This window comes from Ochlerotatus camptorhynchus, unplaced genomic scaffold (assembly GCF_037179485.1).
Source record: "Ochlerotatus camptorhynchus isolate MF236.1 unplaced genomic scaffold, CSIRO-AGI_Acam_v1.1 ptg000232l, whole genome shotgun sequence".
Classification (NCBI taxonomy): domain Eukaryota; kingdom Metazoa; phylum Arthropoda; class Insecta; order Diptera; family Culicidae; genus Ochlerotatus; species Ochlerotatus camptorhynchus.
The window spans coordinates 6,676,226-6,745,204 of NW_027040722.1; the positions used below are offsets into that span (position 1 = coordinate 6,676,226).

The following is a 68,979-nucleotide window of genomic DNA, read 5'->3' on the forward strand; positions in this document are numbered from 1 at the left end:
GCATAGAGGTAACTCTTAGACTAGTAGCAACAATCAATACGAAACTAACGATTTTAAATTGGCTCACTACTTGACTAGCCTATTGGTCCCAAGCAAATCGATTAACGTACCCTATTCTAGTCGAAATTCTAGTATTACACTATGTTTGTTTTGATTCGCTATGAGGGGTTCGTGGATTTTCCTATGTTTCGAGGGGTGCATTGATTAGCTTGGGACCGAAGAGAGTACCAGAGCTGAGCCAAAAAGTTGAGCTCGTTTCTTCGGTACCTTCGGGTCTTAGAGTTACCTCTATGCTAGTAGGTCCCGAAGAAACGTGCTAAACTTTTTGGCTCAGCTCTGGTACTGTCAACAATCAATACGAAACTAACGATTTTAAATTGGCTCACTACATGACTAGCCTATTGGTCCCAAACAAACAATTAACGTACCCCATTCTAGTAAAATTCCAGTGCTACACTATGTTTGTTTTGATTCGCTATGAAAGTTTGACAGATAAAATGAGGGGTTAGTGGATTTTCCTATGCTTCGAGGGGTGAATCGATTAGCTTGGGACCGAAGATAGTATCAGAGCTAAGCAAAAAAGTTGAGCACGTTTCTTCGGGACCTACTAAGTAGTCTTAGAGTTACCGAAGGCTCAGCTCTGGTACTATCTTCGGTCCCATGCTAATCGATTCACCCCTCGAAACATAGGAAAATCCACTAACCCCTCATTTTATCTGTCAAACTTTCATAGCGAATCAAAACAAACATTGTGTAGTACTAGAATTTTGACTAGAACGGGGTACGTTAATCGTTTGCTTGGGACCCATAGGCTAGTCAAGAAGTGAGCCAATCTAGGAGCCAATTTAAAATCGTTAGTTTCGTATTGATTGTTGCTGGTACTCTCTTCGGTCCCAAGCTTATCAATTCACCCCTCGAAACATAAGAAAAACCAATAACCCCTCATTTTATATGTCAAACTTTCATAGCGAATCAAAACAAACATAGTGTAGTACTGGAATTTATACTAGAATGGGATACGTTAGTCGATTTGCTTGGGACCAATAGGCTAGTCAAGTAGTGAGCCAATTTAAAACCGTTAGTTTCGTATTGATTGTTAGTAACTTAAGACTAGTAGGTCCCGAAGAAACGTGCTCAACTTTTTGGCTCAGCTCTGGTACTATCTTCGGTCCCAAGCCAATCGATTCACCCCTCGAAACATAGGAAAATTCACTAACGCACTAACCCCTCATTTCATCTGTCAAACTTTCATCGCGATCGCAAAAACTTTGCTGCTAACTAATCTTTTCCCGGGGAATCTGTTGCTTGAATTGCGTAGGAATACGTTTTTGGTAACTAATAACAATTACTGTTCTTCTTCCGATGTGATTCTATATTTTTTTCACGGCATTTTATTCATAACAATTTTGCAGTCACAGCAGTAAGAATACTGATCGGATATACTATCCTTATCAGCGATCAAACGACGTCCAAGTATCCGGAATAAAAAATACAGTAAAAAAAACCTTCTGGCCGAGTTTAGGGGCCTGAGTCTGGTTCACATCCCATAGCCCTATTAAATTTGTATCGAACTGGACCCATAATCCTTAAAACTGGCACCCATTCCTGTGGGGGGTGTCGTTTACAAAGCCAAACAAATATGTTGCCCGAATCGACTTTCTCCGTTTGAGGCAGCATATTTTTTTTTGTATCACGCACACCAGTGGAAAGTCGATTTAAATCGATCACCGCTTGAGTTTTCTACTGCGCTGCTGGCTGGGTGTATCGGTCGGTGGTGCTTTGGTATTGGTGCCAGAAGACTTGTCCACCGCTGCTGTTCATCTTTGGTTGGTGTAGTAAAAGTGAAAGAGAACTGAAGACTGAAGCTTTCAAAGCGCGGACTGCCGCCGAAAAGAAGAGTCGTTTTTCCAATCCCGAGTGCGCCGAGGGTTCCATCCATCGATTGAGGAAAAAGTTGTCCATTTTGTACAAAAATTAGAACACTGTGAAGCCTTAAAGTGCCCTTCAAATGGGACAATTTCGGTAGCGAATGCATTTTATTGTTCGTTGTCGATTGTACAAAACGGAGTAGTTCCATGAATTTGGTCGAAAAGTGCTAAATTTTCCCCATTTTTCCGGGAGGGTGCGGGATAGACGAAGTTCGTGGCCGTGAAAAAAAGTCCGAGTAGCAAATAGCGCTAGGAGTGAAGTAACCTAGAAGCAAGTGATTTTCGGACGAGGTCAGATGTTAGCATAAAACGCGCGGTTTTTGTTTCGTTGAAATTTTACCAATTGTCGAATATTTTACACACAGAGACTTACGAGCCCCGTCATGGCTACTGCTGCAGCTATCCTCTGTGGGTCGCAGTGGTGGTAGAGTGAGTTGGCGCTGTTCTGCTTTTTTTTTTCTCCTGCCGGTCCTCGTCGGTGGTGCTCCAGCTTTCTAGGGAAGGACCCCCAAGGAAACCGCAAAAAAAGGTAAGAGAAAAGGCTGGGAAGGAAAGACGAGTACGGCGACGGATTCATTCCGCACACCCCACCCTCTTTCGTATTTTTATTCGTATTCTCTTCCTCGTCAAAAATGTCCCCCTTTTTCGCTTTGATGACACTTTTACAGCTAGGTTGCGAACGTTGGAAATCGAGCGCTGCATGTAAAAGTAGGTGCTATGTTCGGTTGTGTGTGAATTTTTCTTCCATGTGTGTGAGTGAATGATGGAGGGTTGTTGTGTGTTGGTGTGCTTATGTTGATGCTACTTCGGAGTGTCGGGTCTTTTGCAAAGCAGTGCTGCCAGATACTAGATGACATATCAAGACCAACGTGTGAAAAGGGGCGATGAGCCACATGGTGCCATTTGATTTGGCTTCAGAGGTTGCATTCAAAGTGTTTTGTTACTTTTAAGAGTTGGTTGGAAATGTTATCTAATATCAACATGAAGCTTTAGTGTGATAATTTACTAGCTAGAGGGGTTGATTTTTGGGCGATAAAATATTACCAATATAATAGTGGAGAATTAATTTTTTTTCCCGAAATAGGTACATAACGAATGGAAACGACTCATTTCGCAAACAAAAACATTAAAATTTCGAAATCAAAATTTGAGAGACAAAGACTTCATCAATCACCGATTACCTAAACCGTGACTTCTCAAAGTGTGTCATCTAAATTCTAAATGTATTTCGACAGTGAGCATGCATAAGGGCGTATACGCGATGATCCATTTTCTCTTTGCATTGCTACAGCTAAGCGAAACAATTTTCTAGAATTTATTCAATGCAGAATTGTAACAGGTTGTATTAGCTATCAAAAGCAACAGCAAACGCAACGAGAAACGAGAAAAATCTAGCGAGTTATTAACAAAAGATACAATCGACGAATAAAATCGATCATCGCGTTTACGCCCTTATGCATGTTCACTGTCAAAATAATAGTTATTTGCATGCATATGAGAAGAGGTGTTGATGATAGTTTTCTTATAAAAATAATGTGCCAACTTAAATACAACAATAAATAACATCAATTTTAAAAGAACTTACGTTTTTTTATTAAATTACGTTAAATTGAATAAAAACCTGAAAATTAGAACGTTTGATCTGGGAATTTCAAAATGAAATTTCAGTGGTCACCCTAATTTTCACCATATTTTTAAGTGGCAGGGGACCAAGGGGTAGGTCACTCCGCACACCAATCTTGGCTCATATTATTTGTCAGTTTGCCTCAAGTGTGCCGCAGGTGTGCCGATTGTACCGGTTATACAGCAAGCTGCAATTGTTTGTAAAATACCCATCCCGGCAACCCGGTATTTCTGACACCTTGAAAGTTTTGGTTTGAAATCGCAATGTTAAATCGGAATCAGGATAACGCGGGAAGTGGCGGGTGTGCGAAATTTTGGTGTTTTGCGTTGATAGGATAGTAAAAGTCCTGTGTTTTAGGGTTTTAAAATGCCCTCAAAGGCAGACCAGAAACCTAGGCTTTCGTAATGTGAAAAGCAACGGTCTATCAGCGGCCGGTAAGAGTTGGAACCGGTGTGGAATATTGTTAGAGACCGTCTATAGAGGACGATGAATAGACTTCTGTAGTGTGTTTTGTGTGAGTTGCAGCAATATTTGAATTAAGGTACTAATGGGATCTGACTAACTGGCGCTTTCTCTTGAGCCCACTTTAGAACCTACATTTATTTAGATATATAAGTAAACTGCTGGTCTGAGTTTCTCTGGTATATTCAATTAGAGGATGTTCCTGAATGTACAGTCAAACAGCACGTAATGTTGTGAACAACTTCAATGACAGTTCTGAAGAACTTTGAGATTTGAGCGTAATTGCTTTTGTGAACAAACACGTCAATCGCCGATTTCTCGCGAATAAAAGAACAATCTTGCAAACAAACTATACCAAATGATAGAGAAACCATTCCTCTACCTATTTGTGTTATTAGTTTTTGAGATTGAGCCTTAATTCGCAAGAAGTCGGTAAATAACGTGTTTGTTTACAAAAGCAATTACGCCCTAATCTCGAAGTTCTCCGGAGTTGCCCAGCAGTGCTCCGATTTTATTTACAACAATCCAATGCCTACGAGATTGTGTCGTGTGCCGATGGATGTGCCCAAACTGTTCCGAATCTAATTTCGGCATAATGTGCTGAGTGACTTACCCCTTGCAGGGGACACAAAGATCTTGTTAGAGTACCTAATCACTGAATTATTTTACATAGTAGTAAGTTTTTTTTTTTTTTCCTTTGGTTTGTTTTTTCCGTCGATCTTGTTTTCTATGCTGAGCACCAATGCTACCGACGTGCCAGGAAGGCAGCTCCCACACCTGGACCCTACCTATCGACCCATCAACTCATGAACCGGGGACCAACGGCTTTACTTCCCATCCGAAGGAAGGCGTGATCAGAGATGTTATGCCTCAGAACATCCCGGTGGCGCCGACTGGGATTGAACCCAGGCCTGCTGGGGTGAGAGGTAATCACGCTTACCACTACACCACCGGCGTCGTTATATAGTAGTAAGTTATGATAATAATAAAATAGCCTTTGTCATACGTTGTTCAAACCTCTTCCGAGTCAGACCTACTTTTATTAGATCTCAAAATTAGCGATGCCCAGTGTATCGAAATCTCCTTGTTATTTGATTGACATTTTAGTGCTTTTCGGCCGTAGTTCATCATTAGGATAGTCCGGGTATAGACTACCTGGAAAACCTGGTAAATCAGTTAATTCATTTTCTTGCCTGAAAAATCAGGGAATCTCAGAAAATGCAGAATTTTTTTCTAATCAGAATATTAATATGGCTGACCTCGACAAGAGTACGCACTTAGTTTTAAAACTCAAGTATCTTTTTTACCATAACATTTAGTTTTATTTTTTAATAAGTGAGTCGATTCCGCTTTACTCTACACGATCGAGGATGGTGAGAAATTCAAATGTTAAATTTTAAATAGAATTGGGAACTTGTGTTTGCTAACTTGGGTAGTAATTACTGTTATTATCTGCAAAAAATAACTTCCATTGGGTTAGGACACATCCCTGAGTTTTGAACTGTGATCGGAGGGTTAGTAAAAAGTAATTTCAATCTTTTATTAGACGCTAGACGGTTTTGGTTGTGGCAAAATTTAACCTCCTACTCACCTAGTAGGTTAAATGGTGTATCTCTGAGCAGATTCTATACCTAATGGACTCTGACATAGTTTAACCTCCAATTAGATTGGTGCGTCTCTTGATGAACATTGAATTTAGTTTTGTCCAACAAACATCAAACCTTTGTCGTTTTGGAGTACCTTTAAGTAAATACAATAATGGTAAAAGGTTAAGAAAAGAGGATGATCTTTTTTGAATACTTGTAGTTCTAGTTTCTTATTGTGTGATTAACAGCTTGATAAGCTCAGATAATAAACAACGCAACTTGAATTTAGGATAATGGTCTTGTTTGAATGGACGACTTTAAGGGTGGCATTATTGAGTATTCTGGATCTTTAAATGCTTAAAAGCCTGGTTACGTCCTAGTAAGTTTTATTATTGTGACATTTTAAATTTAATTCAGTTTGGACGAGTTTGAACTTCTTAGAGTAATTACTTGAAAGTTGTTCTAAAAGATACAATATGCGTCACAGTCACATTTTTGATAGTCAAACATTAAACTGGTCAAATAGAATCGAAATTTTATTCGTCAGAGGACTTATGTTAAACAATAATAAGTGGATCAATATTAAAATACTGAGAATTTGTGTTGTGACAAAGGTTGCCAGAAATAGCAACATACCTTCCCTCGATATCGATCACGGTATCAGCAAATTTGATAGATAGTATTGTCTCTGTGGACATTGTTCGTTTTTTACAACTCGGCAGATTATCTTGTTATTGTTGTGTGTTGGAATTACGATAACCGAACTTCATTGCAAGCTTATCTTTTGCCTAGATAGTTGCCGAGCACTTGGCGGTAAAAATCTCGGCAATTGGATGTATACGGAACCCGGTCGCGGACTAGCGCATTAACCTGAAGTATTTTCTTGCTGAGCTGGGTCTCAACATGTGCAGGTGCTCAAAAAATACATTTTATAACGGGTTTTAAAGACAAGTGTTTCAAATGCTAGATGGAGGGGAACCAGATGAATTTCTGCCTCAAGCGTAAAATTCGGAAACAGTCAGAAAAGTAACTACTAGGGGTGAGAAATTTTCCATGCCAAGGACCTCTCCTCGTAACATGGAGTAAATCGAAGTAAGAAACTGATCATGAATTTGATGAAAACATTACGGTGATTAAGCAAGTCGTTTTTGCTTATTGATATCAAAAATTTAATGGTTATCGTTTGTTTAACACATCGCTATTAATTATAGTAACACTGGACTAGTGGTTACCGCTTGAACTGATTTTCTTGCGTTTGTGTCATGTTCAAAACTTGTAAATTAAGAAAAATTGGGATAGTTGTGGATTTTTTTGAAAAACGACTGAAAAATCAGGGAATTTGATTTACTTCATTAAGTCGACACCCTCACTGAAACAAAATCCATTGGAAAAAATATTATATTGCCGGTTTAAATTAAATACCTTCACCAATAGATTTTTGCGGAAAACAATCTAATTTATTTTTACTATTATTTCTATCAAAATTACTATGCATTTTGAGCATGCATAGTAGTTTTGCCAAAATCATAGTAAACTCGGGTGAGAAAACGATGATAGAGATTTTCTTCAAAATCTCATCGAATTTTTCGTCATGACAAAATGTGACATAGTTGTGATCATCGTAATTACTAGCTCATTTATTGCTTTTAAAGTTGCTTGTACCGAGAAAATCGTAATAATATATTGACTCTACCGATTACCTTCGGTTACATTTAATCTAAATCAGTTGAAAATGTAGATGCAAAAACCGCAATAGAATTATTCTCATGAGTGCTTGATCATTGGAAAATGACAAGAAAACTAATGATATAACTAATACCAGCTCTGGACTCTTTATCAAATCTAACGGTACGTATGGAAAGGTGAATAAATTTAGAAGTCATCTTTGACAGAAATATTTCAATTTTTGTTTAAACTCGTTCAGAAAAGAGAGGTAAAGCGCGGGTTGTGCTTAGTAGGACGGAAATCAGATCAATCCCCTATCGCGTGAGATCTTTCATTGAAAATGACATTTACCAGCCCTGGGCGTGATAAATTCCCGAAAAAAAATAATTATAATATAACAACGAAATTACAATGATTTTTACTGTTGAATTTCGTGTACATTAAAATTTATTGTTAAATTATTGTACGGGAGAAAAAATGGATTTCGATTTTTAACGATACAATGCTCAAACAACGAAAATTAGTGTGATGAGATCAAATTTGTTCGAGAAAAATCACTTTTTTATATTGTTAAGATGCTTAACAACCCCCCTTTTTTACTGTAAATTTCTCAAATACCATGATTTTCATTGTTGTGAACCATGAATTACGTTGTGATTTTATGGTGATGGACAAAAATGTCCAATGTTTTGACAGTAAATAACATGGTTACAATGACAATACTTAAGGTGATTCCTTGTAGAGTCCACAAATGGCGGTCACGTAGGCTATACATGCACTTCACTTCCACTTCGAATTTTCTATTACTCAAATCTCGGAAATCAATGCCCCAATTCATTTGAAATTGCTACTTCATGTATGTTGCACTGCAGCAAACATGGAGTAACAATTTGAATGTTGCACGTGTCGTACAAGCTGATATTTGGGCACTTAAAGTTTCGAAGTGGTCACGAGAATAAGTATGTCACAGCGAATCACTTTAAATAAAATTTAATCATCTTATTTTCTTGGTTATTACCCTTACCACCATACTGGCAGCACTGCTCCGCTCTCGGTCCACCAACAACAACAGCTGGTGCGCCGAAAAGGTGATCGTTCTTTTCACTCTTCCCGCAGTCCGCAACAAATCACTCACACACATGCAAGCAGCGTACTGAGCATAAACACACCAATACATTCGGGGGGAAATCCATCGTCGTAACGTTCCGATTCCGAGCCCGAACGCGAAATCGGCATTGCGCTTCGCTTCGATTCGAGGAGTGCGTGAAGAGAACAAAACAGATGACGTTTACCGAAACTGCGATCCCAAGACGGTGTATAGTCACTATATTCATAGTCTGGCGAATACACAAATCCGGTGGCACCACGTGAAAATGCTCAAGCTTTTGCAGAATTTTTAACAAATTTTATCACCACAAATCATCAATATAAATACTTAAAATTTTATACTGATTAAGAAAGAAATGTTTTTAGCAAAATATCGATGATCCTAAAATTTATCAACGCGTACTTGCAGTGAACTTCCTCACTTTTCTATTGGAAAATTGGAAGGAGCGTCCTCGGGAGCGTCAATGTTGCCCAAAAGAACGCATTGAAGAATTGCCCCCAAACATTATTTTTATTAGACTCTAAGTCTAGACTAACATTTGAAAGGGGCGTAAGAGCCAAAATGTAAGCAAACCATATTTTGCCACATATAGAGAGAATAGTTCACAAACTACTCGATAAACACGAAAATATAGAAGAAAATATCACTTCAAATCATCAAAAACATTTCTTCTTACATGGCGTATTTCCAACTTTCAACTCTATGATGCATCTGGTTGTTACGCCTTGCACCAGAACTACGAATTATATCGTTTTAATATGCCAAACTTATTGAGTCTGTAATATCTAGTCACGCCCGATTCATTTGAAATGCATCCGATTGATAGTTCACGTGTAAACAACGAACAAAAAGAAGGCCAAAAAATCTCCGGGCGTAATTCCACTCTCACAAAATTTGCGAACGAAGAACCAAGGCGGAACAACAAACAAAATATCCCGAGGGTGTACTTCCACGGCGTATCACCAGTGTTGGCAGTTCAAAGGGTGGATGATCCGGGGGGTAACAACATGTATGAAATTATCAGGGCGTATGATGTTTTCTTCTCGATTTCACGACAAAGAAAACTTTTTTTGAGTTTTTAGTGATGCATGATGATAGATTACACTATTAACTATATGTCAAGCTTATAAAATCATACAGAAAATGGAAAGTCGTGAAATAGGATTAATTTTTAGGTCATCAAAATTCAGAAGCGATTTTCTCGATATGGTCATTTTGGAATTACGCCCTTTTCAAATGTTAGTCTAGAAGTCTTGATTTTTGATACATTGAATTACCGCATGATCACAACACTTCCGCCACACATTGATCCAATAAGAAAATGCCATGCTCGATTGGCTCTGGCAAGTGACTATGTTCAAATTGACTGCCGTCATTGTATCCGCCGGACTATGAATATAGCAACTGTAAGACGGTGATGCTCGTTTGTGTTTGTGGGGTGGTTGACAGACAGAAAGAAACAGACTGCTGTCAAAAAGCTTGGTGCTGTCTCGCTTCGATTCTAGGCTTGTAGCATAGAACATTGTTCAATGGGTGCTCAACCCATTGAAGGAACAATAACATTATTATGTTCCTATGCCTGCCTGCACGGCATTTACCGCTCTTAGGTACGTTTTGAGGGGAGTGACTTTTTGCTGGGCTACATATGTGTAGAAGAATTTCCTACGCTTTCGTTTTCTTGTTATTATCCGCTTTGTTGTTGGTTGGCTGTTAGCAGGATTCAATTTGTCCGTTGTACAATCTAGAAATAAGCGGAAGCGATCTTCTGAAATCAACGACGCGGTTAGATTTGATTTTTGAAATTTCTATTCTGTGTCAGGTCTTCTTCTTTTAGGTAAATATGATCCAAGCGTCATTGATTTGAACGATAGTCAATTCAATGTACACATAGAAGAAGGTACCGTGGATGGAGTTTTAGCCGGTATTCCTTTTTCCCAATTCCTAGATCATTGATAGTTAAAAAACTGACCACCATATATATTTCTTAAATCTTTTAAAACATGTTGCATTTAATTTGGTTGCTGTTGGCACGATCAAAAATAGAGACGAAAAAAAAAATTACGCAAATGCAGAATTGAGTGTACTCAAGAAGTGCAAGATTCCTTAATCCTTACACTATTTCCAGAACAACATGTGAAAAGGGCATACAAGCTTTTTGTAAACAAACCTTCTTATGCCCTTTTCTCGCCACCCATATGACACCAACGCTAACCTTTCACATCACCGGGTAGGGGACACTTTCCCCTTTCCGATGATATTGCTGGTTTGCGTGGGCGACCCTCGGTTGGTGAGAAAAGGGCCTACAAAGGTTTGTTTACAAAAAGCTTGTATGCCCTTTTCACATGTTGTTCTGGATTTAGGGTATGACGTAATTATTAGAAAATTTCTGCGGACAAGCTAGAGCAATCATGGATAAACACTGAATCATCGATTATGCAAAGTGCCCATTATGTCAAACGTACCAGACCCAAATGTAAACAAACAAACAAAGAGATATTGACAGGATTCTTATTCTAGGAGGAAATATCCAAGAGAAATCGGAGTGAATAAAGAACATCACTTGGCGTTGGTTTGCTAGCTGAAGCTGTTGGAGGAATAAAGAAGAATTGGATAATTATGTTGAATCTAATGAGGAAACGGAGTACGGAGGATGGATTCAGGAAACGAAACAACAAACTGGAATAGAACTGGTATTCAAATGCACGGTCGGTAAATACTATTATTTGAAGTTAGAAGTCGATGACTGGCAGAAGCGACAAGCCGAATGGCTTTCTTCTGCTCGAATCAAAGCATATTGGATCTCTACACGCAAAATGGATCTACGTAGATCCTTTGTTGGTTTTTTTTTTTAATAAAAGGGAAGCTTTGTTAATTTTTTTAAATTTCTGTTCGGGATCTCAAAAACCTATCGACTTTTAAATCCATCAACTAGTTATAGTTGAAACAGTTATAGATAACAAATTGATCAGCAGAGCAATATGGCGAAGAATTAGGACGAGATGAACCAGAGGGTCCCTTTTTTGCCATAGTAATTTCCATGTAAACTTGCATTTCGCAGTAATCGCTTCTTTGGTCGAGCAATGTATCGCAAATGTCATGCGCAATGTCGTATCTAGATACAAGAAACTACTTCATATTGAAAAATGAAATTACGTTCGCAAAAACAACAACAACAACAACTGTCACTGGACGTTACTTTGAAAGATCTCTCTGCTTGGCCGTGTTGGAGCGGTTGGAGCGCACCACGCACGCACATCGTCTCACTCATGTGTCAAACTCAGAGCCATTCATACAGTACAAGATTCGCATGATCAGAGAGAAGCAAGAACGAGAAAGAAGGACCCAGCCAGCACACCCGGCGAGCACCAACACAGTCATCCACAGGCAGAAGCGAGAAGTCTGTTCGACGACGACGGTGAGCTGTGGCTGTGAGGCCTCCTGTGGCAAAAGTGTTGAAGCCAGAGAGTACCGACCGTCCAAAGAAGAAGCATTACAGAATCGAATTTCAGACAGCCAGCTAGCAGGGAGCATCAGCAGCAAGTTTTCTGTGCACTGAGTAGTGAGTGGTGTGGTGAAGGAAAAAGGAAAACGAGGAAGAATTCACACCGTGTCGTGGCGGACATTTTTCACTCGCCATCGTCGTCGTATCCACCGGGCTGTGGTTGCGCGTGAAAATGTGCTGAAGAAGGTGGCTCCTTCCCGGACGGAGTAGTGTGAAAGTGGTTCCGGAACGGAACGGTCGATCCAACCCCCGCCTCCCCAAATGGAAGACTGTGAAATGTGGTGTGGGATTTTTAATTTTCTAGAGGAAATTTTGTAAGGAGCACCGTCACACGATCTTCGACCGCAGGTCGAATTGTGAAGAACGCAGAAAAAGCGATGACGGAGTAAAGATTTCCGCCACCGCAGCAGCAACAGAGCAGTAATTAAAAACGCGCCCCACGAAACGATGAAAATCGATAAAGACGTAAGTATTATAATGTGATCCGAGAAATCCTTCCTGCTGCTTCCCAGCTCCACAGACACAGCCCTGCACTATTTTGTCCGGGTGGTGCAGCCACACACGGTTGGCACAAGGGCTTCCCTCCGTATTACTTTATTTGGGTTTGATGCATTTTCAACTCTCCCCTTCGAATTTTTAATTTCTTCTCTTTCGAGCAATATTCTTGTGCGTCGCATATTTTCCAAAGGCTTCCCTCCCCGCGTACTGTACTCTACAGAGGCAGGCACTAATCCCCCTATGGGTTGTATACCAGAGAGCTTGGCGGTGTAAAATTAACTCGAAAAGAGAAATAGGGTGGCGAAGGTTAACTTGGTCAGTCGCGCTGCTGCCACCGGTTACTACGGTTCTCGTCGCGTATCGATTGTGCAAAGTGGAGAAGCAAAGGAAAGATGAAAAAAAATTGCACATGACAATCGGCTTCACTCGCCCCCGAGGGGGGAGGTCTTGGAGCCAGGGCGGTTTATATTTGACAGTTACTGCCAACTGTCAAACTCTACACCGTCGCTCGTTCGGTCAGTTCAGTTCAGTAGTATCCCGGTATCGTTTCGGCGGCCTCTCTGTTGTTCTCTCACCGCGTACTGTACCCTATTTTTATCGGTCGTGTGTGTGTGTGAGTTGTACAGTTTGCTTCTCGGTCAGGAGAGCAGCATATTCTGTAGGTTCAACATAGCAAGGAACACGGAAAAATGTTGACTTCGGAAGTTCCTTGATTGTCAAACTAGTATCCATGTGTGTTATTCTTTGGTACGTCAAGTAGGTATTACCGTGTTGCCAGCTCAGTTCATGGGTTTGGTTGATCACGATACGTTTAATTCACACCATGGTTTGTAAAAACGTGAAATTGATCCATATAATCTTAAAGAGTAGTTGCTGTAAACGTTCCCTGAGGTTTTTTTTTCTAGTCTGGCTGGAAGACCTCTGACTTCTAAACTTAGACAGGAAGAATCAAATGTGTTTAATAAACCGAGACGGGACAAGTATCTTCCGGTCCGAGGACGACTTGGCTTAAGATTTCCAATAAAATTCCAGTGCAACAGTAGCTGTACTACCCATATTCGTATAATATTATAGATTGAAAATCTAGTCAAGATTGGAGTGATATGCGATTATGGGCCATGTAGAACGATTCTACAATACAACCCTGCAAATTATTCATCGGAAATCAATTTCGGAAAATGTGTTCCCAGAATCACAGAATAGTAGTTAAATATGAAACCATGATTCTATCTATCGAGCAAAATACAAAATTAACAGCAACATAAACTAGCTAGCTAGCGAAACATCTCGTTTGACTCGAATAGTTTGCTTTCTACACTCTTTTGAAGACACTCTTTTTTTAAGATCTCGCTTTCGACGATTGATGATTGGAACATCTCCTTGCAAATATCGGAGATATTCGGCTGACGTCAACTGCTCTTCTTAAAGCCTTCAATTTCAATACTGCGTAAAATTGCAGCTCATTTCAGTTTTGCCCTATACATGTTAAAATCACTCATTCCATTGTCAGCTTCAATGCTTTTTTTATAGGTTGACTCTCCTTTATCTAGAAGCAGCGTGTGACCGAATGGCATGGTTTACACATGTTCCCACAGACGCATGAATGGTGAAAACCTGCCGAAAGCCTCTTGGAGCTGAAGAAAACATCCCGTTCTGTACGATAACCTGTGATTGGCTAAGTCTAGTTAAATCTTCGCATATCAAGCTTATTGCTTATCGCATGGCTTTTTAGGAACTGACACGCGCCCCGAGCAAAGCTGGCGATCCAATTGAAATCAAACTTTGCTGTTATGATGTAACTTGTTTTGATTGATTTTCGTATGGTCTTGTTGGTAAGTATTAACATTTATTAAATTTCAAAAGGTCCTATCTGCATTGATCGATTCTCTTAATCGAGTTTCTCTTTCGTTAATAACTCAGCTGCAAAACCTTTCTCTGTTGTATTTGACATTTTGGACGCTAGATAAAAACATCCTTTATCAAACTATGTGGTAAAATTAGCACGGAATCTTATTATAATAGGATCAAGACAAACAAATTAATTTAACTTTACTATCTTGATTAGTTCAAGTTTAATATGACCTCGAAACGCAGCAACGATAATTTGTTGAATCAGATCGAGTCCAATTCTGGTGTCCGGGAAAGAGAACACGATCCTCAGTTGGGTATATTTTCGACGCACAAGCTTGTTGGTGGTGGCAGTGTGTGTACTCCTTTCGTCGATGGGAACTGCATGGAATCACCTAAACCCTGTAAACTTATTGCAGCAGCCCAAAATTCAAACAGTTCGGACTATGGTGCAGACAATATTATTAAAATTCATATCTAAAGCACGTCAGTCCAAGATCTGCAGAATAATACAGGGGAAACATGTCAGAAGGGTCTAACTCGAAACGGTGGATCGTCAGTTTCTTACGAATGACAACACACCCACTCAAACTGAACTAAATCATATGACAGAGAAATGTGCGTTCTATGAGCTGGTGTAGTCAGATTCCGTGGGTGTGTAATTGTTTACCTTTTGAGTTATACTCTTCTGACATGTTTCCCCTGAATACATGATCTAGTTGAAGGCATCATATTCGAGAGTCGTCTCTTGCACTTTCATTCAGTTGGAGTTGGAGTTCTTCAAACTAGCTTAGCTAACCGTCATGAAGTCATTATTTGAATAACCTCTGATTCAGCTGACATAGTGTAGAAATATGTGAAGGATTGTTTGATTAAATAGTTGATCAGTAGAATGTCTTCTGAATAATTCTTCAATCCGAATCCATGTAAAAATATAGAAGTGGCTTTGAGGTCAGTGACCGTGTCTGAATTTGCATTAACTTCAAAAAAAAAAAAAAATTGGGAACTATTTGAAGAAGTACCATGAATCCGATTGAAGCGATTTGGACGGGGAGAGTAGGAATGCCAACTCCCTGTTGATAACATTTCGTGGATAAAGGCCGGGTTCTTCTCCCCACTCAAAGGGGCATCTTCCTGTTTGGGGGTTTGTCTTTTTGACCAATTGGCGATCAAGTTGCTGAAAGGAGATTCTTTACTGTTCCGTAGATACGTATAGGCGACTTTGCCTATCGATCTACCCAATCCGTTTTTGGCCCTTCATACAGCGACATGTTGAGGACAAGCAGAGGTTAAGCTTGATCAAGATAAACAGAGAAGAGAGCCCACTGCTATCGGACTTAGTTTCCGTGCTACAATGGGTGGTAAACCACTATCATCGTCATCATCACTTTGAAGAAGTACCATGAATCGAGAGGAAATATTCAGAGCTTCGGAGAAGAGTTAAGAATATCAGGAAAACTGCGGGAGCTTAAGGAAAATTCCGTGTGTTTTAGGGGAGTCCAGAGAACTCTAATTTATTGAGAAGTTCAAAGAACTTCTGGGGAGTAAAGAGTTCCAACTAGTGGTAAGCGTGATTATCTCTCACCCCAGCAGGCCTGGGTTCAATCCCAGTCGGTGCCGCCGGGATGTTCTGAGGCATAACATCCTTCGGAAAGGAAGAAAAGCCGTTGGTCCCCGGTTCATGAGTTGATGGGTCGATAGGTAGGGTCCAGGCATGGGAGCTGCGTCCCTGGCCTTTGGTAGCATTGGTGCTCAGCACGGGAAACAAGATCGACGGAAAACAAATCAAGGGAAAAAAAAGGTTTAAAGATCTTCAAGAGAATATTCAGAAAACTTTGTACATTTCAGGAAAATGTTGAAAACATCATCGAAGATCCAGCGTAGTTTTTAGGAGAACTTCAGAGTAGTTCTGAGGAGAAGTTCAAAGCAGTCCTGAGGAATCCTTCAGAGAAGTTCCATTGGCCTTAGATTTCAGGAAATTTATGAAACTCCCTGGGAGCAGCCGGAACATGTCTGGTCATCAGCGGGGTTCTGAGTACATAATATGGCAAGCAATGTTCTTATTTTTGAATTCTCATGTAGTGACCACTTCCTCGGGGGTACCCAGAACATGTCCGGATCTTGTCAACGTGGTTTCCTCTACTTTATATGGCTACCAATGATATTATTTTTGAATTCTCATGTAATTTTATGTTTCGCATGTAGGTGTTGGTTCAAGAAGAATCTAACCACTTTCCCGGGGGTAACCGAAACATGCCCGGATGCGGCCAACGTGGTCCTGAGTACCTAATATGGCCACCAATGATCTTAATTTTGAATTCTGATGTAGTTTGACGTGTCGCATGAGGATGTTGGTTCAAGAAGAATCTAACCACTTCCGCCAGGGTACCCGGATCATATCCGGATGCGGCCAACATGGTTATGACTACTTCCGTTTCTCCAAAATGTTGGAGAAAATACGCTTTTAAGTACAATGCCGCTTTTGCCGCAACGCGCTCATTGTGGGTTGTCAAACGGATTTCAGTGTAGGGGAAATGGCTCTAATGTTGGCCTATGGATCTAACATTGGGCCCATCGCTAAAAATCTGCTATTGATCAATTGTATCTAGATGAACGCGTCATTGGGACGGTACTAATGGATATTTTTGGTTGCTATTGAAAGTTTAGTCGATTGCTGAATTTATGTATGGGCCCAAATTAGGGACACTTAGGCCGACATTACATACATTTCCCCTATTAGAAAATTTGCGCTTGCCGCTATGCCGCTATCATTGTCAGAGTCTAGGATTTTTGATATGATTTTAGAAACTTAAAAATAAAACATGTAAAACATTTGAGAATGTTTCTCCATTGCTGAAATATTGATTGCACGTTGATAAAGGATTTTTCCAAGTTTGAGATCTCACAAACCTTACTGTTACATTTTTCTGAAATTTCTTGGTCATTGTTCGTAAACAGTGTTCTAAGACCAGGACCTTAAAATTTGTTGTCATTTATAGTTTATTTTAGATAATCCTTAATCTTGAATTTCTGTGCACGGATCTTGAGAAATGTTCAATGTTTAAATTTACTGCCGGGAGATGGTCGGCTTCCTCATGTCCTCTGATCCCGCAGTTCCCTGAAATCCAGATAAAAATTGTTCCTTTATGAGCGAGCTTCTGGATAGCCTGGATCCAAGGATGCTGGCCGAATCAGAAAATATAGCGACAGATTTGTTGGTGGCCAAGGTGGTGGCCATCAATATGGCGGCAGCTTCAGCAGAGAAAACGCTGCAAGGGTTCGGAAGTCAGTAGAAAGTGCGTAACTCCGGATTGGATTTCCCAATTCTACTTGGTTCGTTGAAGTTCGGCCACTGATCTCACTAGTGCGGGGGAGTTGGTTCCCGCCCGGAATCTGCTCTTTATCGCCAAGTCGATAGAAAGCCCGGGTGAGTTCCAACCCCTGGCCACCGGGGGGAGCTTCAGGTCAGCGGCGTCCTTCAGGAGTTCGTCGGCTCCATAAGGAGGGACACTCCATCTCCAGTGGTCTTCTCTGCGAAGCCAATTCTCACGTACTTTTCAAATAGACCCATCTACATTGATCGATTCTCTTCATCGAATCTCTCTTTCGTTCTTAGCTGCATTCATATTGCGTGCTAGTTTTTCTATATAGCCTGTTAAAAGATAGTATTATTAAGCGTATTGGACAATAAGAGCAGCTGACCATGTTTTGGAGCCGAGCTATTAACGAAAGAGAGAGTCGATGAAGAGAATCGATCAATGTAGATTGGTCTATTTGAAAGGTGACGCGAGAATTATTGCTCTCCTGCAAACGGTAGCAACGATGAATTTGTCAAAGGGTAACCTTCCGCTCTCCACACAGATATGACTAACAACTTTGTTGAAGATAGTAAACGCCTTTTGTTGATCGTTTTAAAGTTATTCATGATTTTCTGGACCAGGAATAGGGTTTTGAATCTAAGCTCCGTCCTACTAAGCATAACCCACACTTAACCTCTCTTTTTCGAACGAATATGAACTCAAAAATGGAGTGATTATACTATAGATGACTTCCAAATTTATTTACCTTTGTATACGTACCGTTGGATTTGATAAAGAGTTACAAATTATTGAGATATTGTAAGAAATCTAACACTGTTTCTTGATTGCAAATTCGTTCTACGAGTTACAATTCTGTCCTAACGAATTGAAACGCCATTGGTTATTCTAGGTTTTTCTTCGTTCTACGAATGAAGAATGAAAATGGATTTGCTAGGAGCGCTTCTTTTGTTTTGAGAACAATGAGTTTAAAATACAACGCCCTCGTATAGGCTTTGTGTTGTAGCTTATGAACTAACGCATCGAAACAAACGTATTATTGATTTGTGTACGGTGAAATCATGGATATTATTGATGATTTCTGCTCGATAGAACAGAAATTGGCGATTACGATGAAGTAGCGCTCTACCCTAGTTATGTATATATTTTTCAAACCCATTAAAATCTATCAATATTTGCAATGGGCATACAAAAACAATCATTAAATATGAATTGTTTCGCCAGTCATTTGTTGTATTCAGAACTTTTTTTTTGTTAATTACTTTATTTGCACAGGCTCAATCGAATAAACTTTACAGAGCCAATTTATCATTTAAGTTATACATTATTGATGTCTTAAATCTAAATTCTATTTCTGAAACATGTACAGTGATTTCCCGATTTTGTCAGCTTTTTTTTTCCGATTTTGTCAGCCTGGAGATTTGGCTGAAGTTTTTGGTATTTAAGCATGAATTCTCAAGCATTTGCTCCAAATGAAACTTAATTGTTCGAGTCCCTCCCGATAGAGGTAACTAGGTGCAGGGTGGCTATAGCTACCGATTTTCGGAATGCCTACCGATTCACAGACGAAAGGTTCAAAACTACCGATTTTTCACTTTTCCTACTGAGAATCACAGATTTTAAGTAATTTTGAAAAATGTTCAATAGGGTAGAGAACTACTTCGGCCTAATCGCCCATTTTGGGCCTATCGAGCAGAAATTTTCAAATAAATCCATGATTTCAGAGTATCCAAGTCAATTTGTGCGTTGGTACGATACTTTAGATACTTAAGCTACGGAACGAGAATGAAGTCAATGAGAACGCGTGATATGAAGGTTTGCACCCATTATTCCCAAAAACAAAAGAAGCGCTCCGACCGAATCATGTTTTATCTTCATCCGATAGGCCGAAGAGAATTCATTGGCCTTTGAATGGCGTTTCAATGTGTTAGGCCGAGTTTAGAATCCGTAGGCCGAGTTTGGCGTCAAGAAGCAGTGTTAGACTTTTGACAATATCTCAACGATTGCTTTCTTTTTATCAAATCTTACGGTACGTACGGAAAGTTAAATAAATTTGGAAGCCATCAGTAATAATCACATTCCGTTTGGTGCTTAACTGCGCTAGATTAAGAAAGACTAAATGCGGGTTGTGCTTAATAGACCGAAAATGGGGTAGTTAACCCTACCTATGTTTTGTTTTCCGTGTAGTCAGTCAGTTTGATCGAACGCGATGCGTTTTGCAACCAGAGTGGCCAGATTATTTTTTTCATTATCGGTAGCTTCTCAAAACTTTTATCGGTAGGTCGAATTAAGAAGGCTTTCCCGATACTTGAAACTTTTGTGAGCGGGGGGGATTGGGATAACTCTGCTCCAGAACTCTACACTGTCCTTCAGTTTTTCTGCTTTAAACGTGTCGAAATCAATTTATCTAATTATAATCTAAAAATCTGTGATTATCGGTAGGAAAAGTGAAAAATCGGTAGTTTTGAACCTTTCGTCTGTGAATCGGTTGGCACCCCGAAAATCGGTAAGACTACCGATAAATCTTCAATATAAACGGATGAGTTTTTTACGTTTAATCGACTTTGTCTGTCTGTCTCCTAGCGGAGATGCTCTTTTCTGTTTCTCCTTTTTTGGTTCCGTATTCCGTTCGTCCTACTCGAGGTCCTACTCACACTTACTTATTATGATTAGACTAGAGTCGGTGTATAATGAGTCACGCCAAGAGAAAAAAACAGTTGAACTCGCATCACGGTTATCGAAGGATTCCCTTTTTTCACTTGGCAACAGAGGACTTCTACATCAACTTCAAATGACTTCTAGCGAGAAAAAACTAGCGGCTGTAAAGAATCATTATATCAGTGATTTTGTCAAATTATCTTAAAAAAATAGTAGAAATTATCATTACTGATCATTACCAAACGTATCCCATGACAGTTTAATGCTCATTGCGTGTTAATGATCATTTCTTCAATTATATTTTATTGGAATACCTTTCGTGAACCTTTCATAGCATCGTAATGTTTGTTTACTTTGCACGATAGGTAGCCGGTTTGACAGTTCAATAGGTAGACTTTGCTTCACTCTTGGCGTGATTCATTATACACCGACTCTAGATTAGACTATCCAATATGTGTGAGGTTGAAGGACTGATGGCTCGGTTCGAAAGTCCAAAATTGCAGCGTGATTTGTTTTCATCCTTCCCCCGCTCACAAAGGATTTAAGTTTCAGGAAGCCTTCTTACAGGGTGTCGACTACCTGGAAAAACCTGGAGAGTCAGGGAATATCAGGGAATTCCTTTTTGGACCTGAAAAATCAGGGATTGTCAGGGAATTTCATTCAAAGTCAGGGAAGTATTTCTTTATAACAGAAACATATTAATAAGTATGGCTGACTACGCTAGTTTCAAACAACTTAATTACTCGTTGTAGTTTGAGGTTGGTTTTAAATTTCAAATTTTAAATAGAGTTGCGAAGTTGTGGTTGTTTAATGCTTGCTATTGCATTTTTGCAAGTGGAGCAAAAGTAACGCAAATAAGAGGGTATTCCGATGATTTTGAGCCTATTATAAATTCAGCTCCCACTGGGTGTTGTCACATTCCTGAGTTGAATCGAGATAAAAATTCAGTTCCGTCGTAGAGGCTAGACGTTGTTAGATGTTGCAAAATTAAGCTACTTATGGAAATGTGCGTTCCTTAATAGATGTTGGTGTACAGGTAAAAAGTGAGGTTACTGGACGCCACTGGTTGGTACATCTGTTTCCCCACTCAACTTCCTTATTCATTGAAGTCTCCTCCGATGACTACTGGCCTTCGTCCTATCAGCTCTTCGGTAAGTCCAACCAGCGTCTCGTGGAACTTCTCCATCGTCCATGTGTAACAACTACATAATATGTATATATTATGAAGATTCCGTTGATTTTGGCGATCGCGAAACATTCGTATGAGCTCGCAACCACTTCTTAAATGTGGTATCTGTCCATAACTTGTATTGTAGCCATCCCAGCTCTGTCCGCCACCCTAGTCAGGGTGGCCAGATTATTTTTTTCATTATCGGTAGCTTCTCAAAACTTTTATCGGTAGGCCTTCCGCCGCTGGTGGAAAACATGAATTGGAGAGTGTGTGAAGGATATACCCATAGTGACCATCAGGCAATCCGATATGGCATCGGCCAACGGAATCCTGTGGCAGTACAGAGGATGAGACAGGATGACAGAATTGTTAGGGAGAGCATGTGATACGACCATGCCGAGGAAACTGCAACGAGGCATTTAGCACCTTCCGCGCTAGTTATCTCAGAGCCAGAACACGTGTTCAGTTAGCAAGGCCAGAAGCAGACAGGGAGGAACATAGAGGAATGTTCTGAGCACATAAACGAGAGATAAAGCAGAGCAAGTCAAACTGTCAACTGGCTGGGTCGAGACGCTGCTGCCAACGAGTCATCGTGGAAGGACTTTTCTCGAAGCACTTAGCTCAGAAATTATCATTGGGGAGCACGCAATAAGCTAGAAGTGTGTGTTGAAATGGCTGGGAGTGATGGTCTACGACCGTTTGGCTTCAATAGCCACGTAGAATACGCCTACTAGAAAGCAGCGAAGGCCATCAATGCGGTAGCCAGAATCATACCGAACATCTCGGGACGGCTCCTGGCTAGTGTATTTACGTTGATACTGATATATGGAAGTTCAGCTTTGGTTGCAGTGTTGAAAATCAAGCGGAATTTAAGGAAATCGAACTCAACAAACCCTACACAAACTTTTCGAGACGTTTGATGTACCCTTTGTTGTAAGAATAGGAAACATTTATTAACAGTAATTCCATTAATGATGGATACAATATTGAAAAAGAAAATTTCCCGATTTTGTCAGCTTCCCGTTTTTGTCAGCCTAAAATTTCATATGGGTCTGGCAAAAACGGGATAGTACTGTACTTAACCCTATCAACGTTACATCAGCTTTGTAATTATACAATTATTACAGAAACAAATAAATACAAACACACACACAATACAAACTAAACACAAGGTTAATCTAACTTACAATCTTATATTAATATTCTTCAAGAAAACATTTATGAGTTGCATAAGGTCCAGATCGCGTCTAGCCAAAATATCCCGAACTGGAACATTAGGTTGTCTACATCGAGTCCGAAAGGAATCGTGCAACTCGGATCTGATTCCACGGTGCTCAAGAGCGTCCTGGTAACCTTGTCCACATTCATAGAGATTACTCCCAGCCCAACACGTAACAAGTGGATTGAAGGCTCGATCCACCTCCAACCCTTTGAACCCAGGACACTTCGACACCTTAGGGATGATCGAATATAGCCATCGACCCAAACTCCCTTCACTCCGTTTATTTTGCCAGCTGGCGAGTGAGTGTTAACGATAAATGAAGAAAAATTCGTCGTAGGCGATTTGTCGATCGTAAATATCGCTTGAACTTGCGCCCAAGATTTGTCGGTCTTCCTACGAACCACAAGTCCTCTGTCATGAAGATCTTCCAAGTTTTGTCATAAACTTGTCATCAACCATGTGACCGATCTTGGTGTTGTGTTGGATTCGAAGTTCTCCTTCCATTCCCATTACGCATCGATTCCAAGGTCAACCGTCAACTTTGCTTTATCTCCAAAATTGCCAAGGACTTCACGGATCCACACTGTTTAAAAGCGCTATATTGTTCCATCGTGCGACCGACGACGTTACATGGAACCTAAGAATCGAGCGAGTCCAAAAAAGGTTCATACGGCTTGCTCTCAGGAATCTACCATGGCGTGATCCGTCTAACCTTCCAGCGTATCCCGCTAGATGCCGTCTGCTTGGTCTTGAAACGCTTGATCGAAGACGAAAATTAGAACAACCTACGTTTGTTGTTAAATTACTCAACGGTAATACTATCTTCTATCGCTCCTTGACTTCCGTGCTTCAGGTAGGATATTGCGTCAGCGGGATTTCATCGTACTCTGTATGGTTATAACCAACCTTTATCTGCAATGTTTCCAAACCAAAATTGAACGCGGATTCAACCAATGCAAACATTGGTTGAAGCCGCGTTCAATTTTGGTATGTCAACGCCTCAAGGGAAGGTCCATTAATTATGTCACGCAAATTTAGTCCATTTTCAACCCCCCCTCCCCCCTTTGTCACATATTTTGTATGGAACTTATTTTTTTTTTGTATGACTCGTCACAGTTTCCAAAACCCCCCCTCCCCCCTAAAAGTGTGACATAATTAATGGACGACCCCCAATTTGTTAATAGAGTAAGAAGATTGAACATAATTTAGATATTCATTAAGACTGTTTGTCAGATGATTTACTAAAAAATAAATAAATAAGATCTTAAGTCCTCTGAAATTATCCTTCACCCTCTGAAGCTAGCATTTGCAGTCCTTTTTTTACTTGCTTTCACTTCAATTTGTTTTTAATTGTTCCCTTTGGTTCATGACCTGGATCTTCAACCTAGATCTCCAAAAAAAAAAATCAAATCATGTTGCAATATGTTTTCTGAATTTTTCTATATCTCAAACCAGAGACGTCTGCCAACACTGGACGCACCTAATACCGATTCGCTCTGAATTGCTCTTTCGCTCGCAGCTCAGCCGCCGTAATTCCTCGGAGTGTGTGTTGTCGAAAAATCGCTGCAGCGCTTCTTCTTCGCACCGTTTCTGCCCGTGCTGCTGATGCTACCATATAGTGGCTCGGCTGGGCATCGGCGCGCCGCTAATCACGTACACACATCAGTATTCGTTCAGTTTCGGTAGGTTGGCTGGCTATATGGTACGTTCTACAAACACACTATTCCGCCGAGAGTTTTCAAGTGCGAGAGCAAGCGAGAAAAAAAAATGCAGTAATTACACTTTTACGGATGGTCCGACCGTGTGTGCAACAATCCCGTGTGACCGGCAAGCGCATCTCAAATGACCACCACCGAAAGGAATCATCGCCGACGTCTGGTGCTGCAGCAGCCTCCGTCAGGATTCCACCGGCATCGTCGATGGTAAGCATTTCAGAGGGGTTCTTACGACGAGCAAGCCTTTTTTAGCCTTTCTTTCAGCTCCAGGAAGCGAGCTACGCCTTCCATGTACGATGCGGCGCCACCACCTTCGATGATGGTGGACGATACGCGACGAGAAAAAAGATGGAGACTGCTGCTGCACAAATAGCTGGCAAATTAGAAACAGTTTAACGAGTGCGATTTGAATATCCCGGAACGCGTGCTGCTGCTTCCCCTGCCAATAGAGATCTCGGCTTGCAAAGACGCAAAAAAACGTCTGGCAAAAATATGCTGCAAACATTACAGATGTTCCTTTGACCCCCTGCAAAGCTCGGGATGGAATAGTTCCTTACCGAAGCGGCGACAAAAAAATCCTTGAGAGGAGTGAAACAAAAACCATAATTAACGTTGAAGCTGCGGGTTGTTGCAACGGTGGCGGCAGCAGCAGCAGCAGGGCGACGGCGATAGCGTAATAGCAGTGAAAAAATGTTGTGCAAGAATAAGACCAGCAGGAGGAATAAGGATAAGAGGCGAAACAACATGGATGCAAATCAGCCGTCGACTGCCACCATCATGCGAAGCCGGTGAAAAACGGGTGATAGCGACAGACAGTCAGTGGACGTGGGGAGTTTGCCGAAACCAGAGATCCAGTTTAAGTGCGTGCTTCCTGTTGAGAACAATGAGCGTAACTCCGACCAGCAAGGTGAATATTTGCATATATCAGTGTATTAAACCCCTTCTAGATTAGAGATGCCGAGCTGCTTCAATTCATATAATTTGAGCAATTAGTCAGAATATTCCTCCATTTTCTACGCACCTCCGTTATACGGCTATGAAGATACAGGCTCTAAAGCATACATACGGATATTTACGCACTCCTTGCCCAACCCAGCTCTCAACGGACCAGGAAGAAGTCGACCACCACAGCACAGCACGCAATGGCCTCAGGTTCACGCAACAAGATACAACGCGTAGTACTGTAAAAGGAAAAAAAAAAATAACATTGATCGAACGCTATTTATTTTCGATACCCTCGGAAAGTCATCATAATTCGAATTTCGAAGCAAATAGAGCGCGCCGTCGACCGTGCCAAAGAACCCCCGAAGGAAAACATGAACACACAGAACAAGAAGAGTGCAAAACACCGAGAGAAACCAGTAACCGTCGGCAGCCGCAAAGGGATGAGGAGTAGAGCAGGGAGATCGAAGAGAACCATCAAACGCAGTACCTACCACCAGCAGCAGCGACTGAAAACAACAACAAAAACGCAAACACAGGCAAATTTGGGACCGACGACGATAGAACCCAACATCACACTACTACCCTCAACCAAGGAAGGCAATTTTATACACGCGACGCGCTCGCACAACACCAGGCCTACGTACATGTACGTCCGTTCGTGACAAGAACGGGAATCTAGCTCTGCTATCCATACCATATCGGAAAATATGATACACAAACAGAACGGTCCTTGCCGTCGTCGTCGTCGTCGAACCCCTATATTTAGTGGAAAGGGCGATCAAACGAAAGTGCGAGGAAAATTTGTGTGCGTGCAGGATCTCTCGAAGTGCGCACCATCAATCTACACCGAAGTCTTCGTATTGGTTGCTTGGTTGGAAAGTACGGTTATATCCTGACGGTCGTCGTCGCGGAGGGATCGATTCTCTGGATGATGTCCCCTCGCGCCATGTGTGTGTCTCCGGAAAAAAAAACCGGTATGTGCAGCAACAGCAATTGGAATGCACTCTCTTCCACCGCAGGCTGCAGCAGCAGAAGGCGATCATCATCCTATGCGTTTTTTTTTTTGGCTAATTGCGCGACGACCGTACACCCCAATAGTTGGTGTGCGTGTCTGCTGTGATACCTACAACAACATTCCGGTTGCTGCCGAGACGGAGAACGTCATGCACATCCATCGGCGGGCGAAGAGAGGCCCAAAATATTGAACCGAGCTGCAAGCTGCAAAATTAAATGGCCGAAGTTGTTTGCTGTTGTTTGTGCTTTGCTGTTTTTTTTTTTGGCGGAGGAGAGCTCATCTGACGCAAGCAGCGCGGACCCATCAACAAGACGACACACGGACACGGAGGTTGAGTAGTGTAAGGTTGATTTTTGTTTCCTTCGTTTGCCACTGCCCAGTTTGTTTGGTGTCGTGTGTGCGAATTTTCTGATTTACTGCTGCAACTGGAATAATTGGGTCTAATGGGAGCTGATTGTTGGAACGGAATCGGTGCAGAATGTGAAAAAAAAAAACAGTGTTTGGTTGTGCAATTTGATAAGGAGGTTTCAGGTTTAGTCTGTGTGATCTGCCGGGTTTCCGTGAGGAGGTAGGGTTTCGCAAATTTTCCGAAATCGGATTATCACGTGTTGAACGCGCAGTGAAACTCGTCATGAACGAATGGATTATTCAGTGAAATGGAGAGCAGCTTCGAGTACCTCAGTGAGTTTAACATACACGTGGAAAAGGATTAGCAGCTGCGCGATCATTCAGCAAAATGGCAGTCATATGCATTCCCAATGTGCCATAGACGGTGTTCAGTCAGTGTTTATGGTTGGAAGAAGGTTAAAGGTTTCGATAACTATGGTTAATCTAGAATTTCTATAAAAAAAATGCGATCCACTAAGCTTAGTAGAGTTTCCCAATGAATGTTATAACTTCGCAAACAAGTCCTAATTACCCTAATAATTCCGTCCAACCTTTTTCCATCCTCATTCTACTCTCAAAACGTTAACAAATATCAAAATATTGCATGCAATGGATGCGAGTATAAATTGGGCAGTTTTTCAAAGTGAGCTTAAGGACAAGATTTATAAAAGCCATAAATGGCCGCTATCATGGCTGATTCTTGATAACAACTATTTGTGGAATCCATCAACCTTGTCCTTAAGGCGAATTTCGAAGGAAAAGCCTTATCTTGAAATTTGATTTGAAAAGCACATATGTCAGAGCTCCCACAAAACAAACAACCGTGACACTGAAACTCCCTGCTGACTGAACTACTGTAAACGTAGAGTTCCAGTTTTATTATTGTATATTTTGTAGAAGCTTATATGTGTGCTCTTCAAGGTTGCTGCCATTCATGTGCTGTCCCGAAACGGGAAATGTAAGATTATATTACAGATTTGCCTAACAATTATACAGAATTAGTCATCGTTTCATCGCATGAACAGAATGATTCAGTAATGTGGTCGTCGTAAATTTGACAGTGAGCATGCATAAGGGCGTATACGCGATGATCGATTCCCTTCATCGATTTTCTCTTTGCACCGAGAAACGTTAAATCTAGCGAGTTTATTAACAAAAGAAAAAATCGATCGCGCTTACGCCCTTATGCATGCTCACTGTCGAATTGTATGTTAGCTAAATTTTCGATCAAAGTTTGTTTCCCCAAATGCGGTTAGAAATCATGAAGGTTTAATACGGAAATATTAATTCCGGGAAAACTTGCTTGTACGACTGTAGCGAGTAGCGGTAAGATCTGCCATAGCATTTGTTGTAAGGAACATATACAGAGCATGTAAGAAATCCACAATTTCAATTCGTTAAAAAAATGGTTTTCGGAATCAAATTGCTACAAAGTCACTCCGCAGAGTTGTTAATTTTGCCCAGATAGATTGCACGAAATGAACACGAAGCGTCAAAAGTGTTAGTTGGAAGAACAAACAGCTCGTTTTCGTTGTAATGCGGTTCTGACTATAGCTTCTAAAAATGTCTATTATTCATTCTGAGAACAGAGGATTATTAATTTTGTCGAGATTCTCTTCTGGAGTTGCATGAATTTTCTTCGGAATAGGTAGAGCTTCTTATCAAGGATTGATTATTCTACATTAGGGTTAACCACCCCATGGCTTCCAAATTTATTTACCTTTCCGTACGTACCGTAAGATTTGATAAAGAGAAACAAATTGTTGAGATATTGTTAAAAGTCTAACACTGCTTCTTGACGCCAAACTCGGTCTACGGATTCTAAACTCGGCCTAAAGCATTGAAACGCAAATGAATTAACTTCGGCCTTCTTCTTCTTCTTGTTCGCATTTCAAGCTTATTGCTTAGCGCATATTAGCTTATTGCGTGCTCTCAACTTAGTGTTCTAAATGCACTTCCACAGTTATTAATTGAGAGCTTTCGATACCAATACCAATGCATGAATATGGGAATATTTGGTGGAAACCTTCATATCACGCATTCTCATTGACTTCGTTCGGTAGCTAAAGTATAGTACCAAGCGCAAAATTGACTTGTTAACTCTGAAATCATGGATTCATTTAAAGTTTTCTGCTCGATAGGCCCAAAATGGGCGATTAGGCCTAAGTAGTTCTTTACCCTATATCTAAATCTAAATTTTTATATTTAATTTGGCGATCAGCGAGTTGAGGAGAGTTGACTGTAATTTCAATTATTTTCCTAGGAATTGTCGAGTATAAGAGCGATGAAGATCATGATAGGAAACTTACTGGAAGCTTTAAGAACATCAAAGAGGTTCCTTTAGCATCCGAAAAATTTCAGGAACTTTTATGAAGTTCCTAGAATTTCAGAGAACTTCACAGGTGTCAAGCAAACTTGAGAAATATAGAAAACTTGAGGGGTATTGTGCAATTTTTTAAGAAGTTCTAAGCACCTCTGAAAAGCTAGATCTAGAGATGTTTGGGTAATTTCAGATTTTAGGCCAGATCCCGTAACTTTAGTCCAGGCTTTTGGAGCAGTTTAAAGATCTATAATCGTAAATTAAGAAAAAAATCAGGATAGTTCCATGATGTGATAAGATGTTCCGAGAATGTCAGGGAAGCACAGATAATTTATGAAAACTTAAGAAATATTTCAGGTACATCACAGAAATCCAGAGAATTTCAGGGAAATATAAAGGTAGCGGTAACAATAGCTGCAATTTCCAAACCTACGACTGGATGCCTTCCTTCATATAACAACTTGAGTGAGGTAAACATCGATAGAACTGTTTAAAACACATCGTTGGTACATGAGCGAGATGGTGATCATCTCTTTTTTGCCAGTGGTGGCGGGGGGAATACCCCTCACTATCCCTCTCCAACGGGAGAGTTTGGTAAAGAGAGATGAGCAAACCTATTTGTACCTTCATAAAAAGTTGTTCTTGCTCGCTTTCTACTCTCTTTATACAATTTCACACTGCCGTATTCTAACGGAACTATCAACTCTATACTTCCATCTCCTCATCTATCCTATCAAAAATTACCACTCTAGTCTGTTATTTATTTGGTGTGCCATCATGACTACATTTCTTCTCTTAGGTCACTTTTTGGTAACTATTGTTTCAACCATAAGTCACTATTTGGTCACTTTTTTCTTCAACATGGTCATTAACGCTACCAGCCCTGTCATTAATTTAGCACTTCACTCTGAACAAACCATCGATTTAAAGTATTTGTATTATTAGATCATCATTTACAGATTTTTTCATCCACTTATGATTTTCTTACAATTTCACTCTGGCATAACTGTGCTGAATTTTCCTTGGTTGCAAAAAGTATTGTTTGTGTCAGGATAGTCGGGGATCGTCTGGAAGCCCACACGTAACTTAAAAAAGGCTGTACTGCGCTATTAGACTCATGATGTGCAATAAGTGGTGATCAATTATGTGTGTCAGGCTCTGAGGGAAGGGTGGGACAACATTTTCAGTACATCAGGAAAATTTCTCCCAAGCATCATTTATGGTTTCATTATGTTCTTCAAGTTCTCCAAGTCCTCTTCATAACCATGATAAGACCGAAAACGTTACAGCTATTAATCTTCTTCATAGGGCATCTAAGAAATTTTATTAAAATTGTCCCATCATTATGTCTACAGAGCTATTTTCAGGATTCCTCACAATGCTGTTATGATTCCGGAGAGGTATTCCTTTGAAATTTTCTTCATAGTTGTTTCGGAATTCTTAGTCGAACAATTTCGGAATTTTGTCCAGAAAACTCTTGAATACACTCTACAATATCCTCGTATTTATAATAATTCTTCAATTCCTGTAGAAACCTTGTAATTCTCCCCCAGTTCTTATCAGAATGATCTAGGAATTCAAGATGTTCCTGAAAATTTCTTTCGAATTATCCTCAACTTTCACAAAATATTGTCCCAAAACTACATTAGAATTCACCTTAGAAATCCATGAAAATTCTTCCTAGAAATTGATTCAAGCTCTTCTCAAAATTGCCTTGAGATTGTCGTTGTAATTTCTTGAACTCTCTTCGGGATATCCCTGGACTGTTACTCAGAATTTTCCTTTCCTCCATTCTTCCCAGAAATTCTTTGGAATTCAACTCAGCATTCCTGAGGACATTTCCTTAATTATGTTGGAATCCTGGTCAGATTTCCCTTAAGAAGCTTACCAGATGTTTGTAATAAGCATTTTTCTTGAATAAAGGGTGTCCACGATGAAATTGCCACACACAAAATTGATTCGCAAAATTCGAGTTTTCATCCGATTGCCATCAAATTTTCAGGGATTGAGAAATAACTATTAAACTTCATTTTACCATTTACTCGTATTTTATATACAGTCCATACGCAAATGCCCGCACCTTGGCCTTAACCCCGGCCATAAGATTCTGCACAACCTGTGAATCAACCGTTTTTTGCATGTAAACCAATACTTTCTTCAGTTCCTCGACTGTCTTCACTACCTTAGGTCGTTTAAGAAGGTGCTGCTTCATAATCGCCCAGTACTTCTCGATGGGGCGGAGCTCCGGAGTGTTGGGAGGGTTGAACATTTTCGGCACGAAATTGACCTTATTGTCCGCATACCACTTCAGCACGTCCTTGGAGTAGTGGCATGAGGCCAAATCCGGCCAAAAGATTGTTGGGACGTTGTGGGCCTTCAGGAGAGGAAGCAGCCGCTTCTGGAGGCACTCTTTTATGTACACCTGTCCGTTCATCGTGTCCTGGGTCACGAAAGGTGCACTCCGCTTCCCGCACGTGCAGATGGCTTGCCAAACCAGGAATTTCTTCGCAAATTTGGACATCTTCTGAGTGCGGACATGCTCCGGAACGCTGAACTTATCCTTGGCCGTGAAAAACAGGTTGCCGGGGATCTGTTTGAAGTCGGCCTTCACATATGTTTCGTCGTCCATAATGCAGCATTCAACTTTCGTCAGCATGTTGAGGTACAACTTCCTGGCACGGGTTTTGGCGGACTTGTTCTGCTTCTCGTCGCGATTAGGGGCCTTTTGTACCTTGAACGTTCGAAGCCCAGCCTTAGTTTTGGCCTTCTGGACAAAACTTCGGCTTAGGTGCAGCTTCTTAGCCACATCCCTAACGGAGGCGTTCGGATTTCGGTTGAAGGCCCCAACTACGCGGTTGTGATTTTTGGTGTTGTACGGAATACTTTTTCCTTCACTTCTGGGCTTCCGATCGGTGGTGAACCGTTCCTCGAACCGCTTAATCACTCGCGACACCGTGGAATTCGCGATTCCCAACGTTTTAGCGATGGAACGATGCGAGAGATCCTTGTTCTCGTGATGAATGCGCAAGATTTTATCACGCACAAGCTGTTCTTTCGACTCCATTTCCGCGAGTTTTGATCACAGGACTTTAAAACTTGCAGGATGTAAATAATGCACTATGAACTAAATCCACCCAAATTTTCATTAAATTCTACCCAACGGTTAAAAAGTTAGAGCAATTTCATAGTGTGGCAATTTCATCGTAGACACCCTTTAAATGCTTTTATTCCATTTCAACTGTCCTTAAAAATTCCATGGGTATTCTCCTCAGAATTCCGTTTGATTGCTGGATCCCTGAACATTACAGTAGAAACTTTCGTGGGAAATCGGAGGAACTTCCAGAGAAGTCGAAAGGCATACAAATACAGGAAGACTTCAGAGAAAACACCCAGTAGAAGTTGAAAAAAACTTCCTGGAGAAGCCGGAAGTAACTTCCTTTGGAAGCTTGAAGGAAAGCCGGAAGGGTTCCTCGATGAGTCAGCAGAAACTTCTAGTAGAAGTCGGAACCAAAAATTATGGCCACTGAACGGGGAATCGAACACAGCCGGGAATTTGATTGGAAATTTTAATTTTTTTTTCTGACGTAGGACTACGTCTGTGATTTATATATGGGGGTACACTTTGTGAAAACCGAAAATGGAACATGTAACAAAATTATGAAAGATTTTGAACGTTAATAACTCAGCTGCCCCTGGACCAATTTCAATAATTTTACCACGATTGGATCAGAAATATGTCGACGCATCTGTTAAATTGAAGACTGTATAATTTTTCAAAATGTCGCTATTGAAAATAACACGAATGTGCCACTGTTGATATGATAATTAAAATTATCACCGATTGCCTGCGAAAAGCAGGTGTTTATTCAATTACCGCGTGGTGAGTGGTTGCGTTCTCCAGTACACAACGAAAGGCTCCCTGCAAGCAGCTAGCTATCAAGGCTGGCCTCAACCGTTGATCGGATTCAGTTCCAATCACCGTGTGTGGTGGTGTCCGACCGTCGGCGACCATCATCATCAGCAGCAGCAGTGATTTCGGCACGTGTCATTGAACATTGTTCTCCAGTACACAACGAAAGGCTTCCTGCAAGCAGCAAGCTGCAGCCCACATGAGCATCCATAGAAGGGGAGAAGCCGCACCGCTATTGATCGGAATCAGTAGCTCTTCGTGAGTCGGTGTGGGCCATCATACTAAAGAGTATAAACATATAGAACCCCGCTCAAATTCCTGTTTCTACTCAAAACACAAGCTCCTGCTGCAGTTAACAAATAAGATTTATTATGTAAGACCACGTAGTCCTACGTCACTGAATTCGAGTTCTAGAAAACTAGAAAACACATTGCATATTTTTCAATATAAAACATCGTCGCTAAAACACTACCGCCATCTGTTGAGTATACTGTGATGGGAACTACGCTGAACAGATGGCGGTTGTGGGTAAACGTCAAAAGCAAGGGAATTGCAAAAATTCGTCACGCACCCTGTAAGTGGTCTTAGAGTTACCTCTATGGTGGTACTACCAACCGGTGGAAACTAACGATTTTAAATTGGCTCACTACTTGACTAGCCTATTGGTCCCAAGCAAATCGATTAACGTACCCCATTCTAGTCGAAATTCTAGTACTACACTATGTTTGTTTTGATTCGCTATGAAAATTTGACAGGGGTTCGTGGATTTTCCTATGTTTTGAGGGGTGCATCGATTAGCTTGGGACCGAAGGAGAGTACCAGAGCTGAGCCAAAAAGTTGAGCACGTTTCTTCGGGACCTTCTACAACCAACTAAAAAACATTTAAATTGACCGTTAAATGCGTGTTCGATGAACAACTTCTGAATGTTATGTCTGTTTGTCTGTGGTATTACTTTGTACCTTTTTTAGGGCAGGAGTTTAAAATGGTGTATGATATCTGCAATAGTACAGGATACCAAAAATTAACACCGAGATCTACAAAAAATTAACAATTTCCCAGGGTTTGGAATTTTGAATAGTTTTGATAATTTTTGAACCTTGAAAACTTCTCATGTCACAAATTTTATAAATTTCTTGATTGCTGGAAAATTGAATTACTCCATTGAGGATTTTACGACTTTGAGGTCTCTCATATGCTTTACGACTATACTTTTCTGAAATTTCTAATCCCAATAATCTTTAACAGTTTTTAAAGATCTGGATCTTGAATTTCTGCGCACGGAATCTTGAAAAATTCTCGCGTCACTTTTCACATAGACAAATGTAACATATCCGGTGAGAAAATCGAAGTTGAAGTTCGACAGAATGTTATTTTAACTATTTAGAAACAATACATTTTGCAATACTATTTTTAATGTAGTCAGTAGTAACGGTAAAATAACAATTTTACTTAGAATTTCATGCTAAAATATAGGAAAAACCACATAGGACGTTTTGACTAGTCAAGTTGTGTATCGGACATGTTACATTGGACGATTTTTCTCAACGACATAATCAATGAGTGTTACATTGGACATTTTGTCTACATGATACAGGCAGTCCAAATGACCAAAGTAACACTCATGAACCCATCATAACAAACTGTACATTGGACAATTTTTGACCGATGATTATCTTAAATAAATGAAAGTAAATTTGGATGATCTCACCCGAAATGCGTCGTAACTTTGCAGCGTCATGTTTTTCGGAAATGCTTTATTTAATTTTTCTTGAACCACCGCAATCACTGATAACACTCTTCTAGCTTATCCCTTTGTTCTACTCGTACGCACAATATATCGCATAATCAAGGTCATACATAAATGAACTGAAATGTATTTCCAAGTTTAATAAGTCTGGATCTAAATTGTTCGAGATTCACGCAAGTTTTTTTTTACATTCATCGAGCTGTACTTCGTATGTATGGCTAAATATCACGTGTAATCCTCATCTATCCACATACAAGTGTGTTCACACTTTTGTTTGCCTGTGGACATCTTCATTTCTGGGACTTGAATTCAGGTCCATTGAGAATTTTTACAAGTTTGAGATCTCACATACCTTACTGCTACACTTTCCTGAAATTTCTAATTCATATAATCTTTATACGAGTTTTGACACTATCTGGAGATTAGGATTTGGACCCCTCCCTTTCCGTCTCCAAGGAACAAAAGAAAATGGAACAACATACGCCCTCCAGTTAGCGTCAAAAAGCACAGTGAAGGATACATTTATTCATACAAACAGGCCGCCATTACCGAGCATGGAAAGCTGGATACAGTCTGGCGAGTTCCAACGATAGGTTTTCAACTGTCCAGGGCAGTTAAAAACCCATCGTTTGAACTCGCCACACTGTATAGCCGAAACTCGTATAAACAGTCGGAAAAATCAAGTAAAAGTAAAAGTAATCTTGAACAGTTTTCAAAGACCTGGATCTTGAATTGCTGTGTACGGATCAATCAATGTTTAAGTTTACTAAATTATTTCTTAGGAATTTATCACAGGACGAGTTTCTGGGAAATTCGTCAAGGATTTACTTAGGATCATTCCAAAAAGTTTTCAGAATTACTTTTTCATCTAGGAATCTTATGAATCTGACCGGTATTCTCTAGAATTTTTTTCTCCATAACGGTTTCGGAATTCTGTGCAGAAATTCACTCTTAATTCGTCTTCGCATTCCTAATAATTCTAGCCACACACAGAATTTCGGTAAAATTTTATATGATCGTTACACGTAACAAATCAATTAAATCGGCTGATTTTATTTGTTATCATTAAAAGGGGGTAACCGAACAAAGGGTGGATATGCTCGAAATTAATTTTCAAAGTTTGGAATTTTTCACTGATTTTTAAACTTTTACCGAAAAGTTCCGTAGTTCAAAAGTTACCGAACAGTGAAAGCCTGGATCCATTAATCTTCTTTAGAAACCAGCAAACCGCTTGGAATAATCCTCGGATATCTGTTGATCTTCCATTTTGAAAAATCTCCCTGAGAATTTGGAATGCTGTGCGAGTTTTCCTCAGAATTTTCCTGAAATTCTTTTCAAAATGCCCTTAAGAGGATCTCTTGGTTTTAACACGGTTTTTTTTTTTTTTTTTTTTTTTTTATAGTCACTTTAACACTCTTGGGTCATTCGTGACTTGTCCGGGGGTGAGATTTGAACTCGTGACTTTGGCGTGAGATGTATGGATGCTAACCACTACGCCGGGGTCGCCCCCGGTTTTAACATGGAATTCTCTTGAAACTCTCTTTAGTATTTCCTTGGAGTTTTGTTCCGATTTTTTTGGACAACTACTCATAGTTTCTTTGGAAATCTGCTCAACATTTCCTGCCAAAACCAAATTTCATCCAAATTCTCAAGAATTTATTATGAATTTTGTTAAAACTACCTTCGATCTAGCTTGAAATTTAGCTAAGCGTTTTTGAGCCATTTAAGGAGTTAGATTCCCAAGGAATTATAATTCATATGTCCTTGCAGCTCTCCTCAGAATTCAGATTGATTAATCAGCATTTAAGAGTTTTGCAATCGGTGATTATTGGACGTAGTTTCAGGATTGTAGTCATGTTTGCCATAGGGTTAATTAACTTTGAAGGAAGGAGTTTCCGAATTCCCTTAGAGCTTAGAATGCACCCTGAATTTATACTCATTATCCCCATAATGAACTACCTTACAATTCAGCTTTACTCTTCTCCTTACTACTGTCATGAGACACTTCTCAAAATGACCTGAAATTTGTTGAAATTTTTCCCAAATTTCCATTAGAACTATCCCTGGTATTCCTTCACAATTTTCCTCAAAACTCATTTGGCATTCTCATCATAGTGCTCTAGCCAATGCTTCGTAGTGTCAGAATCCTAAAATGTTGTCCAAGTCCAAGAGTCATGATTTTTTTTTTCTTATTCAGAGATTGTCTTGATCAGAATTGCCATGTAATTTTCAAAAATATTTTAAGACCGGGTATTCAAATATTCGTAGGTCTAATTGACTTCTAAAAGAATTTCTCAGCTCAATCTATCAATTCGGCCTAGTGCCCTTCTAATCATTTATATTAAATTAGATAGGGGTAAGAGGGGCATAATGAGCATCCCGCACAAATTAATTGGTAGTAGGTTAAATATCACCATTGCAATCATTAATGACCAATTATTTAGCTTCGAACCATAAGAAATCCAAGCCTAAAGTACAGGAAGCTCACTATGGCCCACCTTCCCCTTCATTTCTAAATTCTGTGATTTGTAAGAAAATTTAAAATTTCGGACTAATTTAACTATTTTTTTGCTACTAAACCAGATACATTTTTCAAAATCCTGACTTGTTATGTTGTTTTTCCATAGAGGGGTTTCTGCATTTCAAACAAAATGTAATACATTCCTGGGCACCCGGGGAAGAAATCGAAAATCAATTTTTTGACGTAGGATTACGTCTTTCGGCAACATATTGGGGGTGCAATTTAAAAAAAAACAAAATCGACCGCGTTACGAAAAGTGGTCAGATTTCGACCACTTGTAACTCTGTCAATAGCGGATGGTTTTTAATTCTAAACAAGCCAATCGATTGAATTTTTTTCTACGAATCTGCTAAAATGAACATTTTATAAATTTTCAATTGGTGTATGTCTTTGGTGCTGGCTACGAAATATTTCGCTGCGATGCGAATAATAGTAGGAAAACTACTGGGGAAGGCGTCCTTATCGCAGTTAATACCAAGCTGAAAGCAGAAGTTATCGAGGACGATTCCTGGAACAGGGTTGAGCAAGTGTGGGTGGCTATTCAACTTGGTGATCGTTAATTGCTTCTCTGTGCATTGTACATCCCTCCAGATCGAACCGGTGACTTGGAGCTTATTGACGCACATTGTCGATCCGTCTTGGCCGCTTCAGACAAAGCAGGCCCTTCCGATGAAGTTATTGTTCTTGGCGATTTTAACCTACCGGACATTGCATGGACTCCAACCCATAGTGGTTTCTTTTGTCCTGATCACGAGCGTTCATCTTTCCACGTAGGAACCATCCAGCTCCTGGACAGTTATAGTACCGCAATTCTGTCACAAATCAATGGCCTGTTGAATGAAAACAACCGCACCCTGGATCTGTGCTTTGTGAGTGCTCGTGATACAGCTCCTTTCCTCTCCACGGCACCCGAACCTTTAGTCAAGGAAGTGCATCATCACCCTGCTTTAGTTATCGTGATCGAAAATAATATTGTCCATGGTTTCACCAGCACTCCAAACGCTGTGTCATATGACTTCCGTAGAGCTGACCATCGCACTATCCTAGATTGGGAGCATATTCTAGATCCTGTAGACGTCAACATTGCTGCACAAACCTTTTCTCACGTCTTGGCATATATCATTGACAGACACGTTTCCAAAAAGATCATCCATATCGGCTCTCGCGTCCCCTGGATGACGAAAGATCTTCGCTCGTTGAAAAGTACTAAGAAGGCTGATCTCAGAAGATTTACTAAACTCCGCACACTGCCGCTGAAATGCTACTATGTCAGACTCAACCACGAGTATAAGCGGTTAAGTCGTCTTTGTTTTCAACGTTATCAAAGTAGGATTCAACGGCGGCTAAAATCACACCCGAAATCCTTCTGGAACTTCGTAAATGAGCAACCCAGGGAAGTCGGCTTACCCTCTTCCATGATTTTTAATGGTGAAACTATGGCAAACCATCCTGGCAATCAACAAGACATTTGCAAACCTGTTCTCAGCCAAATTTGCTAGTGTGTTTGAAGACGAGCAACTCTCCGCTAATATCATTACTTCCGCGACCAGTAATGTTCCTTTGGTCAACCGAACGCTCAGCATGGTCGAAGCCACTACAGATACGTTTTCTAGAGCAGCATCTAAACTTAAGACTTCAGCTAAGGCTGGACCTGATGGTGTTCCGTCGATTATTCTTAGAAAGAACATCACTTGTCTTTTAGATTCACTGCGCCGCATATTTCAGCTCTCTCTTTCCAGCGGCATCTTTCCTGTTCATAAAAAGGGAAGCAAACGCGACGTAAACAACTACCGGGGGAATCACGTCGCTGAGTGCTGTATCAAAACTTTTTGAATTGCTTGTCATAGAGTCCCTAAATGCGCATTGCAAGCAATATCTAAGTACAGATCAACACGGATTCATAACTGGGCGTTCCACAACTACGAACCTGCTGTGCCTAACGTCTTACATCACATACAGTTTGATTGCTCGGACGTTATCTACACAGATCTTACGGCAGCCTTCGATAAGCTGAACCACGAAATTGCGATCGCTAAGCTTGATAATAGGCTAGGGATCGGTGGAAATCTTTTGAGATGGTTTCGTTCATACCTCACGGAGCGCCAATTGATAGTAACTTTGGGTACTTGTCGCTCAGCAAGCTTCTGCGCAAAGTCCGGTATACCTCAGGGTAGCCATCGGGGACCATTCGTATTTGTCCTTTACTTCTACGACGTTCACCATGTTATCACAGAGCCACGATTATCGTTTGCAGACGATCTGAAAGTTTTTCTGCGCATCCGCTCACTCGCCGACTGCCGTTCTCTCCAAAATCAGATTGACATCTTTGCTGACTGGTGTAGTCTAAACCGACTGGTGGTCAACCCAGCTAAGTGTACAGTTATTACTTTCTCATGCAAGAAACAACCGATTATTTTAAACTACAAACTTCTAGGCTCGACTATCGAACGGGTGCATTTCGTGAAAGACTCTGGACTCAAAACTGACATACTCACACCATACATCGTATGTCGTCGACAAAGCGTCCAGAACGCTTGGCTTTGTCTTCAAAATTACTAAGAACTTCACCGACATTTACTGCTTGAAATCGCTCTATTGCTCTCTCGTACGATCTACGTTGGAATACTGCTCTGCAGTCTGGAGCCCGAACTACAATAATGGGGCCGAGCGAATTGAATCTGCGAAGTAATACTACAACAAGTGAACATTAATGTTCAACCTCGATCACTACGCAACAGTCTTATGCTGAGACTTCCACTTCTTCGAACTAATTATAGCTTAGGGAGCGCTATTTGCGGCTTGCAGCGAGTGTTCAACCGAGTAGCGTCGATGTTCGATTTCCACTTGACACATAATATATGCTTCACCGAAGATTCTCTGCCTTTGTTGCTGATGCCCAACAGCTATGTGTAAAATTTAAGACTTATACATTTTTAGTAACTTGACAATGCTTTTTTAGTTATTTTTGTTTGTAACTGTAGTAACTGTAGTAGGGGAAATGGCTCTAATGTTGGCCTATGGATCTAAGATTGGGCCCATCGCTAAAAATCTGTTATTTATCAATTGTATCTAGATGAACGCGTCATTGGGACGGTTCTAATGGATATTTTTGGTCATTATTGAAAATTTAGTCGATTGCTGAATGTATGTATGGGCCTATGTAGTCTGTATAATTTGTACTTTTTTTTACATAACATCATTGGGACTATTTCTAGTCTGTTGATGCAAACATAACAAATAAACAAATGTCTTTTTTAACTCTTAAGGCTCCATCTAAATAGAGTCAATTGAATTGGGGAACTTATTTTATGGTGAAATTAGCGAACATTGTTTCCCAGGAGGGGGGAGAGGTAGCTCATCGATTCTTCCGGTTCGCCTCCTAGCATCGTGCTATAAGGTACCAGGCGATAACCAGGGTAGTTGATCGATAGCTCGATGACGTCATTTCGTTGACGTCTGCAATGGGAAATTCTCATAGCAGGCGTTGACGATGGGACGTTGTCGAGTTGTTGAATAGCAACTATCGTGGTAACTCACCGATTACCTGTCGATCTGCCAAATTTGGAAAGACGTCTGCGTTGAATTGTCTCATATAATAATATTCCGCCCACTATATCACAAGAAATTGCGAGTAGATGAGTGGAATGGAGATAAGTTAAGCATTGGGTACAGGACCAAGTCTCCCCTGGGTGGTGCCAAAAGATGAGCGCAATAGAATCATCAAGTTGCCATAAGGCACGGAATGAGACTATTGCATGGCTGGGTAGTCAAAGTCTTCCATTCGTTAGTCATTTCATGTGGATTAGAACAGGTTTAGGTTTAGGGTGGGCGTTGGCCAGATTTGGATTTTTCAGATGTAATCCTGGATAGGACCCTGTCATTGAACGTCGCGTGAAAGTGGAACTTAATGAAGGCCTAAGTACTTTTTCGTAGTGTTTAGTTTTCGGATTTGAAAGATCGTCGGTTACAGTAGCCTGCTTACTGAGCAGAAAAACGCGGTCCCATGTCCTTACATATCAAAGAGATTTATGGTAAAATCGCTTGTGTATCGTGTATTTTGCGAAACTCGTTGTTGTCGTTGGTTCCGGGTTTGAATGGATACACAAATTTGAGCAACGGTATTATGTGTTATGAGGGGCTCGGTGGCCTTAGAGCAACCGTTTTTGCTTACTGAGCAGAACATCATGAGTCTAATCTCAGGCCCATCCACATTCAAGATTCGTCAATCGTTTTATTTGTTAATATGACTACATGGTAATAACAGCAACTCGGTGATTAAAAAGGTGCTCGTCTGCCTAGTGGCAAACGTTTTTGCTTACTGAGCAGAAGACCGTGGGTTTAGTCCCAAGTTCCTTCGCGTTATATGATCGTTAGGACATCAATTCAGCTTATCGTTTACCAAAACGAACCCTGCTGCAAACCCAACCCTCTTATCCAACATCCCAGTGATTCCTCGTGGAAGTGCAGAGGTGTTCTCGGCTTCCATCAAAGCGAGTGTCATGTCAACACAATCCTTCCCATTCCTTTCTTGACCTGTGTTCGGGCGCGGCCGGCGCTGGTATTGCCTAATTTAAGATCACCAGTTTTTACACATTGAGGATGATTGCTAGTCCCAAGCATCGTCTATTGGTTCTCTGTGTAATTACAGCTGATCTGGCAGTAACAGAGTAGCAACCGTGGGCGGTCAATCAAGCTCAAGCTCAAGCTCAAGCTGAAATTAGCGAACATTGTTTCCCAGGATGTTACTGAAATTTATATAAATATTTTCTAAGTGATTTACAGATATAGATTTACAGGAGAATTTGAAAGGAATTTTCGTAAAAAAAATAGAAGAAAGTTCGTTCAAAATATCCGGAGGGAGTTGAAATAAAAATTCTGGTAGAAGTCTGAGGAATCTAGGAGAGACTTCCAAAAAAACTTTCAGACATTCGGAAACCAGAATGACTTCTGGAAGGAGCTTCCGCGGATTGTAAAAAACGAATGAAACATCCGGGTGATTTTGGGAGAAACTACCAAACAGGAAGTCAACGAAATATTCCGTTATTCTGTTAGGATTTAGGAATAGTCGTCTGGAGAAGTTCGTTTATTAAACTATTCGATTTAAACAATCCTGAACCTATTTGCTCACTAGACTGAAGGATTTCCCGCTTCCCGGGAATTCCTGAGAAGAGCCATCAGCTGTTTCCCGATCCCCGGGTAGCCGGAAAAGGTCGGGTAATTGAAACACAATTGAGACTGTTATCTCTCACTGTTTGCTATACAAATGCGAACATCGAGTTACATTTTCAGATCAGCACGACTTCTGAATGATGAGATTTGTGGCACGAAATATTCAGACTAGTCTTCTGAATATTTTCAGAAGTTGTTAGTGCATGGAGTTTCTGCAATTCCATAAATCTCGCGTAACATTTGAAAAGGGCCTATCCTCGTTGATCGATTCTCTTCATCGACTTTCTCTTTGGTTTACCACGGCAACATAAATGAATTTCTCACTAAGCTCGCAGCACAGTTTGACAGAAGATGATGTTAGCTTGCGCCTGAAACAACACACAGAATGGAAAATTCATTTGCAGCCGGGTTATTCGCGAAAGAGAAAGTCGATGAAGAGAATCGATCAACGAGGATAGGCCCTTTTCAAATGTTACGCGAGATTTGTTGGCAATATTTCTGGAAGAACACATATATTTACTGTTACCTTAACGAATGAAGGGCTTGTCATTGTCGAACCAGCTAATTTACCAGCTTCAACGAGTTCTGTATCCGTCATCCAACTATCAATCAACGTACTACTTTCTGCTCAAATTTCCGGTAGCATAAATTCAGTAACCCGAACATTTTTTTTCACATTCGCAAAATTTGCCTCTCTCATCCTTCCCACATCTCCGTGGAAAAATGTCGGCTGGTCTTCATCCGACTATCCTTTCCCGTGTGCCACCTACATACAATGACACCGACCGCAATATTTTTAAAAGCTTTCGTGGAAACTGCGCATGACTTTCGTTTTCGTTTCCAACTCGCACTTGGCTACTGATAGTAGAAGGCACGACGACAGTGTGGTTTCCCAGTGCGAGAACAAACCAGGCAACAATGTTGCGGTTTGCGATATCATACTTTTCTTGAATTGCATTGCTGCTGCCTCGTCGAGTTGAACTCTCTCCTATAAGGGGGGAGTGGAAGTTCAGTAATAGGACGATTGCCATCGATCACACTTCGCCCCATACGCTTCTTGATTGCCATTGTAGTGCCACTGCCGGCCGCGTGCCGAGTTTAGTTATAGGAAGGTGGAAAATGGTGTCACAAACATAAAATAAACTTCTACAGTGACGACTTCAACACGGTCTATTAATAATCCTGTATTTTTCCTGCTTTAATTTCAGATCTGCCTCGAGACAACGACAATTCCTCAGCGCACCTAGAACGGCAGTAAACAATAGGAAACGGTTGGCCCTGGTGCAAATGGTGACAGCGGCGCCGCGCAGCACTATTTTTCTAGAGAAAAGGGAAAAGCATGTACGCACTACACTCTAAGCAGAAACAGCAACAACAGCAGCAGCAGCAACAAAAACAACAGCACTATGTAGTGTCCAGTGGGAAGGGTAGGTTAACTAATATGGAAATCAACAACAAAAAGACTGGCGAGTCGTATGGACTGAATGGCAGCGGCGGCGGTAGCAGCAGCAGCAACAACAGCAACAACATTGAATGTGCAAGTACAAACCGATCGATGGTCTATGGTGGCAGCCGGAAACCATCGGCCGGCAGCGGTAGTGATCTGTCCAGCGAAGACTACGAGGATGTGAAACCGGACATAAAAGTTAGCTCGCACCTGCTCGACCATGGGTACGGATTCGGTGTAACGCCGCAGTATCAGCCACAACCTCAGCCGCAGCAGCAGCAGCAAAGCCATCATCACCATAGCAGTAGTAGTACTAGTAGTAATAGTCATAATAGCAGTAGTCAACAGCATAGTAGTTATAGTCGTCATCACAGTCCGTCGGCGTCCGGTTCTGGGACGTCGAGAAGCAACACGACGACGACGACGACGACGCACCATGCCAAGCAAACCACGCCGAACCGGACGGCGGGACTGCACCAGCAGCACAAAAGTGCCAGTGGGGATCCGCAGATTACAAACTACTTCAAGGTGAGTTAAGTTCAGTGCTTTGTCTCACCTTTCCCATCATATGGAACTGTCGCTTCTAGGCGGTGAAACGTAGGGCGCAGCCCAGCATATCACCACCTCCGGCCAAACTAGCGAAACAGTCCAGTAGTAAACAACCCAGCTCAACCTGCTCTACGCCCACATCGTCCGTGTCGTCCTCTTCGTCGAAGAAACGGTATTCGGAAGGAACGAGGTGAGTTTGCAAGCATTGAAATTGTATCGACTTGGGTTCAAATTCACATTCTTCCCACAAGGTATGACACCTCGCTGGGACTGCTAACGAAAAAGTTCGTCGACCTGCTGAAGGAATCGTCCGACGGGGTGGTCGACCTAAACATTGCCTCCACAAAACTGAACGTACAAAAGCGTCGTATCTACGACATTACCAACGTGCTCGAGGGGATCGGTATCCTGGAGAAAAAGTCCAAGAACAACATCCAGTGGAAGTGTGGAAATTCGTTGTGCAATATCGAAAAGAACAACCGGATACAGCGCGATCGGTACCTGCTGGAGCAGAAGGAGAACATGCTCGATCGGATGATCGTCGAGATGCGCAATATGACGGCGGGCGACATGCAGACCACGAAGCATGCGTACGTCACCTGTCAGGATCTGAACTCGATCGACATGTTCAAGGAGCAGATCATCGTGGTAATCAAGGCCCCTCCGGAGGCAAAATTGGTGGTATGTATGCTTCCTTGTAGATCCCCTAGCAATTTGACTGATTTCCCTCGTTCATTTCTAGCTACCTGACGTGCAACAGCCGCGGGAAATCTTTTTGAAATCGGAAAAGGGTGAAATCGACGTATTCCTGTGTCCGGAATCGTCGGAAATTTCGCCGAACGGCAGTCTCGGCGGGATCGGTAGTTGTAGTGGCAGTCTGTTCGGAGGTAGTACTGGCGGAGGAAACGGTAGCAGCAGGTCTGGGCCGGATCCACTGCTGGAGGACATCGATCCGCTATTATCACCGTTCAACGAAAAGCTGTTCAGTCCTAAAAATAAACCAAGTAAGATTCTCCTGGCTGTCCCGCAATCAATGCAATGTGAGAAATCACCCAAAAACTTTCTTTTGTAGGAACTAACGTAGTGAAACAATTCAGTTCCGCGCAGCGTAACCTCAAGGCTCTGTTCGGTGGTGCCGCTGTCGAAGTGAAAGCGGAACCCAGTGCGCTGGATTCGCTCAACGTCGGGCACCACCACCAGTTGACTGCGGCGGAATCGGTCCAATCCGCCATCGCTTCTCCGCCGATGCTGACGCAAAAGGAGCTTGACCTGCTGAGCGGAAGTAACGATGCCAGTGTGGAATCGACGGCGAAAACCAGTACCGATTCGCTGTACTTCACCGCAAGCTCAATCAAGAAGGAACGGTTAGATTCGGACCTGATGGACGCGGTTACAGCCAGCTGCCACAAACTGCTCCCGGTGGAGATCACCCACAAGAATGCATCGTTGAGCGATGGCAACAAACTAAGCCCTGAGACGCTGCTCCAGCAGGATCCATCCCAGCTCCATGTGGATGGATCGACGCTAAAAGCACTGAGCGCCAAGACGACTCCCGTCAACGTGCGCGAACGAAATGCGATGATTGCCGAGCTTGGTAATTGCAGTCCCTTCAGTCTACCGTACCCGGATGGTAAGTTTCACAGCATCACTCATAACAACCCCCAACGAGCCCTCATCCTAACCACTAGACAATATGGGAAAGTGCACAAATCATTAACCGTTCATAACACACGTCGCAAAATTTTTGGAATTGGTACACACAAAGGCACCCGGATGCGAGCAGGGCCGCGCAAGGACTCTGGCTGTGACCTGTGTACACTTTACCCAAATCACATCACAGTCTGAGTTCTTGCTCGGACGTTCGTCGATCAGCAACGGATCAATCAACCATTTTTTTTTTCCATTGTAAATAGAACAAACAGCACCTTTTTCGGAACACGGTTCTCATCACTACTAACAAGAATACAGTGTACAGAATGCGACGGTTGTTTATCATTGGTGAAGAGGCAAATTGTGTGGTGTGGTGGGTGGCAGCGCTCGCGGTGGTACTAAGGTAGATTGATACTCGAACTGAACTCTCGTGGATCTGCAGTATTTGTTTCGAAAGCTTGTAGCACCATGAGATTCAGCTCCGGTGTCGATTTGGTTTCATTTGGAGATGGTTTGTTGGTGGTGCGTGTGTGATTGTGCTAGGCAATGTGACGGCAAACATCCAGCGAAGAAATCGTATGCAAATTGCAAATTCTAATTCGCTCGCTCTACACACACAAACGGATCAAATGTGTAATTAGACTAAACAAATGATAATAGGTGGTAGCTTGAGTATACTATTTTCGTGAAATCGCTTTGGGTCGTGGTTGATTGGCATGCTTGGCGTAGCTAATGGATAAGGTAAACATTCTCTCCAGCAGATGTTATGAGAAAGCATTTATGACTTTCGAAAAATATTTGCGCGGAATTTGTTCGGATCCAGGAAAAGATTGGACACATTCATTACTATTAGATCAGATAAATTAAGACACTACCCAATTAACTAACAAGCCAATGCTTTATCTTTTTACTATAAAGGGCTGATGTTGAGCTTCGAACCTTTATGTTGTCCCCCTTGATAGTTAAATGGTTTTGATGGTATTTCAAGGACGTCCAGAGGACTACTAGGGCAAATAAGAGAATTCAGATCGTGCCAGAGATCATAAGGTACGGCTGTATTGGACACTAGAAAAAAAAACTGGGATTTACAATTCTGCACCTATTTTTAGAGAAGTTTCAAAATTGATTGCGAATATCTCGCGATAAGAACATTTTATCGATTGAGCAAAACAAATTACTAAGTATTTTTTGTGAACGCACATCCATCATTTTGCATTAGAAAACAGGGCGTTTCTGTGATGGGGAAAGCTGATTTCCCTAGCACAGATTTCAGATATCAGTACCTAGCACTGAAATAATCGGAGGGTACCTCTATTTATGCCTTTTGTAAGTCGAGTTGTAAGTCCCTCCTTTTCTGCATCCTTGGAACATAAAATACATTCTAAGCTCAGACCCACTCATAAAAATGGCGGGAAATCCTATTAGGGCTTTGAAAGCAGTCTTTGTTCCAAGTATTAAAAAAGAAGGGACCGAGAAAAGGACTTATAATTCGAATCTAAACGCATAAATAGAGGTACTGCTTGGTTGGTTGGTTGTCTTTATTAAGGAGATTTTAGCCAGACGAGTGAGATATTATCAGATAATTTCAGTGCTAGGTACTGAAATCTATGATAGGCATGGCGGGTCATGTTAATACATTGCTTGCCATACATTTGTAAACTCCCTCTCACCTTAGAGCCTGACGTACTTAATGGATGCTCTCGAAATTTTAGGATGCTTCAGGAAAAAAAAACATGATTTGTGTTGAAACAATCGGTCAATACCTACATTTTAACCATTAACTAACAGTTTCAGTTATGGGATTTTTGAAATTCTTCTGTGTTCAATATCTTTACAAACGTTTCTTTGAGATTTTCTCAAGAATTTTCTTAGAATCTTCCCAGAATTATCACAAGATTTCTTTTGAAACATTCTCTACAGCAATCTAAAGATTCTCTATGGTATTCTGTTAATTGTTGACTACATAACACTCCAGAAATTTTCTGCAAACCATTCCAGGGAACTGTTGGAATTTACTGTGCGATTCGCAATGTTAATAATTCTCTTCGGAACTCGCATAATTTTCTATCCGCTAATTTTCTTGGAATATTCCGGGAAATTCACTTGGCATACTCTTCAGAATTTCACGGAGTTCTGCCTAGAATAATCTCTTGAAACTTTGATCAGAATTCGTCTGATATCTACCTCTAAATTCTTCTCTCGAGATTCCGTTGAAATTCTCCTCAGCACTCCCTTAAAAGTATTATCAGAACGCTGCCTTTAAATTATTTACAGATTTCATAGAAATGCTCTCAGAAATTCCTCATAATTATAAAATATTCATAAAATTCTTCTTCGAATTCCATTGCATACACCCAACCGGGAAATGTAAGATTCTATTTCAGTAAAAATGCTCTCAGAAAATACTTATAATTCTAAAGTATTAATAAAATTCTCCTTGGAATTCCATAGGTAGTCACCTCGCAGACTTAGGAATTATCCAGGGTGACCAGTAAACAGGGAAATCGGGTAACCCGGGATAAAGCTAGTAATTAGAAATTTTCGGGAAAAGCCCATGAAGTTTGATGGCAAATCGGCAAATCGTCCAGTTTCCAGAAAAAAAAAGATTGTGAACCCTAAACAAGGGTCTTAACTTGGACTGAATAGATTTTCAGGATACAGTCACTTTGAGGAAATATTAAGAGAATTTTGATGAAAACTTCAAACCAATTTTGAAGAGATTTTAGAATTAATTCTAACGATAACAACAAGTTATTTAAGAGAAATATTCCACGGGAGTTTTGGCAAGAAATTTGACTGAAATTCCAAGTCGATGTTGTGAGTTTAGGTTTAGAGTAGAATTTTCAGGTAGCTCTTTGGGAAATTCCATGACGATTGTGAAGGGCATTCCAGGTCCAGTTTTGAGAAGAATTTTAAGAGAGTTGGGTTGAAAATTTCAAGGAAGTTTCGAGGTTATTGAATTTTGAGGATATTTGAAAGATAATACCAAAAGAATTCAGCGTAAATATCAATAAATAAGAGTTTATTGATCAGAATTTCTATAAAACTCTTATCAGAACTATTCTGAAATTGTTCCCTCCAAATTAGATTTTTTGATATTTACGCTGAATTCTTTTGACAAGACAATTCTGAGGTGGATTCTATGAACGTGAAGTTAAAATAGAATTATGGAAGGAAGCTTTTGTGGATTTTTGGAAGAATCATTAAAAATTCGAAGAGAGAATCGTAGAACGAATTTACTGAATTTTTGAGAGAGTATAGTTAAATTTTCTTTATTAAAGAGGCTTGTCAGCCTTGGCTGGTTCATCTCTGGTTTCGAATTTCTCGACTTTAATAATGCAATATTCAAGGGACTCCGAGAGTGAATTTAAAATTTAATTTATAGGAATTCTCACACGAATTTTTTGAAGGGACATTATTTTAAGAAATTTCTTGAAAACATTCCAATGAAATCCTGTAATGGGTTCTGAGTGAATTTCCAAATGTTGACGACTTCGAACCGTTGATTTAGTCCCGGGAACAACCTGGAAAGCTTAGAAAACATCTAAAATAATTTAGGGGGAATTAAGAAAACCTTCAGAGAACAAATTGAAAAGTTGAGTGAACATCAGAGAAGTAACTAGAGGAGTTCGGATATTCAGAGTTCAGGCAACCCCTTTGAATAATTCAGGGAGCATCTGAATATAAATAAATGACTCCAATAGATAAGCTCAGGAACCATTAAGAGATGTTTAAAAATAGATAAGTCCAAAAATATCTAGAGCAATTCAGGAAACATTTATAGAAGGTAAGAGGCATTTGTAGAATTTTAGGGGACTTCTAAGAGGTTAAGGGAACATTTAGAGAAGTTCAGTGAACATCTAGAGAAACCCAGGAGCCATATAGAGAAGAAATTCAATGTATATCTTAAAACAATCAGGGTTTAGGGTTAACTACCCCATTTTCGGTCTATTAAGCCCAACCCGCACTTAATCTTTCTTAATCTAGCGCAGTTTAGCACCATACGGAATGTTATTATTACTGATGGCTTCCAAATTTATTTACCTTTCCGTGTGTACCGTAATATGTGATAAAGAGAAACCAATCGTTGAGATATTGAACTACTTGGATAACAATAATGTGACTCAGAATGCACGAACCTGGGCTGCGCTTTTAGCCCAGTTAGCGAACAAGTACTGTAACACACATCCGAGGACATCTAGATTCCTTCAGGAAAAACAACTTAAGAATTTAGTGAGACATAAGTTTTAGGAAACTCGAGAGGCACTGAGGCACATCTAAAGAACTAAAGGGACCGACAAGAACCCGGAGAAAAGGTGCAAGTTCAGGGAACATCAAGCTCAAATAACAATTTTCGTTTTATGAGGGTTCTGTTGACCATGTTTTAGATTTGTAGAATGCTTTAAACCGTCGATAAAACTTGCAATGTTGCTTGGGAGAGAAGTTACGGAAATATATTCTAGAGGGCTAGTTAAACAGATAGAGAAGTCCCTAGTTTGGAGATCATCAAACCACACCCATACAAATCAGTAAACATTTAGAAGGTTATTAAGTTACTGTGGGAGAATCTAGAGCAGATCAGAGAACTACTAAAGGAGTTCCTATAACATCAAATGAAAAAAAAAAAAAAAAAAACGGTGCTGGATCATTAGACCGAAGTACGTTCGGCCGAATGGTTCATTGAGCCGAAGTTTTTAATCCAGCAATAAGCAGTAGTTCTTTCTGGTCATTTGAAAGTTAATGGTAGATCTAGAGAAATTCAGGGAAGATTTTGAGTAGTTCAGGTCATAGCTACAAATGGAACAACTATAGTAGTCCAAAACATCTAGAATTATTCAAGGGATGTCTAGATGTTTAGAGAGTTATTCAGAGAACAATTCGAGAGGCTGAAATGACATAAAAAGAGGAGATGTTCAGGGTCTTCTAAAGAAGTTCAGGGAACTTGAAAATGTTCAGGGAACTTGAAAATGTTCACAGAACTTATAATGATGTTCTGAGAGCTTATAAAGAAGTTCCGATAACTTATAAAGAAATTCAGAGCCCTTGTAAAGAAGTTCAGCAAAAGCACTTATAGAGAAATTAAGCAAGAGCACTTACAAAGAAGTTCAGGGAACTTCTAAAGATGTTCAGGGAACTTCTAACGATGTTCTGATAAATTATAAAAGTTCAGAGCGCTTATAAAAAAGTTCAGAGAATTTATAAATAAGTTCAAAGCACTTATAAAGGAGTTCATAGTACTTATAAAGAAGTTCAGAAAGAGCACTTATAAAGAAGTTCACATCACTCATAAAGAAGTTCACATCACTTATAAAGAAGCTCAGGGAACTTCTAATGATGTTCAGGGAACTTCTAATGATGTTATGTTCAGAGCGCTTATAAAGATGTTCAGAGCTCCTATAAAGCATGTCCGGAAATAAATTTTGCATCATCACACGAACGTTAAAGGTTTAACAGAAATTCAAACAAATCCTTTTCTCAACATTTTCCTCAAGTATGTTCCTTAACACTTTTGCAATAATAGATTTAAATTTCACCCTCACGCCCAAACTTTCGGACCTTTGACTCCTGCCATCAAGGTTTGGACAAGCTTCTCTCCTCTGGTTTTGTAAGCATTTGTGCACTTCTGCTTGAAGTTTTGAACCCATTTTGACTCTCCTCTCATTTTCCGACTATCAGCCTTCATTATTGGCCCATGGATTGTACTAGCATTTGTTATCAAATGTACTAGAATGTTTTGGTTCTATCTCTTTCACTCTATTCAAAACTGAAATGCATAAACAAAATGACAAAATGATACACTCTTTGCACACTGTCAAAGATCATTGCACACAAAATCAACTTTGTTCAATTCAAAACAAAAATACTACCCCATCTGGTGGCTGATGGCACAAGCTTCTAAGAAAATTCTATTACAGCGAACCAGTTAGTCGTCTGTCACTTCGTTTGTGGTATAAAGAAGTTCAGAGCGCTTATAAAGAAGTTTAGAGAACTAAATGAGAAGTACAGGAAACATTTAGACTAGAGATATTGAAGAAAACTTTAGAGATGCTTAGGTCAGAGAACAACTAAAAACGTTCAAATAACATCAAAGGATCAGTTTGGAAAACATGTACAATAGTTAGAGAAGTTCAAACAGTATCAAGATAAGCTCAGGTTACAGAGAAGTTCAGCGAACATCGTAAAAAATGGAACATCTAGGTCACAAAACAACTTAAGAACTTAGTGATGCTTTTTTAGGAAACAAGAGAATTTCGGCACTTATCTAAAGAGTTACATGGGAAGACTAGAGAGAAGTGCGTAAGTTCAAAGCAATAGCGTCCCGTAACTTTACTTTTTACCCATGCACCAACTTTGATTTCATAGTCATAGTTGCACAACTGCCCTCCCCAAGGTGCAATTTACTTCGATGCATTTTCGAAACATTTAAACAAAGTTTTTTTTTTCGATGCATCTTGTCTGACTGCAAAAAGCGCGCGTCATTTTATGTAAAATAGCAAAAGGAATAGAATGATGAGAGCTAGAGCTTTTTGCAATCAGAAATGATGCGTCGCAAAAATGGCGTTGGATTTTTTGTAAATCACACCAAGCCTAAGTAAATTCCATTTTAAGCATCTCTGGAGATCCATACATTTTCCTGAAGGCTATTGATCTATTTTAGGGTTGTCTAAAGTTCCCTAATTTATCTGGAGTCAAATGCAAAAGTTCTCTTTTAAAGCTCAGAATTGTTAAAGATAGTTAAGAAAAAAAAAATATCTACGTGCTTTAGACAATTTCAAAGAGCTCATTAGTCGTATTCTAAACAGTTAAGGGAACTTCAAACAAACTCTTAAAAGATAAGTGGTGTTCTAAAAAACGATGATTAGAGATCTTTAGACAAATGTAGAGAATTTCAGACAAGTTCCGAGACGAACTTCAGACATGTTCTGTGTCGAACTTCACAAATGTTCAGAGAAGAACTTCAGACAAGTTCAGAGAAAAACTTCAGACATGTTCAGAGAAGAACTTCAGTCAAGTTCAGAGAAGATCTTCAGACAAGTTCAGAGAAGAACTTCTGTCAACTTTAGACAAGTTCAGAGACGAACTTCTGTCAACTTTAGACAAGTTTAGAGAAGAACTGCTGTCAAGTTTAGAGAAGAACTTCAGACAAGTTCAAAGAAGACCTTTAGATAAGTTCAGAGAAAAACTTCAGACAAGTTCAGAGAAGAACTTCAGTCAAGTTCAGAGAAGACCTTTAAACAAGTTCAGAGAAGAACTTCTGTCAACTTCAGAGAAGATCTTCAGACAAGTTCAGAGAAGAACTTCTGTCAACTTTAGACAAGTTCAGAGACGAACTTCTGTCAACTTTAGACAAGTTTAGAGAAGAACTGCTGTCAAGTTTAGAGAAGAACTTCAGACAAGTTCAGAGAAGACCTGTAAATAAGTTCAAAGAAGAACTTCTGTCAAGTTCAGAGAAGAACTTCAGACAAGTTCAGAGAAAATAAAACATCGGACAAATGCAGAGAAGAACTTCAGACAAGTTCAGAGAGTAATTTCAGTCAACTTCAAAGAAGAACTTCATACAAGTTCAGAGAATAATTTCAGTCAACTTCAAAGAAAAACTTCAGACCAGTTTTGAGAAGAGCTTCATACAAGTTCAGAGAAGATCTTCAGAAAAGTTCAGAGAATTCCTTTAGACAAGTTCAGAGAAGAACTTCAGACAAGCTCAGAGAAAAAAAAATTCGGACAAATGCAGAGAAGAACTTCAGACAAGTTCAGAGAATAATTTCAGTCAACTTCAAAGAAGAACTTCAGACAAGTTCAGAGAATAATTTCAGTCAACTTCAAAGAAGAACTTCAGACAAGTTCAGAGAAGAAATTCAGACAAGTTCAGAGAATAATTTCAGTCAACTTCAAAGAAGAACTTCAGACCAGTTCTGAGAAGAACTTCAGACAAGTTCAGAGAATAATTTTCAGTCAACTTCAAAGAAGAACTTCAGACCAGTTCTGAGAAGAACTTCATACAAGTTCAGAGAAGATCTTCAGACAAGTTCAGAGAATTCCTTTAGACAAGTTCAGAGAAGACCTGTAAATAAGTTCAAAGAAGAACTTCTGTCAAGTTCAGAGAAGAACTTCAGACAAGTTCAGAGAAAATAAAACATAGGACAAATGCAGAGAAGAACTTCAGACAAGTTCAGAGAGTAATTTCAGTCAACTTCAAAGAAGAACTTCATACAAGTTCAGAGAATAATTTCAGTCAACTTCAAAGAAAAACTTCAGACCAGTTTTGAGAAGAACTTCATACAAGTTCAGAGAAGATCTTCAGAAAAGTTCAGAGAATTCCTTTAGACAAGCTCAGAGAAAAAATAAATTCGGACAAATGCAGAGAAGAACTTCAGACAAGTTTAGAGACTAATTTCAGTCAACTTCAAAGAAGAACTTCAGACAAGTTCAGAAAATAATTTCAGTCAACTTCAAAGAAGAACTTCAGACAAGTTCAGAGAAGAAATTCAGACAAGTTCAGAGAATAATTTCAGTCAACTTCAAAGAAGAACTTCAGACAAGTTCAGAGAAGAAATGCAGACAAGTTCAGAGAATAATTTCAGTCAACTTCAGAGAAGAACTTCAGACCAGTTTTGAGAAGAACTTCTTACAAGTTCAGAGAAGATCTTCAGACAAGTTCAGAGAATTCCTTTAGACAAGTTCAGAGAAGAATTTCAGACAAGTACAGAGAAGAACTTCTGACAAGTACAGTGAAGAACTTTAGACAAGTTCTGAGAAGAACTTCTGACAAGTTCAGAGAATAATTTCAGTCAACTTCAAAGAAGAACTTCAGACAAGTTCAGAGAAGAAATTCAGACAAGTTCAGAGAATAATTTCAGTCAACTTCAAAGAAGAACTTCAGACCAGTTCTGAGAAGAACTTCATACAAGACAAGTTCAGAGAATTCCTTTAGACAAGTTCAGAGAAGAACTTCAGACAAGCTCAGAGAAAAAAAAATTCGGACAAATGCAGAGAAGAACTTCAGACAAGTTTAGAGAATAATTTCAGTCAACTTCAAAGAAGAACTTCAGACAAGTTCAGAGAAGAAATTCAGATAAGTTCAGAGAATAATTTCAGTCAACTTCAGAGAAGAACTTCAGACCAGTTTTGAGAAGAACTTCTTACAAGTTCAGAGAAGATCTTCAGACAAGTTCAGAGAATTCCTTTAGACAAGTTCAGAGAAGAATTTCATACAAGTACAGAGAAGAACTTCTGACAAGTACAGTGAAGAACTTTAGACAAGTTCTGAGAAGAACTTCTGACAAGTTCAGAGAAGAACTTCTGTCAAGTTCAGAGAAGAACTTCTGTCAAGTTCAGAGAAGAACTTCAGAAGTTCAGGCAACTCCAATAAACCTAAGTAAGCTTTCAGACAAGTACCAACAAGTTTTGAGATATTTCGGAACCTAAAATAGGTTGGGAGGAAGCGTACCGAAAACTTCAGAGACATCTAAGGAACATAGTAGGCATTCGAGCATTTTGATATCAGCTCTAGGAACTCTACACATGTTCGGAATATTGAGGTTGTTTGCGGATCTTTCGGATCTGGTACAACATCATCTCATTGTCGGCACTGTTTGGCTCGAGCTTTGAAAAATGTTTTGGTTAATTGCATGTAAGCTTGTAATTGTTACAAACTTTGCTTTGATGTAGATGCTCCCGATGCTGCCGATAAAAGCATATCATTCGCATCTGGAAAAACAGAAAACCGAGAACAGAGATGCAAAATATCATGACACTCACTCGACACTCGTCAACGCATCAACCGACTATCGCTGACCGAACGTTTTGTCAAGCAGTGCGAGGAAGAGCCATGGCAAACAACAATCACCAGTAATGGTCGCTGATCACAGGCAAAACGTAACACTCGCTGATGATGATGTAAAGCATAACGAAAGCAGTGAAGACTTCCTGCAGTACGATAATGAGAAAAAGGGAAACGACAGAAGAAAATGCAAACAATGACTGCGCATTCCAAGTTCGACTCGGCACGCATGACTGTGTGAGTTACAAACACAGCTGGTAAAATTAAACGGAAGCTGTTGGGCTTACTCACCAACACACTCACATAAGCAAGCAAAGCAGCAACTGAGCAATTGCTTCAAAATGAGCACAAATGAGTGTCGTGATTGTCGGGAATGACCAGATCGGTGATGGATCAACACCGAAGACGACATTTAACAGTTGCTTTTTACTTCTTTCGTCAACTTGATGGATGGTCATGGAGAGTGCTTCGACAAGCACATTGATAGGAATGTACTAAGCGTTACTACCATCAGCAGTTTGACGATCGTAATTGTGATAGGTCGCAACTCTGGCCGAGAAAACCCCCGTTGAAAATTTATATATCCGTAGACTCTTATGGATGGGACAACCAAGTTTTGTTATTTTTCGCCATATTTCCAGAACAAAACATGTGACTTTTAGTGCACAGTGTAAATTATAGGTAGTTTACAATCGATTCTAATGGATAACTCATTTCTGTTAAATATCCATATGGGACTGTTACGCTTTTATTGGCGGGTAGTATGTACCTAAGTTAGCTTTAGAAGCCATTCTAGACAACAAACATAAACTCAAGTGGTAATCAGGGGTTAACTCCAGTAGTTAAGTAAACAATTATCCATTTTACATTAAGTTTTGTGGAATAATGATCATTTGGTGTAAAAGCTTAAGCTGTCGATTTTGGCAACATGCTCGAAAATTTAGTGTTGCAATAATCGAACCATGCCAACATCGAACAGTTTTATTTTGGAATCTATAGTTTATGATTTCGTTGGTTTTAGATCATCGTGTCATCTCTGACATATTAATAATTTATATCTTTTATTTTAAATTGTACTCACAAGGAGCAACAAAACATTAGTTTCAAACTCCGTTCGACTTTTGGCACGGTACTAAATTAGTTTTTGCCATGTCAAATCGTGTCATCCTTACTGTGATCATCCATAGTAATGGGCTTTATGTATGGAACGTTTCAAATCAATAACTAACTAGGTATTTGGTGACCATTATTACAAGATAACAAAGAATTACAAAGGAACCATCCCGATTCATTCCACCCAGTAGTATAACGCATAAGTTGAACCATTCCATATGTTTAAAAACGAAAAAAAAAGCCATAGTTGTACCCTCCCCCTTGCTTGGTGTTGCATATCCGATTCAATGTTCTTCTTCCGTTTTGCTTTTTCCAGTGCCCGAAATGGATGCATTCCTGCCGCTGGAACCGCTAGACAACGATTACAACTTTTCCCTGGACCATACTGAGGGCGTGTTCGATTTATTCGATTTTAATTTTTAGTTCAAATTTATGTGGGAATATACAATATACGTATATATCTATATTTTTATTTCTATTAAATATTATATTATTATTATTATTATTATTATTATTACTACTACTAGAACTGATCCAGAGAAGATATGCACAGATGGGCTCCTCACTCGACTATGTATCAACACGTATGTATGTTAGGGAAAACACCAGTCGCAACAACTGGCGTTAGGTTAGGTGTGTGGTTAGGGAAGACGTTGCGCATATTTTGTTGATTGTATTTTTTTTTTTTCGTGCTTAACCGCAATCTTCAAGGCAAATTTTCCTTATATGTTGTTCTAGAGAGAAAAGAGGACGCGTTCGGTTTAGAACGTTGGTGTTATTTTTTTTTTCTTACGTTTATCCGTCTTGGACAGAAAGCACTGTGTTAGGAGAATGCAAGAAGGCAAAATGGGAACGTAGATATCTCAGTGTTTATGGAAAGTATTCGATTTAAAAGCGGTAGTCGAACTGGTCTGAACGATTACAGTAGGATTGTTTTTACTAAGTTCTATATATTTTTTTGTAAATATTGTACTGTAAATTATTTAAAAAAGAGAAAACAAAGCGAAACAAAAAAAAATTAAAAGAGACGGCCCACAATTTATCTCGAGAGAATCTATAGTGACCTGACCATTCTTCTCCCAGTTGCAACTGGAACTCCCCTGCTCCCTCGGTCCCTCGTATCAATGCGCTTATAAATGATCAAAACAACCTATCACACAGAGGGAGAAGATTTCGAAAAACCCCCGGGAAGAAAAGGTGAATCGAAGTGGTGGATGAGAATTGGGCACGTGCGCCTCCACCCAGAGGTCATCCACGAAAAAAAACGCCGACATAAATTTACTTAGGCCAATCGTCGAACTCCAGTCTAGTAATAATAGTAGGTACAGTCGTACTAATTGATGGCACACAAAACAAACCAATACGATCGGAGGACGCAAGCAGAGGTCCTCTAGATTTTAAGCAGAAATTCTTAATTTATACATATATTTTTAATAGGGATGTCTAAAAGCTGATGAAAACCAGATACACAAATATTCAACCGAATGGAGGAGAAACACAGTTGTAAACCGTAGCGAAAAGGACCTGTGCAAATCTGATGTTTTTGTTTGCTAAAACTTTCTTCAAAAGTGTCGTGAATTTTTTTTCCGTTCGTTTGGCCTTATTTATTGATTTTTTTTCTTTTTAAACAGTAGACCACCCGCGATCTGCGTTTCCGCGCCACGCGTGTAGGAAACAATCACCTAGAAGAGAAGAGAGAAAAGATTGAATAATACGCTTGTTAGTTTGTCTCCGTTGCCAATTGATTAATTATTATGGAGAGAGAAGAAAAGAATAAATCTTGCAAACAATGTTATTTGAATTTGAACGATTATTTTTTCTGTCTACATGATCAATTAAAGCTGCTGTTGCAGAACAGTGACAGTGAGAGAGAGAGTGAGAGTGAGTGAGCGCCCACGCCAGTCGCGCCTTCACCCCCCCGCACCCATCGATATAGTTTTGTTCCGAGGAAGAACGTGACTTTTCCGTTTGTTAGAATTTAGTTCGCAAAAGTAGGAAACGACACTACTTTCTGCAATCGATGGTTTATTGTGTTTGTAATGACGCTTCCGTCGCTTCGGCAGTGACGGTAATCCACTGGGCAATGATTTCTATTGTTTTTGTTTTCTTTTTATGCATATATAATTGACTTATCCGGGTGTAAATTTGCCTTTTTCCGCTGAATGCGCGTGTGAGATGAGTACGCACGAGAGAAGGATGTTGTAAATATCGAGAGATGATGAGTGGTGGAGTCACAGAAAAGGATGAAAATTGATTGAAAATAACAAGAAAAAAAAAATCTACGCAAAAATAACTACACTACAGTTAACGTACTTTCCACACACTCGGTCTTGCGAAGGCTAGCATTTCTTCTGTGTACCACTCGTGAGATAAAACAATAACAGCAAAACAGAAAAATGAAACAAAATAGAGAAAAATGATTAAAAAACATATCATGCTCGTTTTCTAGAAAGAAATTGCCCTGCCAAAGGAAATTAACGACCACGACTTAAAAAGGAAGGGGTTTATTGATTCTGCCTATCTGGATAAGTGAGACTTTCAACCGGATAATCCAAGATATATACTTTGACTATATGTTTTGTATTGTTTCTGCGTAAAGTCAACGATTTACATAGGGGAAAAGTTGGCTTCGGCAATACCTTAACCTATTATCGTCAGGGGGGTAAACAAAGTCCTAGAGCACTCAAATTTGGCCAATAGTTGCTCTGAAACACAATGTATTCACATGCCAAAATTGAGCTCTGAAGAACGTTGTTTACCCCCTGACGATAATAGGTTAAGGCAGTGCTGTAAATTTTCATATCATTCGATTGAAGATGAACCACTACAACCATTCAATCAATTCTGTGTAAACGAATTCTCACATGAACATAATTTGAAGAGCCCCTTTCTCATTCGAAGCTCATAGTCACTGTCAATTGAGTCACTCAGTATCATTTGATATACGACAGTGGAGTATGGAAGAAATCCAGGAAAATAGTCCCGAACAGACAAGTCGACCCGATGTCGGAATAATGTAAGGCTAATTTAAGGTCGATGTCGACCCAATGTCGGGTCAATTTTGGGTTTATGTCGGGTCAACATCGGGTTGGGGTTTGATAGAAGTCAGGTTGGTGTCGGGTTGGCTTAGCTTTTTCGCCGGAATGTCAACCAGAGCTCCGTTTGTGTGTAGGTTACACTCAATCGAATGATATATAGCGTTTCTCAAATGAGAATGATCCATGCCTTCGTCAAATGACTAAGCAACTGATATCACCCATTCGGAGGAGGTCCCCTTTGATAGCGAATAGCTACTTTTCTCATTTTCATCAAAAATGTTCAAATGATTTTGAGAATTTACAGCACTGGGTTAAGGTATTGCCGAAGCCAACTTTTCCCCTAGTTGAAGATGCTAATTTCAAATAACAGACTAAAGTGGTAATTTTTGTACGATAGATGAGGAGATTAAAAGTATAGAGTTGATAGTTCCGTTAGAGTACGGCAGTGTGAAAATTGTACATAGAGAGTAGAAAGCGAGCAAGGACAACTTTTTAGGAAGGTACAAATCGGTTTGATCATCTCTCTTAACTAAACTCCCCCGTTGGAGAGGGATGGTGGGGGTGGGGGGTATTCTCCCCCGCCACCACTGGCAAAGTTTGGTGAAGAGAGATGATCAAACCGATTTGTACCTTCATAAAAAGTTGTCCTTGCTCGCTTTCTACTCTCTATATACAATGTTCACACTGCCGTACCATAGAGGTAACTCTAAGACCACTGGGTCCCGAAGAAAATCATTATTATTTTTGGCTCACTCAGTACCAGAACAACGGTCCCAAGCAGTCCCAAGCTATTTCACTCACCCCTGCATGTTCTGCATGAATCCACACACCCCTGATGTTATCTGTCAAACTTTCATAGCGAATCAAAACAAACATAGTGTAGTAATAGAATTTCAACTAGAATAGGGTACGTTAATCGTTTGCTTGGGACCAATAGGCTACTAAAGTGGTGAGCCAATTTAAAATCGTTAGTTTCGTATTGATTGTTGGCCGTACTCTAGCGGAACTATCAACTGTATACGGAACGGAAATATCAACTCTGGATGGGAGCTTACCATCAATTACTGTTATTGGACGAAAGGTATAGTAGCAGCACCTACCCTACCCATGTCCCTTCGAGATCGTCAAATCGACGATGACAGAAGCACATACCGTGGTAGAGGTAACAATAGCTGCAATTTCCAAACCTACGACTGGATGCCTTCCTTCAGATAACAACTTGAGTGCGGTAAAATCGATAGAACTGTTTCAAACAAATTGTCGGTACATGAGCGAGTCGGCGATCATCTCTTTTTGCCAGTGGTGGCGGGGGGAATAACCCTCACCATCCCTCTCCAACGGGGGAGTTTGGTAAAGAGAGATGATCAACGCGATTTGTACCTTCCTAAAAAGTTGTCCTTGCTCGTTTTCTACTCTCTATATGGCTTTTGATCTAATTTCCGTCCTACTAAGCACAACCTGCGCTTTACCTCTCTTTTTTAAACGGATTTGATCAAAACATGGAATATTTCTGTGATAGATGACTTCTAAATTTATTCACCTTTGATTTGAAAAAGAGTCACAAATTGTTGAGATATTGTTAAAAATCTACTACTGCTTCTTGATTCTAAATTCGTTCTACGAGTTTCAATTCCATCCTAACGCATTGAAACGCCATTAGATTTTCTTCGTCCTACGGATAAACGTAGAAAAGGGGGATTCGCTAGGTGCGCTCCTTTTCTTTTGAGAACAATGAGCGTAAATATTCATACAATGCGCTCAAATAGGATTTATGTTGTAACTAATGAACTAAAGCAGCGGAACAAACCTATTATTAATTTGTGCTCGGTAAAATCATTGATATTATTGATCTTTTCTGATCGATAGAACGGAAATGGGCGATTACGACGAAGTAGCGCTCTACCCTATACCATTTTCACACTGCCGTACTCTAACGGAACTATCAACTCTTTACTTTCATCTCCTCATCTATCGTATAAAAATTACCACTTTAGTCTGTTATTTGAAATTATCATCTTCAACTAAACAAGACATATATTTTTTTTTTAATTTCACGATCATTTTAAAAAAAGCTCTACTTTAAACAGTCAAAAGTTAGAGTCACTCTTCTTAACGCGGTATCAAACGGGATCATCATGTTCCGGAGATCAATTACACCCATCGCTTTTTCTCGGCTGTCCTTCAACTAGTTGTCTACCATAAGTCACGTACAGAAAATCAGCTCAATCGGTTGGAAAACAGCCAAGAAATAGCGGCGGGTGGACGGCACCACCCACCGTGCTCTTCAGGGTGTGTATTTGTATGTAATTTGTTAACTGCTGCTCTTCGCGTGTCCGTCCCATAGCAGAAAAATCTAGAAAATCGCGTTTTAAGGCAACTTCGTACCATTGCTTCTTATGTGATGGGACAACCAATTTGGCTGTCTTTCCAAACTTTTTCAGAACCAAGTTGTTGAGTTCATTTAGTACTATGAAAAAATGGATGATCAGCTACCATTTCCATTGAAAAACTCAGTTTTGACAAAAACGATTATGGGACCGACTTGCGAAAAGCGGCAGTTCAGTGTACATGCAGCTTTCTAGAAAACCATTGTCGAGTTTTCCCGAAAATTGCGACATTTATACTCTTTTTCAAATTTGAGCTGGCGTTTTAAGATGCAGCGCAGTTTTGCCGCCCTTTTAACCCAAGCACTCGCCATTCCCGCCAAATTATTTCCAATAGGATTGTATAACTGCGTCGAGTCTCGCAATGCATTGTAGAAGCAAAATTGTACCTGGTGTATCAAATTATAACAGTTTTCTTATTTCTAGGTTCGTATCGTGGATAAGCTTAACATTGTATATATGGTATATATACCATCATCTTTTCTCAGAATATTACGGACAGAAGCATAAAACCTATTTGCAGGTTTGCTAATTATTTTGATGAATCCTACACAGGGAATGTAAGATTCTATTACAGATTTGTTTTAATGATTCCCAAAATCCTTTGCACATACAGATTATCACTCATGTTTTCGTATATGGGTGTATGTAATCAAACCAAGTCACAACATATACAGGGTGGCCAGTAGACTGATGCAAAATTTGAAATTTCCGCTCCACAGTGCTCAAACGGTTCCAAATTGGGCCCTGATTAGCCTCCCAAAATTTGAACTAATTTAGTGAGAAACAGACTTGAAGTTTATATGGGAATTATTATGGAGAAACCATAATTTCGGTTCATATCCATCTCAAAATTCACCAGTTCACTCTTTTTTTATTTTGATAGCTGAGCTAGTTGAACATTTTCTCAGCTACAACTTTGTTGAAGACTACTTTTTGATCAAATGTAAGGAACAAAAATTATTAATGATTCAAGTCACTGATGTCTTATGATTATGCTCAATCAACTGTTCAACAGGCAACATTGGTATTTATGGCGCGTAGAATAGAGGACAAAAATCATGGCTACTATGTCACACTGCAGAATACAGTGTTGCCCACAAAACAGTTGCTGAATCTTGCCATAAGATAATCAATCTCTTAAACAATTAATAACTATTTAATTTGACGTTTGACTGAAAAACGATTTTCTGCAAAGTTGTAGCTGATAAAAATTCCAATAAGAATAGCAATAGAATTTGTTAACAGTATAATATGTAAAAAGGCTAGAAGACAATGAACACAAAGTTTTGTTTTCCCATAGTAATTTCCATATAAACTTCAAATGGTTTGTGCCAAGTCAGTTTCTTATCAAATGAGTTTAAACTTTCGGAGGCTAATCAGGACCCGATTTGAAACCGTTTGAACACTGTGGTGCGAAAATTTCAAATTTTGCATCAGTCTAGTGGCCAGCGAACCGGGAATACCGGGAAATATCCGCACTCAGAATAATTTTCACGTCAATGCTACGTGAAAACATACGTAGATTTTTTCCATCGTACTTTTCACATAAGAGCTACGTGATTCTCATGTAGGGTAACTCATTTCACGAAGCTTAACCGTCATAGGGTTATCACATAGAAGTTACGTGATTTGGTCGGTAACATTCATTGGAAGATTCTAGTATCAATATTTTGACACTGTTTATACAAATATTTCCTTAATCTGTAGATACAATCTTTATCGTATTCATAGTAGTAAAATATAATAATATTCCTTTAATTTATTGATATATGCTAAATTCACCACATCAGATTTTTTTTTTAAATTCTCGATACGAAGCACAAACAATCTGGACAATCATGCGGATGGGCCGAGGTACTTTTTTTCTTAGCGGAAGAAACTGCTGGACAGCTTGAAATTATTCCGTTGAGCACGATGAAACAGTCAGTTTGTGTTTGTCAAAGAGAAAAATATAATCCATAATTTTATACTTACATCTTGCCACTATCTTTCAAAAATACCGAACAAAGGATATCGTGATGCCGCCATGATTTGCAGCGCTCTGAGTGTACCTACGTACCACCCTATTTTTAGATGTGGAAATCACACAAGCTTTACGTGAAACGCACATATACTCAGTGTTATGTTAAAATCACGTACATTTCATTGATTATGTTGGAACTCCCTGTGAAATTCAAGGAACATCACATACATTCTACGTGAGCCACATAACACTGAGAGGAGAGGAAAAAGTGAGAACTTACGTGATTTTTCACGTAGCTTCAACGTGTAGATTATATTGAGTGCGGGAATTAAAAAAATAATCGGGAAAAACCCGGGAAAAGGACGAGATAACTGGGAGAAATAAATTAACTAAACCATAGGAACACATTTTCGTACCAGAATTTCAGAATAAACCATTAAAACAGAGTGATTCTTTACCAAATGGATGTCTTGCTCCAGGCTTGCTTCCACTCACTTGCTATAAAAACATGATTTTCTGAATTTTGAAATCATTATAAGTTATAATCATATTTTGTACTTGTTAGATACAAGAAGAGGTTGAAAAGCAAGTGTTTGACACATGAAACTTGTCAAATTCGTCATATAGTCACAATCCGCGATTTTACGACTCGCGAGCGCTCACTCTGAGTGAACGCTCACGAATCATAAAATCGCTTATTGTAACACTCTGGTAGCAAAATTGATAGGTTTTATGAGTCAAACACTTGCCTTTCATCCGCTTCTTGTTTCTTACAAGTACAAAATATCATTATAATATCGAATGATTTCAAAATTCAGAAAATCATTTTTTTTATAGCAAGTGAGTGGAAGCAACCCTGTCTTGCTCTATTTGCTGCATAATTTTCTTCAGTTTCTCGTCTAATTTTTTTTTCGAATTTAATCACTCAGCAATATTTCAAATTGATTTTTGTCGTTTGAATTTCAGATGTGCAGGTCAAGAAAGGAATGGGTAGGAATGTGTTGACGTGATACCCGCTTTGTAGGAAGCTGACAAATCCTCTGCGCTCCGACGAGAAATCGCTGGGATTTTGAATAGAGGGGATCCTCTAACGCGAGGGACCTTGGGATAGAACCCACGGTTTTATGCTCAGTAAGCAAAAATGTCTGGCACTAGGCAAACAAGCTCCTTATATTGCCACAGCGATTAACGAGTCTTGAATGTGAAGGGGCCTGAGGTTAAACTTATGATGTTCTACTCAGTAGGCAAAAGTTGTCGCTCTAAGGCCACCGAGCCCCTCATACATCATACCATCTATGATCGAATTGTTGTTGTAACCATTCGAACCCGGTATGCCGCATTCATCACTCTGTTGAGCATTTTCTATATCACTGCCCCCAATTTCAGGGAGCAAGAGAGCTTTACGGGATTCCAAGCAATGTAAAAGACGCGCTCAGCAATGACGCAAGCCCGGCTGCTCTACTAGGTTACTTAAAGAGGCAGAACTCTTCCACCTAGTTTGATAACTACCACTTCGGTGCTTGCTCCTGGCAGCGGACCCCTCACTGAAGCCTGCTACCGGTTTTTTTAGCTGACAACGATATAATTTTCTCTTATGCACAGTCGCGCACGGAACCCCTTTGGATACGGTTGAGTTTGTTCTCTGTTTTGTGCGTGCGTTCGCTTTCATAGTTTTCGGCGAAGGGGGCGACACATCTGGATTATCTTCTTTTCATCATTAATCACACATATCTTTATATATTTATTTACCGCACGCTATCTGTTTATATCTGTGCCATCTACTTTCATCTACTCTCGAATCTAGCATCTTTTGTCACATCACTCGCATCGTCATCGAAGTAATCACAGAGACCGTCGAACAAAAAAACAGCAAACGTCAGCAATGTTATTTGTTTACATATTACTGCGGCTCGATAATAGTGTTGTGAAAAAGTGTTTAACAGAAAAGGTAAAGAAAACATTTCTACATCGAATTAATGGTCGCTTAGAAGCATCAGTTGAAGTTGCAAAAGATTGTGAGATTGATACTCGAAGAAAAATTGTAAGATCCAATGAAACTGCCACATACATCAATGTTTGAGTTCGACCTTTTTATTTTCTAGAAAAAAAATCTTTCCCAATTGCTAATCAGGTCAGGCTCCACGAAAAGCCGATATCCGGGTTTCAACTGGATAAGACATCCAACAAGAGTATTCAACCAGTCGATTTGGACGCTCAAAATGTTAACACTCGTATCAGCCACATCAGGACACTCATCTGTATCACCATCGGAACACTACAAAATTTTATACCCAATCGCTGTTGAACATACTAGCAAAATGAATTGATTAAGACAAACAATTTCCAGTTCTAAGGAAGTTTTTTTAATCTTTATAAACGAGATTTTTAGATTGAGCTTCGAACTTTTTTTAGTCCTAAGGAATTTATTTTCTCAGTGATGAGTTATAACAAGAGGAATCATCCGTTCAATGACCTGATCAGTACATCCCTATTGAGGTGGCAAAAGTTACGCCGTGTGAGGTGACTCTCTGTCCAAATCAAATGGAGGATCACTTCACACGACGTGATTTTTCTCACCTCACTAGTGACTCACAGAATAGGGATGCTTGTTCCAATCAGCAGCTAAATTCCGGGCATACATTTCATCTAAGAGGAATAAATTTCTACATTCTATATTTCCTTCCATTACTATTTTAGCAAATCTACTTAAATCTACTGCATGCTTCAACGGTCATCTCTCTCTGGAAGGGTCAGTTTATTACGTAATTCCTCGTAACTCGAATACTTGAAACATTGACTCTGCACTGTTCGGCAAGCAGGGTCTGGTCAATCTTCAGATCCGTCGTGTACTCCGGAAGCCATTCCCATGCACTGGACGTTTTTTACTTGTTCGTCACCTTGGGTTATCTCTGTGGAAAGCAGATAAAATAATAATGCATGTATTTTATTGTTTGACCTCACCTTTCATGTTACTTAAACCATCATTGGGACATTATTGTACCTGTTGATGTTAACAAATAAAAAAATAGTTAAAACAGGTTAAAATTGTACAATCATTCAACTGATTTTTAATCTAGGTACGGTAGAAGCAGAATTCCGAGATAATGATTTGTATGGTGTAGCCTGTACTGTGTAGGACTGTGATGCAAGATGCAAGTCCAGTGCATAGCTGCCTCGGCTACAAAGTACACGTTGCTGATCAATGAAATTCATAAACTCTCATAATATATTAACCTATATTATCTGTAACATAGTCCTTTTGTGAGTGGATCGGTTGCCTCCTGGTATCATCGACAATCCACACGATTGTATAAATACGAATATCCCGCTTGCATGGTGCACTGACGTCCGCTGGCTGTCGAGCGTAGTTCCGGTGCTGCTGCTTGTAGGTCCAATAGGTGAGATCATGGGTGTGGGGGCAGGGGTAACGTGCGATGCATTAGAATTCATCACTCGACAGTGACGATGGAGGCGTACGAGGTAAACCGAAGCGGTGTCAGGTACGAACGGTGTAGATGATCTGATGGAAATGGTTTTTACGTTGGTATGATGCTTTTGAGCTTGTTCTTCGAAGCAGATGTTAGCGGGAGGGTATTTCCGCGTATTTCACTTTGCAAATTGATCTAAAGAAATTTGAATGTTAGAATCATAAAGGGTGTCCACGATGAAATTGCCACACACAAAATTGATTCGCAAAATTCGAGTTTTCATCCGATTGCCATCAAATTTTCAGGGATTGAGAAATAACTATTAAACTTCATTTTACCATTTTACTCGTATTTTATTTACAGTCCATACGCAAATGCCCGCACCTTGGCCTTAACCCCGGCCATAAGATTCTGCACAACCTGTGAATCAACCGTTTTTTGCATGTAAACCCATACTTTCTTCAGTTCCTCGACTGTCTTCACTACCTTAGGTCGTTTAAGAAGGTGCTGCTTCATAATCGCCCAGTACTTCTCGATGGGGCGGAGCTCCGGAGTGTTGGGAGGGTTGAACATTTTCGGCACGAAATTGACCTTATTGTCCGCATACCACTTCAGCACGTCCTTGGAGTAGTGGCATGAGGCCAAATCCGGCCAGAAGATTGTTGGGACGTTGTGGGCCTTCAGGAGAGGAAGCAGCCGCTTCTGGAGGCACTCTTTTATGTACACCTGTCCGTTCATCGTGTCCTGGGTCACGAAAGGTGCACTCCGCTTCCCGCACGTGCAGATGGCTTGCCAAACCAGGAATTTCTTCGCAAATTTGGACATCTTCTGAGTGCGGACATGCTCCGGAACGCTGAACTTATCCTTGGCCGTGAAAAACAGGTTGCCGGGGATCTGTTTGAAGTCGGCCTTCACATATATTTCGTCGTCCATGATGCAGCATTCAACTTTCGTCAGCATGTTGAGGTACAACTTCCTGGCACGGGTTTTGGCGGACTTGTTCTGCTTCTCGTCGCGATTAGGGGCCTTTTGTACCTTGAACGTTCGAAGCCCAGCCTTAGTTTTGGCCTTCTGGACAAAACTTCAGCTTAGGTGCAGCTTCTTAGCCACATCCCTAACGGATGCGTTCGGATTTCGGTTGAAGGCCTCAACTACGCGGTTGTGATTTTTGGTGTTGTACGGAATACTTTTTCCTTCACTTCTGGGCTTCCGATCGGTGGTCAACCGTTCCTCGAACCGCTTAATCACTCGCGACACCGTGGAATTCGCGATTCCCAACGTTTTAGCGATGGAACGATGCGAGA

General features: G+C 40.1%; 1 protein-coding gene across 4 annotated transcripts; it reads left to right on the top strand.

Annotated features, from left to right (window-relative positions):
• The first annotated feature begins 1,871 nt into the window (after nt 1–1,871).
• On the top strand, nt 1,872–59,110 carry E2f1 (E2F transcription factor 1). 4 transcript variants are annotated; one of them, XM_065225665.1, is made up of 7 exons: nt 1,872–2,457; nt 43,528–44,294; nt 44,354–44,505; nt 44,567–44,996; nt 45,058–45,319; nt 45,388–45,945; nt 57,176–59,110. In XM_065225665.1, exons 2-7 carry the CDS (start codon nt 43,659–43,661, stop codon nt 57,280–57,282), a joined length of 2,145 nt encoding a protein of 714 aa, XP_065081737.1. In that variant the 5' UTR covers nt 1,872–2,457; nt 43,528–43,658; the 3' UTR covers nt 57,283–59,110. The 4 variants fall into 4 exon arrangements, with proteins under 4 accessions (XP_065081737.1, XP_065081738.1, XP_065081734.1 ...); XM_065225666.1 differs by lacking the exon at nt 1,872–2,457 and adding an exon at nt 11,787–12,344; XM_065225662.1 differs by lacking the exon at nt 1,872–2,457 and adding an exon at nt 11,787–12,340.
• Nucleotides 59,111–68,979: the final 9,869 nt, after the last annotated feature.

Bases quoted from the DNA above. Each gene is read 5' to 3' on its own strand.
- E2f1 (XM_065225665.1), top strand. From the start codon at position 43,659: ATGTACGCACTACACTCTAAGCAGAAACAGCAACAACAGCAGCAGCAG. The intron at 44,295-44,353 runs GTGAGTTAAGTT...TGTCGCTTCTAG, and splicing joins AGATTACAAACTACTTCAAG to GCGGTGAAACGTAGGGCGCA. The intron at 45,946-57,175 runs GTAAGTTTCACA...TGCTTTTTCCAG, and splicing joins CAGTCTACCGTACCCGGATG to TGCCCGAAATGGATGCATTC.